The 72,089-nt window shown below is 35.5% G+C and overlaps 2 protein-coding genes across 28 annotated transcripts; one reads left to right on the top strand and one right to left on the bottom strand.

The window, feature by feature from the left end:
- Positions 1-10,823: 10,823 nt before the first annotated feature.
- On the top strand, positions 10,824-19,386 carry LOC132610789 (ETO1-like protein 1). The gene is made up of 5 exons (XM_060325187.1): positions 10,824-11,662; positions 11,986-13,689; positions 16,401-16,692; positions 17,251-17,560; positions 18,899-19,386. Exons 1-5 carry the CDS (start codon positions 11,538-11,540, stop codon positions 19,117-19,119), a joined length of 2,652 nt encoding a protein of 883 aa, XP_060181170.1. The 5' UTR covers positions 10,824-11,537; the 3' UTR covers positions 19,120-19,386.
- Positions 19,387-19,880: 494 nt separating this feature from the next.
- Positions 19,881-54,334, bottom strand: LOC132610787 (probable inactive protein kinase At3g63330). Of its 27 annotated transcripts, none has more exons than XM_060325171.1 (26): positions 54,186-54,333; positions 53,389-53,558; positions 53,198-53,322; positions 52,728-52,817; positions 52,394-52,644; positions 50,228-52,286; positions 49,445-49,684; positions 46,811-47,054; positions 46,185-46,290; positions 45,951-46,092; positions 45,461-45,725; positions 44,811-45,178; positions 40,378-40,436; positions 34,381-34,531; positions 33,983-34,157; positions 33,213-33,435; positions 30,649-31,152; positions 29,965-30,022; positions 27,791-27,878; positions 25,277-25,351; positions 23,451-23,534; positions 23,009-23,152; positions 21,702-21,783; positions 20,751-20,833; positions 20,562-20,616; positions 19,881-20,441 (listed from the first exon to the last, which is right to left on the bottom strand). In XM_060325171.1, exons 6-26 carry the CDS (start codon positions 50,310-50,312, stop codon positions 20,385-20,387), a joined length of 3,288 nt encoding a protein of 1,095 aa, XP_060181154.1. In that variant the 5' UTR covers positions 50,313-52,286; positions 52,394-52,644; positions 52,728-52,817; positions 53,198-53,322; positions 53,389-53,558; positions 54,186-54,333; the 3' UTR covers positions 19,881-20,384. The 27 variants fall into 27 exon arrangements, 23 of the variants coding, with proteins under 23 accessions (XP_060181154.1, XP_060181155.1, XP_060181156.1 ...); XM_060325172.1 differs by having other exon boundaries at positions 52,747-52,817; XM_060325173.1 differs by having other exon boundaries at positions 50,228-50,522; positions 52,173-52,286; positions 52,394-53,322.
- Positions 54,335-72,089: the final 17,755 nt, after the last annotated feature.

The following is a 72,089-nucleotide window of genomic DNA, read 5'->3' as shown; positions in this document are numbered from 1 at the left end:
CCATAAGAATTATTCACTTTTTTCCGATTTTTTTTCACTTTTTTCAAAAATCAGTGTTTGGCCATGAAAATTTCATATTTGAAATTTGAAAAACAATCAAAACCTTATTGAAAAAGTACATTTCAACAACAAATTATTATTTGCAAAAAGATGGCCAACTCCAACTTCAAAAATTAAAAAAAAAAAAGTGATTTTTTTTTTTCGATTTCTATGGCCAAACGCCTACTAAGAAAATCCTATTCGTGTAAATCTCTCACTTCTCAAATCTATGATGGATAGCATCCAAGACCCAGGTCCCCCCCCCCCCCCCCCCTATAATTAATTTGGTTAAGGTTTGGCTAGAGCCTGGAAAGTTGCCCGTCTAGGATGAAATCTTTTTAACACTGAATTATCATTTTTTTTTTCAAATTTCTAGTTCCACTTCCCATGAGGCATTACAAGATAGCTAAAATCTATTCACTTCTAAATTATTTCATGAAAAAAAAATAACCCTTGATTCACCCAAATAGTCATTTTTCATGAAAAACTAATCTTCATTTATTGAATTATTTTGTAGTCATCTATAAATTTATTTTTAGTTTTATATTCTTTTACAAGAGATTTGAAAAATATCATTTTCCTCTACTCAAAATTGCAAATGCCCATAGAAGACCATACCCTCCTACAAAATATAATTGTGGTAATTCCAGATAACTAATTTACTCTTCATTATAAATTTAATTAATAAAAAAAAAGTAAAAACAAAAGGAGATGGTTCTTTCCTTTTTTCTTTCTTTGAGTAAGTAAGGTGTTTTTCTACACAAAGGAAAATAGAGTTGTTAAAACAATGCTGATAGATATTTTATGGAGGAGGATTTGGTCACAAATCACAATCAAACCAAATGGTGCAACAATTACATACATTTAAGTATTGCAGGTGGCAACAAGTGCCTGTCGTTGGTTGTCTTTGCCATTACAATTATTGCATTTCCATGCTGTTAGTCAATGCCAGATCATCGATTGTCTTTAATACTTATCCCTCAATGCACTAACCTAGCTACCCATTAAATTTATAAGTTTGCTTGAGAATCTTTAAGTAATCTTTGGCATTTGGACAATACTTGGTAAAGGTTGGAAATTTAAGTTGAGAAAAAGGATATGATTTTCATTTGAAAAGTAAAAATCATTACTTGATTTAGAATACTCTTTAAATAAGTCTTAAAATATTTCAAATATTTAAATTCTTATATTACTTATGGTCAGATTGTGTTTACATGTAAGTAGAAGTGCATATAATATGTGACTTCACGGGAACTCGGTAATGTTTGTTCAGATTTTGTATATGCATTCAGACCTTCACTAAATGTATATAAATATTTAATTATGGACTCGGTTATAATTGCGTATTAACTTGATATTGTGGTACATAAATTCATAAATTTTCAATTATAAACCCACCTATGTGACAATAAGAATAGGATAAAAATCTGCTCGCACCAGGTGTCTACACCCCACCAAAGAATACAAGACATGTATCTTTCATACCTTATTTCTTAGTTAACTAAGGTTAAAATAATTAATTGGGTGTAAGCATTCGGATAAGCATTTACCAAAAGAATACCCTCAAGTCCAGTTTTACAAGTTCAGCTAATTGGCAAGATCATCTCGTGGATTCGCTATACCAAACCTGGTTTCTTTTGAGCCAAATCCAAATTAATTTCCAGACAAGAAAGAGATGGATTGGAATTTATATTTGTTGGTTTTGATTATATAATAATAACAATATTTTAACTCTCGTTTATTCGAAAAAATAATATTTAAAAAGTAGAATATTTTCATGGGGCTGGTGGCATAGAATAATACGAATGACACATACAAGATAAAGTGTTCTCCAAACACAATATTCTCCTGAAAACAAAAATAGAATCAGGAATAAAGAGAGGAAGATCAGATATTTCATATAAATATCAATAGGTTTTTACCTGTTTTTACTGTATTTGAAATGACCACTATGATATTAGTGTATCATGCTTAAATTCACACATGCCAAACTCACAATAAAGCTACATTTTTTGTGGACCATAAATCTTGCGCGTCCCACAATTAATTGACCAAATTTCTGCTATCATTATGTTCAGATCCTCATCTAGAATGATTCCTTGTTTTGTTTTGCCCTTAACTTTTTACTACCTCACTTCCATGTAACAAAATGCATCATCACAACACAAAACAGAAGACATCCCATCTCTCATATCCATATTAATGAATGATTTTTGCTGGTCCTAGATCAAATGATCGCATCTTTGTTGGAAATTATTCCAAAAATATGAAGAAATTTGGCTAGATTGGACGTTCCTAAAATTACAAAGAGAAGAATATAGGGGATGCCATCCATTAAATAATTACAAAGAGAAGAATATAGGGGATGCTATCCATTAAATGATGATAACTCTATGGATGTGAAAGAAAAAGAAAATTGGTATTGGAATTGAAGGCAAGACCACTAGAGAAGGAATCCAATCTATTCAAGATTGCCCAATTGGGGGACATTTGATAAAATTGAAACGATACATAAAAGATTGACGTGATCATGTGAAAAAATAATACGAACAAATCGCTAAATAATTTAAAAAATTAAAAATGAAACAACAGTTCGAGACTATACAAGAAATGTGAGCAACACATTATTATGCACCAGCATAGATGGTATGACTTACCCCAAAAAAAAAAAAAAAAAAAAATAGGGGGAGAATGAATGGGAATTAATTAAGATCCTTTATATCGGCATTCATAACACTTACATCTCTCCACTTTATTATAGGAGCAACTCATACGTGAAAATCCAAATAACCATTTGTTATCACCAAAATTGTGGCACCAAATTAGGCTGAATATCCAGGCGAGAGTAATTATGATTATAAGAACATCAACAAGAATATAGAGATAATTACATAACCAAGTAAAAAATAAAGGGACAATTTTAGAGATCTCCTTTAAGTTTCGCTTAATCATATTCACTTTTCTTGTGGTTTATAATATTACAATAACTTCTTTTATTTTAATTTTCCTGTAACCATTCTTGAAACATATTTATCATTAATAATTATAAAGTATTGAATTGGCGAATCTGCCATTACTTAATATTAAATTCTTCCAATTAATTCCATCAATATATCTTAATTAACAATTAAAAAAAAATAGAAAACGTATCTGCCGGGAGTTGAAATGGTTTTATCTAAGGTACAGAGGAAGGTAATCTTAATAGTTCACTTTGCTTTATACTGCAAATACAAGTGCATATGTTCTTTGGTCAATTAATGGAAAATAAGCTAACGTGTTTATGTAAGTTTAATACTCCTTCTATACTAGTAACTTATTTGTGCAGTGTCTATCTTAAAAAGAATTTGTAAATAGTATATTTTAATGGAATTAATTAATTGAAAGAGTTTAATATCAAGTAAGGCATTTGTTAATTCAGTTTTATTTATATATTAATTTCTTAAAACTTTGTATAATCTTGGTTGGATGAAATTTAAATAGAAAAATATGATAATTGAAAATTCATATAATCGACTTCAGCTTTTCTAAACTTGAAGAATAGTTGTGGTTAGCTTTATGTTAATTTAACTAACACTACTCCTATTTATTTATTTTTATAAAAAAAAAAGGGACCCTTACTTTTTGTTTTGGAGGTTGTTATGGAGGCCCTAAAAGTCAATTAACCCTAATGATATAATCACAAGAAACCTTATTTAACGGTTACATAGTTTTTCACATAAATCTTGAGTCATTTTCAAAATTTATGACTTCCTTGAAATAGTACGATGGCTTAAATTTATTTCTTGTTGTGTAATTATGGTTGTTGTTGTAGACCTTTTTTCTTGTTGTGGAGATTGTAAACGAACATATGCACTTCACACAGTCTACATCAACTTCAATCTCTATACTCATAAGGAGCTCCAATTCAAGGACTGCAGATTTTACTAATATCTAGTTTTCACAGTCTTATTTACGAGAAAAGGATTAGTAAAAGATATTAATTAAATAATTTCAAACTAAATACTTTAAGGGTTCATTTGGTAGGGTGTATAAGAATAGTATCTAACGTATTAGTAATGCAGTGATTAATTATGCTACGATATTAGTCATGCTGAGATTATTTCTTATTTACTGTTTGGTGTGATATATTAAAAATAACATGCATTGGATAAATTCTAAAAGAATTACTCCTGTTTATTTACAAGAATACCCTCCACATTCTCTAGTACATCCTACCAAACGACCCCTCGATAGAGTGCATAGCATGGAAGCTAAGAAAAAAACTATGAGCCCACTTGGATTGGCTTAAAAAAGGTAGTTTTTCAACACCAAGTTTGAAAAGTATTTTTTAAGTGCTTGAGCTAATTTTATAAATAAAGTAGTTACATGGTTGGATAGAAGGGTTTGATAAGCATTTTTCTGTTAAAATGACTGAAATGACCTTAAAGCTGTTAACACAAAAACTAAATTGATTATTGCAAAATTTAATTTACATCTCAATTCAATTTAAATTCTAAAATTGGTTATAGTTATTTTTTAACTAAACAAAAATTATTAATTGAATATGATTGATTTATTTGTGATTTCAGTGTAATATATGAAAAGTTAAATGACTTCAGTAAAATTGACCCCTTGGATTATTAATACCGAATGTGGAGGTTAACTACTTGCTCATTGTTTATTCAAGTTAAATGGAAAAAAAAAACGAAGAACGTTGTGGTATTAATCAATAGAGAAGACGAAAGGAGGGTGGCGTAAGAGTTTTGGGACTACTAGCAGATATTTTGGAAGTTATAAGAAAATATAAGGAATAAAAATGTAATATACTTGGTCAAAGAAGTAGCTTTTTAAGCTAAAAAGCAATAAGTTAGGGTTCACCAACCTTTTGCTTTTAACTTATTTTAAGTAGTTTTTAACTTATTTTAAGCATTTTTCTATTTTGCCAAACACTCCAAAAAGTTAAATGACTTCAGTAAAATTGACCTCTTGGATTATTAATACCGAACGTGGAGGTTAACTACTTGCTCATTGTTTACTCCAGTTAAATGGAAAAAAAAAACGAAGAACGCTATGGTATTAATCAATAGAGAAGACGAAAGGAGGGTGGGGTAAGAGTTTTGGGACTACTAGCAGATATTTTGAAAGTTATAAGAAAATATAAGGAATAAAAATGTAATATACTTGGTCAAAGAAGTAGCTTTTTAAGCTAAAAAGCAATAAGTTGGGGTTCACCAACCTTTTGCTTTTGACTTATTTTAAGTAGTTTTTAACTTATTTTAAACATTTTTCTATTTTGCCAAACACTTCAAAAAGTTAAAAAGAACTTATAAACAGGTTTGAAAAGCTTATAAGCAATCCAAACACTCTCTATAAAAACCTATACTACTAAAACGATAAGAAACAATTTATACACAGCTTCGTACTATATTTCTCGTGGGTTTATTTCATATTGATGTTGTTTGATGATACAGAAGGTTTAAAATGTTAACTGTGGCTCTTGTATTAGTGACCGTTCAGCTAAACTTTTAAAAATTAATACTTATTTTGAGAGGTATCTTTGTTATTTATCAAAATAATTTTTCAATAAATACTTTATAAAAGAAATAATTTGTGTTTCGCTAATTTATTTGAGAACGATGTTTTAGTTTTTGATAACAAATTGTGTTTGGCTTGTCTTTTCAACTACAGTAACTTTTAGTGTCAAATTTTAAATAGGTAGTATTAAAATTCATTTTATAATTAGTATTCTTTCAATAGATAAAGTATTTTGAATTTTTTTATGAGAGACATCAATTAAATTTATATTTACAAAAAACTTATACCATAAAATAAAAATAATTATTAAGGGTTTTAATCAATACAGACATTATTAAACCAAAAATGAAAAAGGAGAAAATGATCGTATTTATATTTGAGAGAGATATATGCTATATTAACGAGTAATAGTTTGGTAAATATAAATTTCTACTTTTGTTTATAAAAACTATTTTTCTGCTTTTTGCCTCTTGAAAGACGCAATTTTTTTTATTTGGGATAATTTCAGAGACCTCTCCTTAGGTTTGGCATAATAACACTCACCTCCCTTGTGATTTGCAATATTATGCTTACCTCCCTTATTTTTTTTTTTTTTTTTTTTTGTAACAATACTTTTAACTTATTTATTATTGATATAAAAAATTATATTCTGACCAATTTACCCTTTTATTAAATTAATTTTATAAACATCTTAGTAAGGAATTCTTATAAGAAGAGTTCTGTTGGTGGTGGGATCAGTTCTCATCTTAGCTTGAATGAGATCCTTGTAAATCCATTGCCATTTCGTTACATATCATTATTGAGATACAACTGTATCTGTAAATTTCATTGGCCATATTCTTTTCTTGTTCTTATGACAAGGAGGTCAAACTCGTGAATAGAATTTTTAGTATCTTTATGAACTAGATGAGAAGTTGAACAACTATTAGAGGAATTTTAGTTAGTGTTCCTTTTTGACCCAATTATCCATAAAGATTACTCTTGATATTAGGTTGGAGTCAATATATTTAGACATAATACCTTCATTGCCATTTGTCAACAACCGAAGATTTCAAATGAATTGCTCAAACAGATTGGCGAAAAACTAATGTGGACTCGTACCTTTTGGTTGAATTTTATTAGATGATATTATGTATCTTTGTGGAAAAAATTAAAATTGATAATGGATAGGGGTGATAAATTTACCACAGATTATGGTGAGAAGTTGTTAATCAATTTCTATCGATTTAGGCTTTTAGTTTAAACCTCCTTGTTTATACAAATAATTTAAAAATAAATCATATTAAAAGGTTAAATTGGTCATAATGTAAATTTTTACACTAATAATAAATAGGTTAAAGTATTGTTACAAACAATTCAAAGTAAGGGAGGTAAGCATAATATTGCAAATCAGAAGGGAGGTGAGTGTGATTAGGCCAAACCTGAGGGGAGGTCTCTAAAATTATTTTGTTTTGTAATAACAGAAAGATTACTTTTGTTATTAAAAACACATTTCGTTTGATGTTCAACTTCTTAAAATCTTGGCCGAACGCCGGAGCAGGCTATTAGTATGTTATGACGATAGAAATATACTAGGAACCCGTTTGATAAGGGTGATAAATTTCCTTAAATTATGCGACATTGAACAAAATGTCCTCCGTTAATAGTTTGATCCAAAATGTTCTTAAACTATACGAAATTGAACAACCGCCCATTTGACGGCAATTCCTGCTCTTGATGTCGGATCTCCTCATTTGAAAATAGGAATAAGCACGGGAAGGTGTGAAGCGATCTCCTACTGAACGAAACGACTTTCACTTTCCATAACCAAAATGAAAGAAAGTCAACCTATTCCTAAAATTGTTCTCGGTCTCGCTACCTCTTTAGTTGCCGCCCCCTACTTGCTCATTCGCAATAACTACCATAAGAATGTCGCCCCTGTCTCTAAAGGGCCTTATGCGTTCCACGACTTTCTTATGTTATGGGGTCTCAAAGACTGAATTTAGTTGTCAAAGGCTCTATAACAACTCGTACTTCAAACTAAGCCATATTCATGATTCAGGGACTTAGATAATCAAGACGGGGAGTGTTAGGATTAAAATTTGCTTCAGTTCAGCGATCTGCGTTTTGCACCAGGTTTTACGGACCGTAAATAGTTTTACGGGCCATAAAATAGACTGTAGATGAACCTCAAGAAACCTAGTTCACTGTTACCGATTTACGGTGGGTTTTACAGTCCGTAAAAATTTTATGGACCATACTTTGTACCGTAGAATATTTTACGGTACGTCTTTTGGACCGTAAATGAGGAGGAGGACTATCGAGCCACTGTAACCGATTTACGGTCACTTTTACGGACTGTAAAAGGCACCGTAGAATGGCCCGACGGCTGAACAGTATATATTCGCGTTTTTCAGCCCTTTTTCATATTTTTCATTCTTCTCAAGCCTTAGAACGCAGTTCTTCTCCTTTCCTCCTCCTACTACGTTAAGGTAAGCCTATTCCAAGTAATTTCAAGTATTTCTAACATACATACATGAATTCTAAGCCAAATTCATTGTTTCTAACCTAGGGTTTTCAAGAAAACCCATCTCAAGATTCAAGGTTCAAGCTTTTGAATTTCTTCTTCAAGACACAAACCTTGTTGCAAGTTTTGGAGCGATTAAGGTATGTAGGGTTTCTATCTACGTGTGGGAATACGATGGTTCTTCCCACGTCACGTTCTTCCATGATTATACGAAATTTCACTAAAACTAGGGTTTCCAGTCATGTTCATGATAACCCTAAATACATGTACCATGATATACCATGTTGTCTTATTAATTTGTTATTGTGTTCTTAATAGTCCATTTTGGTTATTGAAAATCTGTCCGTAATCCACGAAAACCCATACTTTGCATTCCATGGGTTCTTAAATGCAAGATATGAACTTTTATGTTTATTCATAAACTTCTACATGTTTCCATGTTTTCACACAAGTTATACTTTACATCTATTTTCATGTTATAATACAAACACGAATCATGTTTACAATCATGTTTATATAATTCATGGGCTATTAAACCAATTATATTCATGTTCATATTTTGGGAGTTGTACAGATTACCGAGAAGGCTCAGATAGCCTGAAAACGTATGCCAGCGTAGGATAAGGATCGCTCCGCCCAGTTTGGATGATACCTTCATGTTTACCCATTGTGGGTTATTGGATCCATTCATGTTCATGTCTTGTACCCCGACAAGGTACATGATGGCTTAGCTGGTCGGGCAGAGATAAGACGCCACGTACTTCCGGGGTAGTGACATGTCGGTTATACTAAGACCCTCCCACTTAAAATTCTTTACTCATGTTGCACAGATATATTCATGTCAAATGATACTCATGTTCATGTTAAAAGAAAAGAAAGGTCTCTTTAAAAATAATATTGGATTTTAAAATAAAAGAAACAAAAAAAGATTTCTTTAAAAATAATATTTTTATAAAATAATGTGTTTTAAAAGAAAAAAAAAACGATATGTTTATTAGGAAAATGGCATCCTTGACCCAATTAAGTAATAATAGGGGCATTTTTGTTCCATTAGTATAGTTTAAGGGCATTTTGAACCAAACTATGAACGAAGGGTATTGTTGTTCAATTTCACATAATTTAAGGGAATTTTCTTACGCTTTTCCGTAAAAGTTATTCACTTTGTTTCCGGATTATTTTTCTCTTTATTTGTAAATCAGTGTTTGACAGTAAAAATTTCAAAATCAACTTGGAGTTGAATTTCAAATTTGAAAAACAACTTATAACCTGTTTTCACCATTTTCCAACTCACTTTTCATTTTTGAAGTTATATTTAATTACATTCAAGAATGAACATTATTCCAAATATTCATTGCAAACAATATAACCAAATACAACCCAGTCTTCAACTCCAATTCCATAAATTTCAAATAAAGTAAAAAATATTTGGAATCGATGGCCAAACGCCTACTAGATACTCCTACAGTCCTACTTAGCAATTACTCCCTTCGTCTCATAATAAGTGTTACCTTAGCCAAAAACACGCATATTAAGAAACCAATGATGAAGTGTAAAGTTTACCAAATTATCCTTATGTAAAAGAAAATATTTTTTTCTCTTGATGATTAGAGCATGCACAAGTAGTTCATCTTTTGACATTGGGAATCCAACCAATATCATTTAGAGTACTACTACTTCTTTTGCCTCTTACTAATCCTATCTTCCATAGGTCAAAACTTTCATTTTCACGTGAAAATTAAAATTTGACATTGTGAATCCAACTTTTGTCCTTGAATAAAGAACCTTTTCATTTTTTGTCCAAAAGCAAAGATGGAAAAAACTAGTCAATATATGCATTGGTATTCTAAAATGACACTTATTATGGGACAAAAAATTGATTAAGGTGATAATTATTATGAGACGGAGAGAGTAACAAGTACCCGTATAGCAGTTTAGCACTATATATATATATATATATATATATATATATATATATATATATATATATATATATATATATTCTTTTTTTAAATGAAAGACTGCCAAGTAAATAAAACAGGCATAATAATTTTTGAAATTCAAGTTGATAGCGAGGTATTATCCTTGAGAACTTGGAATCTTTTTCAAGATTTCTTCGTGGGCTCCTCTGGATGGCGGAATATGACCTTATATATTTTCAAATAATCTCAGCAACAACATACCATGTGTAGTCCAAATAAGTAAAGTATAGGAAGAACTTATTCCTATATTGGGAGGTAGAGAGATTGATTTCAATAAACCCGCGGCTCAAGGCAATCAAATGAAAGCAGTTCCAAAAAAAAAAAAAAAAACTAACTGAAAAGAAACAATACTAATCGAAGTACAAGAAATCACAGGTAGTAATAGAAATCGAAGGACATGAAACTATAAAAGTAATACTTCGGACTATTGGTACGAAAAAATAAGCAAGACAACTTTCTATTACCTAACAAACCTTCGATCCTAATTCACATTCTTCATAACCTTCTATTAAGGTCATGTTCTCAGTAAGTTGAAATTATGCCATATAATAAAATTAAATAAATTTGAAACTCAAACTTAAAGTATACACTCATTTTCTTTCTTATTAATAACTTATATATTTTTCTATTTGGATATATCTAAATAGTACAGTAAATACATTCAAATGAAAGTTGAAAATCGACCTTTAATAAATTAGCACAAGTACAACATTAAAGCCCAAAATGACAATTTAAGTCAGCTTTTTTCTCTTTTATACAGAGTAGTACTCTATCATAGTTGTCCATGTTTGCATTCCCAATAATCACAGTAGCTGTTACCCAACAGACTATGAAAAAAGAGAAATGAAAATAAAAAAACAAAAAGTAAAGTGGAAAAAGAAAAACACTTTCCCTTTTTACCAAACAGCAAAAAGAAAGTGAAAGACTGAATTTTTTCCTTTGAAAATCTCATGCCTTATCACCTGTTTTCCCAATTTTGTCAACTTCATTTTGTAAATTGAAGCTAAACAGTTAGTGGGGTTTTCTTGGATATACATATATATATATATATATATATATATTTTTTTTTTTTTTTAATTTAAGACTTATCATTTTTGCTGATCTGTTATAAGTGGGGTTTCTTTATTTTTGCTCTTTCTTGGGTATTTGTAATCTTGAGAGATTTGGTTAATTTAATGTAGTTTTGTTTGTGTCCTGTTGTTGATCTTACGTTATCTTTTGAAGTTCCTTTTTTGGTCTTGTGTACTGCTAAATCTGACCTTTTTAGAGAGAAAAAAAAGGTTATGTTATCATTCTCGATCTTAAAGAACAAATCTTTATGATTCTTGTTGTGAAAAGATCAAGCTTTTTGTTGGTGTAGATGTGCCTTTTCTTAGGTTAATCTGTAAAATAGTAAATCCCAGATAGGGGATTTTGTGTTAAATTAGTGTTGGATTTGTTGGGGAGAACCCCTTGTGGCTACTGTGGAGATCTGGGACTTGTTTAATCTGTTATGTCCCATGAGAACTTTCTTCCCTTCAGAGTCTTGTAAAGAAACACATCTCAAATCTATTAATCCTCAATCATGGCTCCAAGTTGAAAGAGGCAAACTTGCTAAATTTTCATCTGAATCTGCTTCTTCCATGTAAGTAGTAAGCTGGGATTTTTGCATTTTTTTATTTATTTTCTGCTAAGTACATACAATTAGGCAAGCCTTGGAGCAACAGTAAAGTTGTAAGTTGTCTCTGTGTGACCTATAGGTCAAAGGTTCGAGCTGTGTAAGCAGCCACTAGTGCTTGCATTGGGTTAGCCTGTCTACATCACCCCCTTGGGGTGCGGCCCTTCTGCGGATCCTGCTAATGCAGGATGCTTTGTGCACCCGGCTGCCTTTTTTTTTTTTTTTTTAAAGTACATACAATTATTCTATTCATGTTGTTGATACTTGGAAACATATTGTTGTGCTTGTAGAGACTCTTTGACCAAGGTCCAAGAACCGCCGATTCTTCCATTCTTTAAACCTGTTGATTATGTTGAAGTTTTAGCAAAAATCCATGAAGAACTCGAATCATGTTCCCCACAAGAGAGGTCAAATCTCTATTTGCTGCAGTTTCAGGTCTTTAAGGGCCTTGGGGAAGTTAAATTAATGAGGAGAAGTCTTCGCTCAGCTTGGTCGAAAGCAAACACAGTTTATGAAAAACTTGTATTTGGAGCGTGGTTGAAATACGAGAAACAGGATGAAGAGCTCATTTCTCACTTGCTTTCTACTTGTGGCAAATGTGCAAAGGAGTTTGGAGCAATAGACATAGCATCTGAAATGCCTGCCTATAAGAAATTAAGCCCTCAAGGAGTCGTCGAGGATCCTTGTCCAAGAACGGTTTCTTTTAGGATTGGCGATGACAAAATAGCATGTGACAGGCAGAAAATTGCCAGTCTTTCAGCTCCATTTCATACCATGCTAAACGGTTGTTTCACAGAATCGTTTTGTGAGGAAATAGATTTGTCCGAAAACAATATTTCTCCCTTAGCAATGAGGGTCATCAACGAATTCAGCTCAACCGGTTTATTGAATGAAGTTTCCCCCGATCTGCTGTTGGAAATGTTGGTATTTGCCAATAAGTTTTGTTGTGAAAGCCTCAGGGATGCTTGTGACCGAAAGCTTGCGTCTTTAATTTCATGTCGACAAGATGCTGTAGAACTCCTTGAATGTGCCCTTGAAGAGAACGCTCCTGTCCTTGCTGCTTCATGTTTGCAAGTATTTTTACGTGAACTCCCAGATTCTCTGAAAGACGGTCAGGTAGTTGAACTGTTAAGCAACAGTACGAGGCAACAAAGGTCAATTATGATAGGTCCTGCCTCATTTTCACTCTATTGTTTGTTAAGTGAAGTTTCAATGAACCTTGATCCTAGATCAGACGAATCTGTTCGTTTTTTGACAACACTGGTAGACTCAGCTGAAACCAGCCAACAGAAAATGGTCGCGTATCATCGGTTAGGATGCGTTAAATTTCTTAGGAAAGAGCTTGACGAAGCTGAAAAGCTCTTTGAGGCTGCTTTTAATTTGGGTCACACTTATTCGGTTATTGGTTTGGCTAGATTAGGTCAAATAGAGGGTCATAAACGGTGGGCATATGAGAAACTCAGTAGCGTTATTTCTTCCTCAACTCCCCTTGGATGGATGTACCAAGAGAGGTCGCTATATTGTGAGGGAGAAAAGAGATGGGACGAGCTTGAGAAAGCAACCGAGCTTGATCCGACACTGACATACCCGTACATGTATCGAGCTGCATCGTTGATGAGGAAGCAAAATGCTGAAGCTGCTCTTTCAGAAATAAACAGAATCCTGGGATTCAAACTGGCATTGGAGTGCTTGGAGCTCCGCTTTTGTTTTTACCTTGCCCTAGAGGACTACCGATTAGCAATATGTGATATACAGGCAATCCTCACACTTCGACCAGATTATCGTGTGTTTGAAGGAAGAGTCGCGGCATTGCAACTCCGTACTCTTCTGCGCGAGCATGTGGAGAATTGGACTGAAGCCGATTGTTGGCTGCAGTTGTATGATAGATGGTCTTCGGTTGACGATATTGGATCTCTTTCAGTAATATACCAAATGCTCGAGTCTGATGCAGCAAGAGGTGTTCTTTACTTCAGACAGTCCCTGCTTCTCCTCCGGTAATCCCACTTTTTGTTTATTTGGCTTGTAAAGTGTGAAGCTCGTTCTTTACTTCTTGTTGTGAAACTCATATTTTCGACCTGTGAGATGGTATTCTGAGATACTAGGGACCCGTTTGGCCATAGAAATTTTTCACCTTTTTCTGGAAATTGGAAATCAGTGTTTGGCAATGAAAATTCCAAATCCAACTTGAAGTTGTATTTCAAATTGGAAAACTTCAAGTTGGAAAACAGCTTATAACCTGTTTTCCAACTCACTTTTCACTTTTGAAGTTGTATTTAAGTACATTCAAGCATGTACATATTCAAAATATTCTTTGCAAAAAGTATAACCAAACTCAATTCCATCTTCAACTCCTACTCCATAAAGTTAAAATAAAGTGAAAATATTTCGAATCTATGGTCAAATGACTGCCAGGTAAAGCCTACAATTTCTCAGATCCATACATACTCTGCTTAAAAAAAAAAAATACTGGAAGCACAGAATCTGTATAGGCGATACTAGCTAGGTAGGATACTGGAAGCACAGAATCTGTATAGGCGATACTAGCTAGGTAGGATTATGGTTTATTTCTTTTCATGCTTACATTAGGTCCAGTGTTTGCCAGACTCTTCTTGATTTGCTAGAGATTTGTATATCGGTGTTAGGATAAGTATGAGATCTAGATAGCCTAGTTTTGGAGAACATTTAATTGTCTTGAAACACACATTTTGAGAATGTAATGGGCCTAAAAAGAGTAGACTACGGGTAAATGATTCATATTTCTGAACCCAACTAGTTTGTGGTTGAAGCATAGTTGATTGATTGAGGCTGCAAACTCTACAAGGTCTAGTTCTTTACCATGTTTATTTCTAATTAGGATATCTGCATTTGATTGCCATTTTAATTTCATTCTGGTCTCATGACCTGTTTAGTAGTATTTCTTTGACAATTCTTTTCACTTCTCAATATGCTTATCCTCAACTTCTATTACTGTTGCTTCGTGCTGCAATTGATGATGGTTCCTTTTGACATGCTTTTCATTTTCGTCTGCATCATGCTTTGGGACGACATATAAATTAGGGGTACAATTTTCTTATTTTTGATAAATAATTTAGGAGTATACATGTTACCAGTCTCGAAAAAATAAATAATTTAGGAGTATTGTTACGACAGAAAAATATTTTCCTGTATTGTATTGGACTTCCGGCTTTTTTTGGTGCTCTATCTCATTCATCGCCAAAAAGTGCAGCTTGTCTCTCCTTTTGTTTGTGTGTTTGTCTTGTTTCTTCCTATTTGGAAGCCCCTGACACTGGTGGGTATAAGAAACGTTGTATACTGATGTTGTAATTTTTTTCTTGATGACTGATAAACCCATTTGGGTCAACCCCTAGGGCGAATTGCAGCCCTCGAAACTCGGGGATAATGGGCCCGCTCTCTATGCTTCACCGCTTAAATACCAGACTTAGTTCGCATGACCCAGGTGTCAACTAATTTCTTCTTTAGTTATGAGTTCTTCAAATATTTTCATACACTTAACTATAAAAAACTATAAATCAGAGTGGTTTTATTTAGTTGCCAAACATTTGATTAAATGAAAAAGAACTCGTGTTCGAATTCACACCAAAAATAGATGTGTTGACCTTTGTACTCCAAACCCCATCCATCATTCTGGGATGGAGACAGTAATTTTTTTTGGTTTCCTTTCAAGGTTCTTTTATTAGGTTTTTGGAATTTATTTTTCTTTTGGCCAGAAGGTGGAGGAGAGAGGGCAGAGATCATCACTCTTCAGCACCACAAAACCTTTTTTGAATGAGACCCTGTTGTGCAGCTATGTCCGAAATGAAGTTAGGGGTCGTTTGGTTCAAAGGCAAGTTATGCTGGGATTAGTAATGCTGGGATTATTTCCTCTCGACTGCTTGGTTTGTTATATTAAAAATAACATGCATTGCATAATCTCTAAATATTACTAAATAGGGTCAGTATAAGTATAAGAATAGTACTGGTATTGTGAATGCCATTGTTTATTATGTATAAAAATAGTACTGAATAGGGCGGCGTATAAGTAATGCTGCTATTAGTTGTACTAGACTTAAATTTGCAACTAGACATTGTACTAAAATTTTATACCATCATTATTCTACCTAATACACCTTGCCAAACGACCCCTTAAAGTCTTGTTTGATTAGGTTCAGGTTGGAGCATATGTGAAATTATAGAGTACTTTTTTCGATAAAGCAAAATTATGGAGTATTTTAAGGAGAAATATCCAAACTGGAGTAGAAGGTGATATTTGATAAGTTCGAAAGTTTTTGTTTTTTTTAAAAAATAGAAGTGGGCTTATGTAATTTCGGAGTAAATGGGATTTGGTGAGAGATGAGGGTGAAAGAGCGTTCAATTCCATGGGAGAAACTCTTGTCCCTCTCCCTCAACTATATTGGAAAAAGTAATTTAGTCCTGCAGATAATTCCTGTGTCCACTGGCTACTTTCGAAGTAACAGAGTAATATATTCACTTTATCCTGAATGTCTCCGGGGGTAAATATACAATGCTCATGCCTGACAATTATGTCTAGCAACTACTGTAGATACTCTTGATAATATCAGAAATTCTAGATTGGCTCTACTTTATTCTCTTCGTAGAGGATGATCTATATGCCAATGATCAAATGCTCTGTAAACAGAATTTTTTTGAACTGAATGTCATTTTGTACTCTTAAATGCTTTATCAGATTGAACTGTCCAGATGCAGCCATGAGGAGTTTACAGTTGGCTCGCCACCATGCATCTAGCGAACACGAACGTTTGGTCTACGAGGGATGGATCTTATATGATACTGGTCACTGTGAAGAAGGTCTACAGAAAGCAGAAGAGTCTATCAGCATCAAGAGATCTTTTGAAGCCTTCTTCCTGAAAGCGTACGCTTTAGCTGACTCTACCCTTGATGCATCTTGTTCACAAACTGTCATATCACTTCTTGAGGACGCCTTGCGATGCCCTTCCGATAGGCTTCGCAAAGGTCAGGTATGTCACTTTGTATCCGGAATCTCCACAGCATTTCTAGGTAACCATGCTAAATTTGTAGATAGAATGTAGCAACTAAACTGTATTCACACGATGCTAACAAGGAATAGTGGTCCTTTTTTGAGGATTTTTTTTTTTTATAGAGAAATGGGTCAGAAACGCACCTCAAGTATCACTCTTATTTGAGTTTCATACCTAAACTATCAGGTAGGAAAGTGAACAGTGAACAACTGATAGTTGAGGTGTGTTTTGTAAACTACTTGGTGATAGTTTAGGTAGAAAACTCCCACATATGATAGTTCAAGTAGGAAACTCAAAAAAATGTGATAGTTGAGGTGTGTTTTTGGCCCTTTACTCTTTTTAATAAGGTAAAGTTTATTCAAAGGTACCTAGATGGTACATAATTTAAATAGCATCTAAGAAAGAGGACAAAACTGTCTCCCCTTCTACCAGTGCTCTTATGTTTTTCTAATTTTTTGTTAAGTTGCTACTACTACCTTTTTTAGAAGTTGCTATTACTAAAAGTGTGCATATCTCTGACATGTTTTCCTTGGGTAGGCCCTGAACAATCTTGGGAGTGTCTATGTTGACTGCGGTAAATTGGATGCTGCAGCTGATTGCTACATTAATGCCCTTAAAATCCGGCATACCCGGGCACACCAAGGTCTTGCTCGTGTCCATTACTTGAGAAATGATAAGGTGGCTGCTTATGATGAGATGACCAAACTGATTGAGAAGGCCAAGAATAACGCATCTGCTTACGAGAAGAGATCAGAGTACTGTGACCGTGACCGCACAAAGGCTGACCTGGAGATGGTCACTCGTCTAGATCCTCTTAGAGTTTACCCTTACAGATATCGAGCTGCAGGTATAAGTTCTCTCTTTTTCTCCACCCTTTATTCAGTTCAGTTTTTAGTTTTATTCGTCTTGATCTGAAGAAGAAAAATGCAAGAATGTTCGACGTTCTTTTACACTTATTATACAGTTAGATTTACCGGAAACAGCCTCTCTACTCCCCAAGGTAGGGGTAAGGTTCGCGTACCCTCTACCCTCCCCAGACCCCACTTTGTGGGATTTCACTGGTATGATGTTGTTGTAGAGATACTTAGATCTATATTCAACTACTATTAATAATAAACATTATCGAATTACTCATTGCAGCTCAAATTCTTTATTTGATTTTGATTTTGGGCGAAGGTGCAAATATACCCCTCAACTTTGCGATTTAGAGCAGATATATCCCTCGTTTCAAAAGTGGTGTATATATACCCCTGCCGTTACAAAATGGTGCAAATATACCCCTGCCGTTACAAAATGGTGCAAATATACCCTTTTCGCAGACAGATTTTTAAAAAAAAAAATCATTTAGGTTATTTTTTAATTAAAAACTAGCCACGTGACTTTAAAAAAAAAGTCTACCCATTTTTTTTTTTAGTAGACATACTTTTCTAAAGCCACATAGTAATTTTTTTTTCTGGTGGGTCGGGTCTGGTTCGTTTAAAAAAAATGGGTAGACCTATTTTTTTAAAGTCACGAAGATATTTTTTTAAACTTACCAAACCCGACACACCAGAAAAAAAAATTACCATGTGGCTTTAGAAAATTATGTCTACTAAAGAAAATATTAGGTAGACTTTTTTTTTTTAATTAAAAAATAAATTAAATGATTTTAAAAAAAAATCCCGTCAGTGAAAAAGGTATATTTGCACCATTTTGTAACTGCAGGGCTATATTTGCACCATTTTGTAATGGCAGGGATATATATACACCACTTTTGTAACGAAGGGCATATCTGCTCTAAATCGCAAAGTTAGGGGTATATTTGCACCTTTGCCCTTATAATAATAACATAGGATTATATAAATAGTATATCAAGATGGGGCTTTATGAGAGAAAAATTAACCTTCCCTCTCTCTGTTCCGTTAGTAGGCATTTGTATTTCCGGCAATTGCATAGCTTTGACAAAAACATGTTATAGTAGTCTTTCATTAGGATTTAATTATATGCACGGATATTGTGGAGATCTTTTGCACTACCTGTGTAGTCTTACCTATTAAAGTAGGTTAGATACGGTTTGAGGTTACCAATTAATACTCGACTCCCTGTTCTAATTACATTTAAGTGACCTGATGGTGCAAATATTTTTTTAAACTGTCCGTGCATAGTACTTAAACTCTTTTGATTAACGGTTGTTAATTGGTCGTAGTTCTGATGGACAACCACAAGGAGAAGGAAGCCATTGAAGAACTGTCTAGGGCCATTTCATTCAAAGCTGATCTTCATCTTCTACACCTGCGCGCTGCATTTCATGAGCATATAGGTGATGCTATGGGCGCCTTGAGAGATTGTCGAGCTGCTCTCTCTGTTGACCCGAACCATCAAGAAATGTTGGAACTTCATAGTCGTGTGAACAGTCAAGAACCTTAAAGAAATGAGCAACAAGACATGCAAGACCCCAATATGAGGGGAAACTTGTATCTGTTGTGTGAGGCACAGAGTAAAAAATTTCGAGAAAGGGTTAACAAATTGAGAGAGATTTGTCTCCTTTTTCATTTTCACCTCCCCCGAAATTTTCCTCCATTGTATGTGCCATATGAGCCTCTCCTTGTTTATCCTAGTTCCAAAATTTTGTAATATGCTCCAAATTTCATTGTTAATATAATTTATATTTAATGAAAATCTTCGTTCTCTCTCTCTTTAGGATTATTTGATTCTTGTAATTAATTATTGTGAATGTACCATTGTTCCAAATAGAATTTCTCAAAACTTTTGCACTTCTCAAAAAATTATTTCTCCAATTTATTTTTGATAATTTCTTCTACATTTTGTGAAGTTCAATAGTATTTTGATTCTAATATTATTGTGTGCTCATTCGCTAAATATTCTTCCTTTTTCCAAACTGAGTACTGTAAAATTTTCACCCGGGGTCCCTTTTTGGACCTGATGTTTAGTTTAGTAAATGACCATTTATCAGTTTTGCACCATGTGAACATCTCACTTCATAAGTAACCTTCCCTATTTGGTCATTTGATTTGGTGGACAAGTGCGCCCCCTATTGAAATGCTGCTTCTGGGTCTTTTTGGTTATCGTACATATCAATTGCAGTAAAGCAAGATCGTTTGATCGTTAATGAAGATGAAATTGGAGAGGGAGTTGGAGGATAAATCTTCCCAAAATACTGCTATAAGCTTCCAAAAGATGAAGGTTGCCATTGCTTTATATAGTGTTTATGACATTTTGTGTTAACTCTAACCGGTTAAACTACAATGATTTTATATAAACGTTAAGACCATCTGTGTATATAACTTAAATCCGATAAGATATGGCATGCTAATCCTCCCAAAGAATGGACAGTAGAATATTGGTCACATGAAATTTCATGCTGCAATGTAAAGAAATAATGAAAGATCCACAATCTCCCAGCTCTTCATTCTTTGCTGCCCATTTCTCTATTCTTCCTGCTTATACACCAGGCAATAAGTTACAACGACATAACCATAAGCTGCACTTGTGAAGCCCAGGGTCCTATTAGGCCATTTCAAGATAGAGTTTTGTAGAACGGGCGTAGACAACCATCTCCATATGGATGGCCACAAGTCATCCGAATCATAGACCTGGGGTAAAGCTGTGCAGGTTGTGTTGTCTTTTAGCTGTTCGTATGGGAGCAGGTATTCCTCCCTGGTATATTTTTATCACCTTTGCGAGAAGTATGGGTGTTTTAGAGCCTCATCAACACTTGGTCGATCTTCCTGAAATGAAGATGCAATTAGCAACTAATTTCAGCTCACTGAATTAACGTCGTGAAACACAAATCGACAACACATGCATCAAATTTAGGTTTTAGCATTGTCTGTTTGAAGTCAGCTTACAGGATTCCACTGTAATAATTCACGTACTAGTCGCAGTAACCATATGTTTGGGAACCTGCAGCAATCAAAACATATTTTTAGCGTGCTAGCAATTTGAAACTCTGTTCTCTCATAGATTGTCCTTTTGAAAAAGGAAAGAGGGACTCGGGATTCCGGTAGGGAGTGCGCAGGACAGATACGAATACGAACCCTATCTTCAGAGGATCCCTGTTTTTTATTTGACGGGAAAAGAACTCTTCAGAGCATTTCCATGGAGCTGGTGAAGCTGAGGCCTGAATGAAGAAATAAGAATTTAGATGAAAACAAATGAATCCCATAGCCCTAAACACTGAAGCTAATCATTTCCTATCTCTAAAGATTATCTCAGAAATAAAAGCAGCTAGTAATATTTAGTGGCATACCTCAAAAATAATGAAATTGGAAAGATGTGAAGTGTGAATAATTCAGTCTAGTAGTTAGAATAAGAATCTAATATCACAAAAAAACAAATAAAATTGGAAAAAGCATTTTGACAGGACATATCTGAAAATACCAACTGCCACCAGCTAGGATTTCCTAACTGCAAATGTGGAACAGAAGTGACAATCAGAACAATTCACTCTGATCATCAGACAAATGTTGACTGGCAAAAGCATTAGGTTTAGAAGCGCGGAAAAACATTTTGCAAATTTAATGCGAAACTGAATCACATGGTTCCACCACCTAATACTTCCTGTTACATGTGAGATGTTTTTCCTTTTACTCGCTTATAAAACTTCCAAACTAGTCGGCTTCAGAAATGTGGGAAAAACAATTTTCACAGGTTAGATGTGAAACTGTAGTATGTTTCCACCACCTACTATCTCCCGTCACGTGAGAAATTTTCTGTCCTTGCCTAATATGAAAAAGTACTACGCCGTATTTCAATAACAGACATCCACTTATATTGGTGAAACACACAAAAGAACAAGAATAGAAGAATACAGAATTAGTTGAAACCAATGACATTGAATAAATCAAATCCGTATTGGTGTAAGTTGAACATCATAGCAAGAGCTTGAGTTGAGGTAATGACATATTGATTGCTCAATAGATATGTCCAACAAACCCAGGCAGCAGACAGAATGTCGAGCAATAGGATTTAGAAAGAAGACACCTCACCTGGTCATATTTTGATCTAGTTTCATGAAGTTTTGAGGTAACTCCAGGGCTCAGAATACACATTTCCATGAAAGATCTGAGTCTGTCAAAAGAAACATTTCAGCTATATTTAGCAGAACGTCAACCTGACTGGAATAACTAAGTAGAAACCATCATTCCCAAAAAGAAGGCAAACTACTCCCCATAACACACCGGAGGCACACCAATACACAAGACGGTGACAATTAACTTCAAATAGACAGAATACATCAAACCAACACGTATCTTTTTTATGCTCCCATCATTAGACCAACCACATAAAAAGTGTAGAGCTCTTTTTATATTAAACTATACTAACAAAATCCTTTCTTCTCAAAAGCGATGACTAACAAGTAGCACAAATTGATTTTGAGCAAATATCTGCTGAAGTATCTTAGACAGATACTAATACAAGTAGAAAAAATTAATAATTCAACATTCATTTGTAAACCCCAAATCTTATGGGGTTTATGCATAAACTATGCCTAGAAGTACTCGATCGAACACTAACCCTAATATGATGCTTCCATTAGTAAACGTACCTCGCAATCGGCACCATGTCAATTTGCTTAAATTGTTTGAGGCATTTAACTTCATTTTTATTTTCTAATGAATATTTAGTCTAAAATTAAATTTGTAATCTGAATTAGTTGCTACTAATTACCAAAAGGATACTACTTATTTCAATTAAAATTCACAGCTGTGTTTTGAGCCATCTGTGATACCCTATCAAATTACGGGCTGCAAGTCAACCACTAAGAAGAGTAAATTAAGATCAGTGATAGAATGTTAACCATTAGCGTAAGAATGTTAGTATTAGAAGAATTATAACACGTGTTGTGCTTAAACCTACGAAGAGGTGTGTTTTGCAGCAAATCATCAAGTCTTCAATACATCTCTTTTGTTCTCTCACAGTCCCACTCGCTCCTTTTCTCCATATTTCCAATCGCTTTAAACACACTTTGTTGCAGAAATCTATACCATGGCTAAGACATATTTGCATCAACTTTTAATCCTCACAGTTCTGATTTCAATTGTGCAGAACACAGACACCTTGCCTTCATTGCTATCCTAAAGGCAAATCTACAATGCCTCTTTGTGCACGATTAACTGAAGACATTGTAACTCTCCTCATTTAATGCTACCAACATCTTAAATATCGATCACTTTTCATTGGACAAAAGAAGGGACATAAAATGCAACATATATGGTTAACACTGGAAAATTCTAGGAAGTTGAAAAGGTATTACACCAAGCTGGCAATAATCATTGATCTAAATTGGACTTACTTGTAGGCAAGCTCCTTCAAGCTTTCATTCCAACCCTCCAGGTGCTGATCCAAAAGAGCACGTGTCCTAGAACTCACCTGAAACACGTCTGGCGTACCCAAAACCAGTTCTAAGATCACTACACCAACACTCCACATATCATACCTGTTAAACATAGACACGCTGAGAAGCTCCACGAGACAAGTGCATTTGACATATACAATAAAACACTAATAACAAAGCTGATGTTCTTGAGTTTAATGAATGAAGTTACATTCAGTAAATACCAATCAAAATGACGAACAAAAATCTGGTGGCATTCAGAATGTCATTCAATTCCAAATTACAAATTCTATGCTTAAAGAACACACATGACAAGTGCAGAACTGTGAAGTGTAGACTGACATAACACAGGGGCATATAACCAAAACCAAAATTCACAATTAACAAGAAACTGACATACTTCATGGTGGTGGGAGTCAGCCCTTCGTACCAACTTGCATTCAAAAGAGCTTCAGGTGCAGTATACTCATACGTTTGTTCAGCTCTGTGAAAAAGAAACGAAACAGAAATGAGGAAAAAAAATTAAAAAAAAATGTAAGAATAAAACAAGGTGGTACAATTCCTCAATATACCACAGAGAAAAAATGGCTCGGAGCAGCAAAAGAGATTTTATCACCTCTAAGTATACATTCCTCAGCACATAAAGTAGAGGACAAAAATCCCATCTATTGGGTTATCAAAGAACTTCCTTAAGGAATTCATGTTCAGCCCTATACTTCCAGAGATTGTAGGAAGGCCTGAGCTTAGCCCGTATTTTTGTTTTTGGATAGGTTGAGCTTAGCCCATATTAAAGTAGGGAAATTGTAATGCTCTGCTGGTTATCCCAGTGTGTGGATCAAATGGACAACTAGAAACCTAAGGGGAAAAATTCATTGGCAAATCAAGAGCATACTTAAAGAAATCTGGGAGATTTCTTCTACTTATAACTGTCAATTTGTACATACCTTCAGAGAAGGTAATTCTATTGCAGATCATCTGGCTAATTTGGGAGTTCAAACAATTATGATATCTTCAATGAAGCTGTTTCCATGACCAGTATAGTTAGAGCTTTCTTGAAGTTTGATCAAGATGAGATGCACAATTTCAGATTCAAATACAGGAGGAAACATTACCATATTAGTGATGGAATTTCCTGAACTTAGTTTTGGTGTTTCTGTTGTGACATATTTGTAGGTAATAGCCTCTTGCAAACCTTTTCAGAGTCACATAGTTAGGGATGAGGCCCTCAATCTTTTGCCCATCAATCCCTCCCCTGTTGTTATTAGGTTGGACTTTGTCAACCTACATATTGTAATAGAGGTCAAGGTATATGTCCTCCTCCATGTAATTATGATTTTTGGAATATACGGGTTGGAGTCAAGCCTAACTCCTCCATCACGATGATGGAAGCTTATTTTTTTTTTAAAAAGTAACCTAACACTAGCAGGAGTAACAGAACTAGATTAATTGATTCACTCAAGCAACCAACACTTACCGTCATGGCGAAGTTTTCTTTGGGTGACGTGCCTGTGATGTGTCACTTGTTGCTTTTGACATACCAACACCTTTAGATCAACCCATTTAAAGATACTACGGGTATGTCCTGCATATGCTCTAAGGTATAAACAGATAACAAGGGAGTGTGGTGGAGCCACGGATTATTAATAATGTGTGTATGGTTGTTAGTTAAATATACAAGCTAAAGTAACATTCACCATGGAGATAGAGAGAGAGATAAAGCTGTCACGTGCTTCTCATCTCCAATCAACATAATAGACAAGGTTATAACAATGACCACACCATGATTAATTAGTGGTAGCAAATAAGGAACTCAGCAGTGTCCTCAATTCAATAGTCAATATTGCATATCGATGGCATGCAAACATGATTGGAAATGACATCTGAATTCTATATCAGGCGAATATGTACAACCCTTTTTCTCTTTATCCAAAAAATTTATTATACATGTTGGGGGGGAGGGGGGGGGGGGGGGGGGGAGACTGGGGAACCCCCCCACCCCCAAAACAAGGTGGAAGGTCAGGTAGCCAATAAGTACAATCTTTTGATCCTATTTAGAAGGCATGTTGTACCATCACATTCAGAAAGAGGGAACCAACACCAAAAGGAAAAACCACCGCTCGCTAACTAGGATTTACAAGTAAATGTACATTACAAGTTCAAAGTACCTTGATATCATTCAGTTAAATGCAAAAAGAGATAAAAGGAAAGATTCAGCATATATAATACCTTGAAGGCCCAATAGACCCATACAAGTGCTTCAATGTGAACTCATCCACCGCACTACCGAAGTCAATAATACGCCTGAAAATGGATAAGGCTACTAAGAATAAGCTTATAAAGAAAAGAAAGATTCCATAACCATTATTCATCTAACTGAACAGACTTTCACTAATAATGTACGAGTCAGTCTAATATGGAACAAATATTTGATGAGTTAATGTGTAAACTTTACTTGGAGTCAGGATAGTCGTGCTTTCCCTTTACTCGAAATGACTTAAATATACAACTTTAACATTTAATCAAGCAAAAAGTAGGGAAACATCTTTCTTTTTTTTTTTTTTTTGTTTTGATCAAGAAAGAGCAGCACACATATGAGAAAGTAGAGAAACATCTTTTCCAATCCAAAAAGACAAGCTAAAGAGAATCCTCCCCCAGTGCCCTCATTTTCTTCTCTTCTGAGCCCACTCTTTCCTCTCCCTTCCCCAATTCCCTCATCTCCACCCCGTTCCCGCCCACTCTTTCCTCTCCCTTCCCCAATTCCCTCATCTCCACCCCGTTCCTTCTTTCTTCTTTATCTTGCCAGACCTCTCATTCTGAGGAAACAAGGTACTTGATACACAAACTGATTAGCTTTCACTGAAACAAAGAGATTCTTGAAACAAGGAAAACTCCATATTGGTGGAACTAGGAAATTCCTGAAAGCAGGAACACCGTAGCGTTACAACGAAACAAGATACTTGTTTTAGAGGAAACAGGAATCTCCTCTATAAGTGGTTATAGGGATGGAATTAATAACAGGGATGGAAGGGAGCTTCTGGAACCCTAAGCATATGAGCACTCTTTTGGAGTGGCCATGTGGAAACAGATAACAGGTTTATGGGGAATGTTTTAAGGATAATATTAAATTAAAGGTGGGCAATGGAAGGAAAATTAGACGATGGACTGATAGATGGTCTATAGAAAGACTGTTAAAGGATCAGTTTTCTGTCATTTATAGCCAGATGATGATAACGTTGCTTGATGGCTGACTGCTTTATGGAAGACAGGTGAAAATCTCAGCTTAGGAGAGACTTTAATGATTGGGAACTGGATGAAGCTAGTGCTTTTTTGCAGAAAATGCAGACAATAATTATTGAAGAAAGCAAGGAAGACACTTAGGTTTGGCTTGCAAATAATATGGGAAGACCTCGGTTCTGCCTATTAATGGTTCCAATTCAGTATCTTGATTCAGAGACATTCTGGCCCTGGAAACTGTCGTGGAAAACGAAGGCCCAACAGCAGTTGCATGTTTTGGGTGGTTTGCAGCTTCTGAAGCTTGCTCGACCCTGGATAATTTTCAGAAAAGGGGATTCAGTTTATGTAATAGATGCTTCGTGTGTGAACTCTCTGCCGAATCTGTCAATCATCTGCTGATATATTGCAACCAAACCTGGAGGATCTGGTCTACATTTCTAAATATATTTGGTGTGCTATGGGTGATGCCACAAAGCTTTAAGGAATTACCGAACTGTTGGCAAGGACAAAGTGTAAAGAGTTAATCCCCGTGTATCACCTGGACAGTATGGCAGGAGAGGGAGAAAAGATGTTTTGAAGGAAAAGAGGAGATGAATGACTTTGTCAATTTAAATGCTTCCAGAACCCGTTCTGTTGGCTTAGAGGAGAAATTGTATTTAGCATTTCTGATTTCTAGGACCTGTTAGACGCGTAGGTCCTCATCACGTACTGAGTTTTTGTAATCTGTACAGTACCTTCTTGGTACTGATTTCTTTAATAAAATCACTTTATAAACAGAAGTAACAAGGTACTTTTTATTTTTATTTTTTATAAGGCAATATAGAAGTAACAAGGTACTTGTTATTTACAATAATCAACTTTCACTAAGACTCGAAATTTTTGAAAGGAGGTGTTATAAGTAAAGTGTTCCTGTGCTAGAATGTCAAGGGTCGAATTTGATAACAGTTAAATTCTCAAGTTAAATATTGTCGACATCATATGTGTATTGTGTTGACACCTATAAATAGGTCCGTCTTGTATTCAGTAGATCATCAAGTCATCAACAATAAGTAGATAAGATCATCAAGTCATCAACAATATCTTCTCTTTATTTTTCACACTGGAGGAAATACTTATATCACTAAATTAAGATATTCATAGGAAGAAATAAGACCCATGTTGTCTTCACACAGATTAGTTTCGTGAAATTCCTGGAACTAGGAAACAAGAGTACGTTTTCCGCATATGGATTACTTTCCCAGATAATTGATGAAGTATCAAGAGATGGAAGTCCAAAGATAAAACAGCTATGATGCAACGAGATTTATACCAAAACATGAGGACACGTATTTGAGATCACCCGAGAATCCACACTAAACATCCAACAGCATTAGGCAGTTGACTATAATGTAGAAGACAACTCAACACAAAAGATGTGGAAATAATAAAAGCAGTATTTAGCAGTTGACTATAAAGCAGAAGACAACTCAACGCAAAAGATGTGGAGTAATAGATAAGTTGACGTACATCTTAGTTATATAACTCTTATCTTCATTCGGATACCCTTTCAAGCACCTCCCAGAATCTTGATCCTCAAAGCAAACGACCATATTCTCTTGTGTATAGAATAGGAAAGAATACTAGCATAAGGATACCATTCTATATATAAAAGAGTCTCAATATTATTATACAAAATATAAGGTGGAAAGTCAGCCCTTTAAAACAATGAAAAATTTGACAACAGTACTTCACATACATATAGTGGATCCTTTAAATAATCCTTAGAAAGCTCATGAACACAGTTTCATCAAATACGATGAAAGAAAGGAAGAAATCAGCAACCATATATTAAGAAAAATTCACAGATGTTTAATTTAGCAGCAGAGAGAGAGTAGAAAGTTAAGACATCACACAGCAGCTGACAAATAAAAAATTATAATCAACAACTCAAGGGAAACCCATATCAGACATTTTTGAAACTTATTTTCAACTGAATTAGACTGGGTTGGTATATTGAAACATACCTTTTCTTTTCTTCCTGACCTCATACTAAGTATTGTAGCTAAGACTGATATCCTAGAATCTCCAAGTTATTACTCCTATGTCTCAACCACTCAGCCATCATCTTTAAGGAATATAGGCTCAAATGAAACTTAAGAACTACAGAAAATCAAGATACACAAAGAAAAGAGTATCGTCCTTCAATTCATTTTGGTTGGCATAATCAAGAACATATATATTTCTTTTATTTGGTACTACCTTTATCTTCACGGTCTTATTTTTTTTTTTGAGTTATAGAGAGCAATAGTCCAAAAGTCTCTTGTTTTGAAGCAACATTCTCCTCTTCCGACAGTAATATATCTTCTCATATCCATGACATTGTTCTCATCAGTTATATTTAACAAACTTTAGATAGAAAGGCCAGCAGAAAAATAACACCTTTAGTACGTCAGAGTCTATATCGGTTAAATGTATGAGCTGTAGTCTCCTTATATGGCCTTGTATCCTCATCACTTCAGCTACTTTGTGGGGTTTAGTCACACGTAGTGTCTATTTTCTCAATATGGTACTAAAGCAGGTAAAAGTCCTTGGGTTAAGTCTCATTACCACCCTTCACTAAATAAATTTCACGTGCTTGACCCATGAAAAAAATCATTCTTGCACATAAAGCGGTGTGTTGAGGGCATAATTAAGTAAATAAAGGTGTGTCATATTTAATAGCTTAATCCATCAAATGAGATGGCCACACAATTCAATATGATATTGATATTCAGCTACCCAATATTAGGTCACCCATATTATGTAACTCCATGCTCCATATTTACAGACCTTAGCGTGCATGGCCGCGTTAGAATCCCACACGTTTAATTATACGGATAATAGTTTCTCCTTATATAGAGCAAGTTTTGCTTAGATTAGTTTGCTCACATTCTCTGTTATTATGGCTTCACGGCCTTTTGGTTTTAATACAAATGTTACCTTTTCAAACAAAAAAAATATAGTCCTGGACAATCCTCACCACTTGAACTATCTCTTGGAGTTGAGTTAGGCTCAGGGTTCATTTTCTTAGCAGATATCACACTTAAACGGATAAAAAATGTTGTGAAATGTAATATGCCGTGTCATTGCCCAAAATCTTCGTTTTAAAAACACTTTGAAGGTGAGAAGGTTCTTCTCCCTGAAACCATTCAGTTTATCTCTGTTTTATTCTTATTTTGTTGCTCAACGTGAAATCTTTCTAAACCGTGAGAATTAAGAATTCCATTGTGGCCTTAGCTACAATGTAACATCAGAAATGTAGTCTTTGCCACCATTAAAAGATAAAATTTCAGCTATTAAAGTAGAGTTCATTTTCCTATCCTTATTTTTTTTTTTTTTAACCCCGAGGACTTTTCGATTCTTAACTGACAAAACAGAGCTAACTTTTGGCCGAAGCCTCATGAAACATTATCCACAGGTATTCACCATCAACTGATGTGCAACAGAGCAGAAGTAAAGACCCGTTTCCACAATAAGCTGTGAGCACTACACATAGGACCCTTCAACATGGAGCATCTCAGTGGATTCAAGACAGTCCAAAAAAAAAAAAAAAAAAAAAAAGCTTAGATAACACATAACTACCACACAGACAAAGCAACAACATCTTTTCCTTTTTATAAACTAGCACAAAAATTTATGTACAAACAATGAAAAACTCTTACCAGGTTTTATATCTCTATGGGTGATATTGCGATCATGACAAGACTTAAGTGCCATCAACTGCATAGAACAGAAATATAGAAACGAACAGCCTCATGAGAAAAATGAAAGATCATAGATCAGGATGGAATAAGATACTTGGAGGAGCCTTTCATATAAGAAAATGGTGCAAGCAAAGTGAATACGTAAAACATGATATTCCGGTTATTAGTGGTTATTTTCAATAGAATGTCAAGTTTTCACACAAGGAAAAACCCCAACATTCATTACTAGGTGACCTAATTCTAGATGATTAAACCTGCAGCAATAATAATAGAAGAACCAAGAACCTTCTGGGGCTTTAGGTTGAGAATGTGGCAACCAACAGAGAAACATTTTTCGCAAGCATGTTTGGCACTATTTGCAGTCACCTCAACATGGGAAACCATGCTCCTCAACATTATCCAGGTGAAGTAGAAAAAACATTAACAATCTAATTTAGAATAAGAGAACCATAACTGCATATATACTATAGTCTAGAAATACGTCAAATGAAAGACATGGTTTGCAACTAAGCCAAAGTGAGGGTGGAAAAGCTACAAGAAAGTGTGTATCACAATCCAATGATCAAGGAACTACACCTCAACAATTATTTATTGCAAAGAAAAACAATGTTAAAAGAGGGATAGAACACATCATGGAAATACCAATTGCCAAATCAGATTACGCGTTTCCTCTCGCCCTGCTTCTGTTGTTTTCAACCATTTCCACCATTTTGATGGATGTAATATCTGAATATGCTTTATATTTTCATTTCCTCCCTCCGAATTATTTATCACTTCTTCAGCTGTATAGAGAAGCTTTGATAAGGATCTCCCTTCATGACGAAACACAAGCCATATCTCATTGGATCGAGACTCGAAAGACTCCACATATCTGGCAATGTGATTAAGACCATCCTCAAAGGCAGCTCTCAGCATGTCCTCCTTTTTACCATGCACTTTGTTGAACCTCAAGGTTCTCCGCCTTCCTAGATCCGCTGATTCATTTATTTCCACAGGATCATGCAGATCAGGTCTTATATTTAGCAAGAGGGAATTTGAATCTTCAGCTTGTAGTGAACCACCAAGAACAGTATGAGCATTCAAAAAGAGTTCACCAAAATATTTCTCCCGTAGCCCACTTAAATAGACAGAGGTGCCTTTCTCTACCTGTTTGCAGTAGCTAGTTTAATAAACAGAAAGACTTCGACAACCAAAAAGCAAAACTGAATACCAGTCTCATACTAATCCAACTAGATGACTTAGGGAATACAATTAAAAATCCAGGTCTACCAGTAAACGAAACAAAATCACAATAACCAAGAAAATCAAGGTATTCAGCTAGCCAGAAAAGGCAAGAAGAAAACAACTAAAAACCAAGGTGCACGAAAGGCAGAAGACAAGGAACCTAAAGGTCTGATACAAGAGATCACCACATACTATACACTCTAGCAAGATTCTATTGAAGAATTAGAGAAATTCTGAAACAGATGCATAAAATAGCAATAGCTTTTCAGAAGAATCCAAACCAACGCCAAGAAACTACTGAGACCATTTAACTGAAACAAAATTGAGATTCTTATAAAAAATCTTTGATTCACACAAGAAAATCAGACATGTCGAAGAGAACTGTTTCTGCCCTGTTAACTTCTTCTTGCCTAAGACAAAAGTTACGTGCATAAAGTACTCCATGTCCACAGGAGGTACTATGAGCACCGTGCAGCCCTCTGAGTTAACTGACAACATTGCATCATAGAAAAAGTGAGGTTCAGCATGTACTCTAAGCATTACATAGCAGATCTAACCCTACCAAGCGACTAGTGTTACTCAAATCCAACAAAACTAAACATTTTAGTTCTAACTGCTAAACCAACCGCCACGATGTGAACCCAATTATCTTAGAAACTAGGCCTATTTGTCTTCTGAAAACAAACATGTTTCCCATTGGAGACATTCCTGGTTTACTAAACCATTCCAAAAACGGAAGGTCCTTTTTTTCCTTAAATTGTTTTTTTTTTCTAAAAATGTTTTTTGTTAATGTATCAAGAGAACACGTTTCTAGACTCATACATCCCTCTGTTCATTGTACATTCGAAATTTAATTATAGTATATTTACAAACCTTTTTAGCATAAGAATGACTATCTTTTATATTGTACGAAGCCTAAGGATCCAATATAAGGAGCTTCTCCTCTGCATTGTTACTTAGTAGGCTTGGCCATAGATTCCAAATATTTTTCCCTTTATTTGGAATTATGGAGTTGGAGTTGGAGTTGAAGATGGAGTTGTGTTTGGTTATACTTGCAAAGAATATTTGGATTAACGTTCATGTTTGAATCTACTTAAATAAAACTACACAAGTGAAAAGCGAGTTGGAATACAGGTTATAAGCTGTTTTTCAAATTTGAAATACAACTTGAAGTTGAATTTGGAATTTTCGTGGCCAAACACTGATTTTCAAATAAAGTGAAAAATTATTCAGGAGAAAGTGAATATTTTTATGGCCAAACGGGTCCTTAATCAAGTCAATAAAAGCTTTTCTCTTCTATGATCTTGGTAAGGACTCAAATAGCTTCCATTACCCACAGGCAAACTTATGTCGCTTACCCAACCAACTTTTTTTGTTTTTCTTTTTTCTTCCATCCAAAGTACGATGCAACTCCTTCGATGACTAGAGCCGCTTTAGTCTCCAACGGTCAGTGTTGTTACTCTTTTTTGTGAACCCACACAACTTTCGTTCTTCTATTTCTTGGTTCGAACTATTATGTTGAATAATTACTTGATTTCATCCATTCATTCAATTCACAGTCAAATACTTTCCCTGAAAAAGCAAGAAAATAATTTTTGTGGCTACTGAGTTATGGAACGTCATTTACTAGTTTGAAACTGAGCAGTCGAGGTTCTTTCAAATTGTTTCTCATTACTAAGAAAAGGAGAAAAGATATCAGACAAAATACGGGCTTGTTTTATAGCAGGAGTAGTTAATCGTTATTGGGGCACATCTCCTAACTGTTAAGAGTCCCACATTGGTGGGTTAAAGGGTACATGGTCTCCTTATATGGACTTGGGCAATCCTCCCCTGAAATAACAACTGGTACCATGATACGGTTAAAGGGTACATGGTCTCTATCAACCATCATGAGGTAAAGGATAAAAGAGTAACCAGCATTATAATGCAAAACCAAATCTAACAAATATTCTGAAGATTCAATTCCAGGATATCAAAATTACCATGATACGCTTCAAAATGAACATGCTGCCTTCAGAAGGGCCATCATCACAGACATCAGCAGATGATGGATTCTTCCTTCTTTCATTATTGGCCCCCTCATCCATAGTATTAGCTGAAAAGTTGCTACTTCTTGGAGACTTGATGACATGAGAACAATTCCAATAAAAAGCTAGCCAAACTTCACCATAAGATCCACGATCATATTTCTTCTTTAGAATGTACCTTGTAGTATAAAATTAATTCGACATAAAAAGAAAGATACGGATTAAGCACTTCTCATAAGGGGAAAAAAAAGATACAGACAATTTATAACCAGCATACACAAGCTTCGGAAGAAATAATAGGATGAAGACATACACTGATCAAGCAAAAAGATTAAAGCAGATGAAAAAGAAGCCGTTTTGCAAGAGTTGGAAACAGAAGAAGTATAATAATACAGGAGAACTCATAACAACTATTTTAGCAAGTGAAGCTAAAAACTTTTCCAATCAATCTAAATAAAATTCTCTGTCAAATCACGCATAATAACATTTGATGGTGCTATGTGAGCAAGTGATCAAGCACAACAATAGCAGAATCCATTCAGATAACGTATGCTAGTCAGTAGTCATTCCAGGGTCCACTTTGTGTCACAAGGAGAAAACAGCTTAGTATATTCTTGTAGGCAGTGCAATTCATGCAAAGACTAATATATACTGAAGATCAGTTTACAAGGATTATTACAAAGTGAATGCAATATCTACAAACCAAAAAATTCGTCGAAAAGTACCTTGAATCTGCTCTGGCATGATCACTTGTACTGCTATCATTGAATGGAATAGATTCAAGCAAACCAAGGAACCTAGCAAAGCCTTCAGGATTAATGCACTGATCTTCATTATCACTAAAGTTCATCCCAAAGTGCACGCACATGTGCTGATCATTATATAGATCCAGAGCTCCACCTACATCAAACAAGGCAAGTGGAAATTTAGTTCTTGTGGTGCATTGCAGCTTGGCTGATAATGGGCTTCAAACGTGGTCTAGCCATTTCGGAAAAGTCAACAGCAAAGTTGCAGCCGAGGGGCTAAAGGATGCATAAATATCGAAAGAATAAGCAGACATTCTAGTGCATATTACAAAGAATGAACAATCACATCATCAAAGCACACAAGTTCCGCTGCTTACCAGAACTCTGCCCAATGCTATCAGGTAAAGCATGGAGAAGCTCATGCTCATATTCATCAATGTCCTTCTGAACCCAGAAGGTATACTCATCGTTAACATCAAGGTTCTCAGACAGATAGAAACATCCAAAACCGCTGTGCTTTCCTTCAACCTGAGACAAGTGGAAGAATTCTTGTAGCCATTAGCATTCCAGTAGGTGAGCCCAGAATTGCTTGCAGATGACACTGCATAACAATTCCATAAATTTTATCCAATTCTCAACAAATATTGATGCCCACAGTTAATGCAGATATCACATCGAAATAGAGTGCTGATACAGTCAAATAGACTGAATATGCAGATAGCAGGATTGTAGGTAAAGAAACTAAAGACTAATTACTTATCCCAAGTAATGAGCTCAAGAATGGTCGATGTTCAAATGAACGGATGAAAATATCATTCTTCATTTTGAATATTTTTCGAAAGAGCATTGTAATCCAGGACAGAAAAAAAATCCACAACAGAAACTTCGGGTAAATGACGATGATAAAGGAAGTATTTATGAGAGTTGTGGTCTTTCTGGATAAGACAGAGCAACAAGATCTTTGGAAATCTAGTTTTTTCTATGAGCGGAATTGATCTAGAACAGAATAGTCTCTAATTTGTCGTGAGCTTCACATTCTTTCTATTTAACTATAATATCCATGTATCATTAAAGAACGCTAGGTGATCTTTTCTCATTTGCCTAAGGCTTGGTGGGAAGAGTTATCGGTACCTGTGATGGGGCAGGTAAGAGGGTATCCGGTGGAATAGACGAGGTGTGCACAAGTTGGCCGGACACCAACTGTCATATTAATAATCTCAATGCTGACACTACTTAATCCTCAGAATGTTTGTTTTGTATCTTTGGAGAGACATGCAAAGCACTCTCCACCAGAGAACCTTGGATATGTAGGAGAAGTCAACAAGGATAGACTTTGTGAGTTCACTAGGTGTCACCCTCCTGAACAATACAAAAATAGATCGCTGTTCTACGTGGTTTTGATAGGAAGAATTTCACAGCGTGCCCTATTTGGCACTGCCATTTAACTTGTACCCAATATTTTAAAAAATTATGTAATCTGTACCCTTTGTTGTTACACTCCAGATAATAACTTCCACTTCTTCATCTTCTTCTCTTATCTGGTGGCATATTCATAGCTTATTTAAAAGTATTTAGTCTCTTTTTTTTTTTTTTTTTGTAATCTTGCCACTTGAGTGAGTAATACGGGATCATGGTGTCTTCATTAGTTGATGAAGAAAAATAAGATGCTTGACTATGAAAAAAATGGATTTGTTAGATTTATTGTTGTTTTGATAAATTGATGATTCGGGTTGGTTCTTTATAATATTTGGAACTTATGTTTCAAATTTGAGCTCATTTGAGTAGACTTAGGTATTGAACTGTGTGTTGGATTGTTGAAATTTTAGCTGAACAACAGACATGACATGACTGAAATGCATGCAGAAATTGGTTGAACTTCAGTCATGTGTGACTGAAGTACAGGCAAAACTGACTGCACTTCAGACATATGTGGCTGCAAGAGTTCCGGACGAACCTTCCAACAAGCATAAATAGAAGTTGAGCACAAGGCCATCCCTGCGGGAGGTTGCTACCCATAAGGCCATCTTGTGCAAGCAAAAATGACTGAACTTCAGCCACAGATGACTGAAATACATGCAAAAATTGGCTGAACTTAAGTCATGTGTTACTGAAGTGCAAGCAAAAATGGCTGCACTTCAGCCATATGTGTCTGAAGTGCAGGCAAAAATGCCAAAATTTCAGTCATATGTGGCTGAAGTTCAGTCATGTATGCGACCTACCAACTTCAGATAAAATTTGTAACTTCAGACACAAATTTGAAGTTACAAATTTTATAAACTTCAGTCCCGTATGTCTGAAGTTGTGTCCGAAGTGGGTAAATTTGTTGTAAGAAAAATGAACTCGGGCTACAGCTTAAACAGCGGTCACAAAATCGGGTATTTGTGCATTTCAACCGTGTTGATAGCACACAAAAGCTATCCAGGTGTCCCAAATTCACTAAGAGAGCAGATCATTCCTTCCTGAACCGTTCAATTCAGCATTCTTCAGCCCCAATTAGAATGTAATACATTCAAGATTCGTATGGGCCGACCCACTACTCTAAGATTGGAGACTAGTTGATTGGGGAGAAGTGCACATATAGTCAATCTGAGGACCGTTCTTTAAGGCATAACCGGAGTTCACAAATTTTTGCAAGTTTAGCCACTTCAAATTCACGGGTCTGAAGTTGGGCTTGCCAAAGCCTAACTTCAAATATGCATGTCTGAAGTTGGCACAAATTCAAACTAAAGACATTTATTCATGTACTTCATACTCAAATAAGATGAAATATCTACTCTTATTCTACTTTTTAAAATCCCTTTAACGGATAGGTACCTGTTTTGGTTGTGATAGTAAGCTAAAGTCTTGGTTAGAGATTCTAGAACTGAATAAAGGTGTAATGACAATCTGATTTAGTGGCTTCATTTTTCACTTGATTTAGTGGTTTTTTCCTTTTAAATGAATTTCATTCATCAAAATTAGCGAATGATTATCAAGCATACAGTTCAATTGGTTACTGTTGTACAAAAACTAAGAAGAAGGTGGAGGAGGAGAAGAGGAGGTGGAGCAGTAGGTTCTTGTATGATGTTTGCCAACACTGGCAACAAGTTAAATAATTTCAAAAACTGGATATAGCTTAAATAGCAGGATGAAAACTGGATATAGCTTAAATAGCAGGATGAAAACTGGCTATCATGTGAAATTCCTACAGTTGATTGACTGATTTTTATTTCATGTCAGGCCCAATTGCAAAACTATGATGTGATCAGTGGGGTAAAAAATGATTGTGTATACAAATACGTGAATGATCGGTTTATCACTTTATATACATTGTTCAACTCGTAATTGAAGGTAATTTAAAACAAGGGGTTGTCTTACACTTGGTAAAAGAAAAACATCCCATGAGTTTTTCCAATAATTACCATATGTAAATGAGGACTTTTAAGCATTAGGAAATTGTTAATATGGCAAGAGTCCACTCCTTATAAATATGAAAAAGGTTTGGAATCCTTATAAACGTGTAATTAGGAAAAGGAATTACTTTCTTTTCCTTTTTAGGAATAATTCTACTATTTAGGCCTCAACATGCTTGAGGGAATAACCAATCAATTCATTCCCAATATCTCCTTTCTTATTCTTTACATGGTATCAGAGTCAAAACCATCTCTATTCTTATTTTCCACAATGCTGCCCCCATGTTATATTGTCCACGCACCCGACGTCCAATCCTGGGCGATCAGAAAGTGTTAAGTGTCCCGTGATTGGATGAGAGAATGAGTTATTATCTCCTTATATGGTCTTGAACAATCCTCACCGCATGAGCTAGATGTTAGACCTAAGGTCCATTTTATTATGGTACTAGCACCAGGGGTTTCAATCCCTACTCCTACAACATAGTTTCCTCTCTCTTGTCTGAAAGTTCTTTTACTTTTTCTTTTCTAGTCTTAAAAAGAGTTTTACCTTTCCGAAAACTTCTTTTTCTTATTCCCACTTGAAACAATTTTTCTTCTTCTTTTTTCCAAAATAAAAATAAAAAAATGGTGGTTAGACCGATGGAGCTGGAACCCTACCTTCATACCCTGACTAGACTGGATAATAAGGAATATCTCGTACCAAATTGCAAAGCAACAGTTATCATCCCTATCCTCGTCTACAGCTTGCTCTCCAACCAGGTAGGGTTCAAAATTGTAAAGCAACAGTTATAACCCTTTTGTGTTGAAATTTGTAATCAAGTTGGTGTTTCTATTAGGAAATTAACCAGTGATGATGCACGAGAATACTTTTCTGCACCTATCTCTTCCTTTGTCTTCACAAAGTATTCTGCATATGTTATCAGGTACATATACTCAACAAAATGGAGTTGTTGAATGTCAAAATCGGCATTTGACCGAGACAGCTAATACATTGCTAATTCGTACTCATATTCCGCTTTGTTTTTGGATTGATGTTATTCTCACCACTTGTTACCTAATCAATCACATGTCTTCCTCTGTTTTGCAGCCCAAGAGTCCCTATTATATACTTTATTCGAAAAAACCTCTATTTCTTCTTTCACCACGCATGTTTTGAGAGTACCAGTTTCGTCGACGATCTCATCCCCCAAAATGACAAGCTTTAAGTGAAGTCCATCTAATGTATCTTCTTGAGGTGCTCTCGTCTCCAAAAGTGTTACAAATAATACGATCCTATTACATAAAAGTACTTTGTCTCAGCCGACGTAACCTTTTTTTAGACATCCCCTTGCTTCTCGCCAAATTCACAATATCAAAACACCATCATCACGGTTCTTCCCACTCCAACTCTTTCTGACTCCAAATCCTCTCACTCCAGCTCCTCATTCTACTCTTCTACTCTAGATGACCTCGATCAGACCCTCCACTAGCTTATCCAATTGATAGCTCTGTCTAGAAATGTCAAACGGCAGAAATGTCAAATGGGCGAGTTGAGTCAAATTTGGATGGGTCAAAACATATTATGTTAATAAACGGGTCATAACCCGGGTTCGAGCCGTGGAAACAGCCTCTTGCAGAAATGCAAGGTAAGATTGCGTACAATAGACCCTTGTGGTCCAGCCCTTCCCCGGACCCCGCGCATAGCGGGAGCTTAGTGCACCGGGCTGCCCTTTTTTTAAACGGGTCATAACCCAACCACCCAAAATCAGTTTGGATCAAAATGAATTGGGTTAAAATGGGGTGAATTGTGGTTCATAATCAAACTAGCCCAATAATTACTCAAATTGAAGCAACACTATGCAACGTCTATTTAGGTGATGTTAATTGGAGGTGGGATGGGAAAGGGGGAGGGGAGAAGGTTGGGTGAGGAATGATGATAGTGCTACTAGTCTTAGTCAATCCTGGACTTTTCTAATGTTCATTCTGATAGCTATCAGATCCCATTCAATATTTGTAATGTTTCATTCTGCTTTTGCCTTCATAAAGCAAGCAGATGAAACAGAAGAATGCTCAATCGTTGATCAACTGACCTATTGAGTGACCCAAATTGATCTGTATAAAAGATGGGTCAGTTAAGCATATAACCCAAATTGACCCGAGAAGAAAAAACCATTGACCCAGCCCCTTAAAGTCTGGGGGATTAGGTGGGTTACACACTTGTATGAGGATAGCAACACACAAATATTATTGAATAGTTTGACGTGGACTGGGTAAGATCTCCTTTAGACAGCCAATCCACTTCTGGGTATTGTATTCTAATTGGAGGAAATTTAATACATTGGAAAGGCAAAAAGCAAGATGAAGTAGCACATTCAAGTGCAGAGGCAAAATACCAAATAATGATTTTGGCTACATATGAGCTTATATGGTTAAAGTGACATCTTAAAGAGTTAAGGTGTGGAGAAGATGCCAATGTAATATCCACAACAATTAGATTGCAATACACATTGCTTCGAACCAATTTCTATTGAGCCGAGGGTCTTTCGGAAACAGCCGTCCTACCTTGGTAGGAGTCAGGTCTGCGTACACCCTACCCTCCCCAGACCCCACGGTGTGGGATTTCACTGGGTTGTTGTTGTTGTTGTTGGTTTTGTTTAATTCACTACAGTAAACTTGAAATGAAAGGATGCTCATATGTTCAGAGAAGATCCCTCCGATCCATGCCCTTTCCCTACTCTTTTCACCAATAATCCCATTGTTGAAGATACTGCACTCTGACTCTCATCTCAGGCACACCATTAAGTTGGACTATTGATAGCTGAACTAGCAGACTGTCGCGAGATCCCCACCCAGCTACCCAACAAGCAAATTGTAATACTATAGTAAAGGAGAAGTGAATGCATCAAATTACAGACAAGTTTTTATTAGCTCCCAGCCCCAAAATCAGAGGACCCATTAGCAAATAGGAAACATCAACCCAGCTGTTATCAGTCCTACTCTTACCAATAATCTGCCAAAATTGGAAGCAAGTGGTGGATGACCATCCTCCTCCCCGCTAAGCACTGCAATAATCTTAAATAAAATGAGCTAAGTCCAAGAGAACCACACTATGAAATAGGGATCTGAAGAATCATAATCTTGAGTAAAAGGCTGCCTTGAGATAAATGCATAAAAACATAGAGATTTACAATGCTATTTGTCTTGTAAGAACTGTGCACCAAGGAAATATACAATCAAGTCAAGAATGCGAAAAGTGGATAATTCACCAAATACAAAATGAAATTAACTCTATTCAGTTAACTAAAATTTGCAGCTCAACCTACAATATTGAGAGGAACATACCAAAAAATTAATGTTTTGATAGGTAATTTCATCTTACTCTAGAAACTAAAGTTAATACTCGAAGCTAAATATGGTGGAGTTTCTGCATTAAATAAAGGGGAGATTTACTAGTATAATCCTTCAGAAACTGACATAACGAATATGCAGGAAGAAGAAGCTCAACAACAACAACAACAACAACAACAACCCAGTGAAATCCCACATCTTGGGGTCTGGGGAGGGTAGAATGTACGCAGACCTTACTCCTACCAAGGTAGGATGGCTGTTTCCGAGAGACCCTCGGCTCAAGGAAGAAGAAGCTCAAAATTCAGGAAATGATCAACTGCACTATTAAATTTTTGAAAATATAACCCAATGCATGAGTCCACCTTTTAAAACACAGTGCCACATTAAAACTCTCTATTACATGTTATCCATTGTTTCACACACCCTTAGGTCCATTTGTTTCCACTTATGGACTTCTTGAAATTGAATCATCCAAATCTCAGTTCATTAAGTGCATTCTTTTTTGTAATATTCATTTAGACCTTGTAGATAGAGTTAAAATCAGCAGTACGTTCAATTAATGATTCTTGTGATTTGTGAATGCAATTTTTTACTCCTACTCTATATATTAACCTCCATTGTACAATCACCGCAAACGACCATTGCACAACCACCATCGACAACCACGGGCAACTACCAGCAACCACCACCTCTCCCACGGCATGCAACGTAAGTTTCTCAGACTCTCCAAAAATGCTGCCGCACCCGTGTCGGATCCTCCAAAATACACTACTTTTGGAGGATCCGACACGCACCCCTCGATATTTATTGAAGAGTCCGAGTAACATAGCCTGCAACACACAAACAACACCAGCCACCACCATTACCACCTCTGCCACAAAGCACAATCACCAACCACCGACCACCACCATCACCACCAACTACATCCACCACAAAACCACCTGTACGAACCACCTCCACTGCCAACCACCACCAACGGCCATCAGTCCATAGTTGTCACCTTTGGCCACCACCGCGACTGCCACCAGCTACCGCGACACAACTACTAATGCCATCCTCCTCCACCAACCACAATTATAATCATTGACAACCACCACCAACTACTACCACTGTCACTAGCTTTTGGAGTGCGCTTCATCACATAAGCAGTTTTTAAAATATGATGTAAATTACGATTATTTTCTTACAATTTTTTGGATATGAGATTTAATTCTTAATATTTATTACTCCCTCCTCCCAAGTGAAGTGTCTTAGTTTGAGTAGGCACGGACTTTAAGATATAAAGAGAGACATTGAATCTTGTGGTCCTAAATTAAAGATGTTATGTACTAAAATGCTCTTTGAATCTTGTGATTATAAACCTGTCATGTAGGATGTTTGAATTGAAAACTTACTAAATATAGAAAGAGGCACTCTATTTGGGACAGACCGAAAAGAAAAGTAAGACACTTAAATTGGGACAGAGGGAGTAGCTTTTAAATAAAAGTAAATTATAAGATTCAGATATTGAAAAAAAAAAAAACAGTTTTAATTATTCTGTGTTCAAGTTTAGAAGCAATATCTTAACAATCAAATATGTATATATGATTCAAATGCCTTGGGAGAGTAGGGGGGACGCGAGCAGTATGTGGGATAGGACGGCGAGCTGCATTAGGGAAACAGCTAGAGATGTCCTGGGAGTCTCGAGAGGTCGCCGTGGTAGGTGACGTGGGGACTGGTGGTGGAATGGAGAAGTCCAGGGAAAGGTGGAAGCAAAGAAAGTGGCGTACGCGAGGTTGGTAGACAGCAAAGATGAGGAGGAGAAGCGGACGAATAGGGAATCGTATAAGATTGCGAGAAAGGAAGCAAAGTTGGCAGTTTCGGCGGCAAAAACGGCAGCTTTCGAACGTCTATATGCAGAACTAGAGGACAAAGGCGGGGATAAGAAGTTGTTCAGGCTAGCCAAGGTGAGGGAGAGAAAGGCACGGGACTTGGATCGAGTAAAGTGCGTCAAGGACGAGGATGGCAAAGTATTGGTAGAGGAAGCTCTCATTAGACGGAGATGGCAGTCATACTTCCATAAACTCTTGAACGAGGAAGGTGAGAGAGACATTGTGTTGGGAGATTTGGAGTACTCTGAGGGGCGCCGCGACTTTGGGTATTGTAGGAGTATAAAGGTGGAGGAGGTTAAGGGTGCTGTTCGCAGGATGCGCAGGGGAAGAGCTACCGGTCCTGACGAGATCCCTGGGGAGTTTTGGAAGAGTGCGGGCAGGGCAGGTTTGGAGTGGTTGACTGGATTGTTTAATGTTATTTTTAAGACGGCGAAGATGCCTGAGGAATGGAGGTGGAGTATGATGGTCCCTTTGTATAAGAACAAAGGTGATATTTAAAGTTGCAACAACTACAGAGGGAACAAGCTGATAAGCCACACTATGAAGGTGTGGGAAAGGGTGGTGGAGATGAGGGTGAGAAGAGGCGTGCCCATTTCAGAGAACCAGTTCGGATTCATGTCGGGGCGCTCGACTACAGAAGCCATCCATCTTGTGAGGAGACTGGTGGAGCAGTATAGGGAGAGGAAGAAGGACCTGCACATGGTTTTATCGACCTAGAAAAAGGCTTACGACAAAGTGCCAAGAGAGGTTTTATGGAGATGCTTGGAGGCCAAAGGTGTGCCTGTAGCGTACACTAGGGCGATCAAGGACATGTATGAGGGAGCCAAGACCAGGGTAAGGACAGTGGGAGGAGACTCGGAGTACTTCCCAGTGGAGATGGGATTGCACCAAGGATCAACTCTTAGCCCATTTTTATTTGCTCTAGTGATGGATTGTCTGACGCGGCGAATTCAAGGTGAGGTGCCGTGGTGTATGTTATTTGCGGATGACATAGTCTTGATCGACGAGACACGCAGCGGAGTGAACGCTAAGCTGGAGGTTTGGAGACAAACTCTGGAGTCTAAAGGGTTCAAGTTGAGTAGGACCAAGACAAAACATGGAATGCAAGTTCAGTGACGTGACACATGAGTCTGGCGTGGAAGTGAGGCTTGGTACCCAGGTCATCCCAAAGAAAAGAAGTTTCAAATATCTCGAGTCTATTATACAAGAAAATGGGGATATTGATGATGATGTCTCACATCGTATTGGCGCAGGGTGGATGAAATGGAGGCTTGCTTCAGGAGTGCTGTGTGATAAGAAGGTGCCACTAAAACTTAAAGGCAGGTTCTACAAAGTGGTTGTGAGACCGACCTTGTGGTACGGGGCAGTGTGTTGGGCAGTCAAGAGCTCTCATGTCCAAAAGATGAAAGTTGCGGAAATGAGAATGCTGCGATGAATGTGTGGGCACACCAGGCGAGATAGGATTAGGAATGAAGATATCCGGGATAAGGTTGGAGTAGCATCAGTGAAGGACAAGATGAGGGAAGCGAGGCTGAGATGGTTTGGGCATGTGAGGAGGAGAGGCACAGATGCTCCAGTGCGGAGGTGTGAGAGGTTAGCTATCAATGGTTTCAGAAGAGGTCGGGGTAGGCCGAAAAAGTATTGGGGAGAGGTGCTGAGACAGGACATGGCGCAGGTTCAGCTTACCGAGGACATGACCCTAGATAGGAGGTTTTGGAGGACTCAGATTAGGGTAGAAGGCTAGTAGGTAGTCGTTGTTTCGATCTATAGTTTATTGCCCTTTGTTTCTTGCTACTATATGTGGTTTCTTGTACTTCGATTATCTTATTTATCTGTGGTAGCTACTGTTCCCTTTTTTTCAGACTGCTTTATTTTGACTTATTCACTTTCTTTAGTTTCATTTGCATTCTGCTTTGAACTGCTTGTGCTTATCTAACCTTTCTCGTTGTGATTTCTCTTGAGCCGAGGGTCTTTCGGAAACAGCCTCCCTGTCTTCCGAGATAGGGGTATGGTCTGCGTACACTTTACCCTCCCCAGACCTCACATTGTAGGATTTCACTGGGTATGTTGTTGATGTTTGTTGATTCAAATGCCTTAATCTTAACAAACAAACAAAAAAAGGGGCATTAGACTCCCTTGTCAATTCCCAAATTTCTTGTTTCCCTCTCATAGTCATTTGTGGTCTCACAAGTAAAGATGAAGAGAACTCAATTTTACCTGAGTGTTGAGAAATATAATTACTATCTCCTGAAGATGAGCAATCGAATTTTCTAATTCCTGCATGTGTTTTCTTCACTACTGTCTGCGTTGAACCATTCCATCTAACTGGAAGGATAACAGCTGCCATGTTATCCATACTACCCTTTTCAAAAGCAGCATTCACTATGCAATCAGCTAAGGAGTATGAACATGAATAAACGAGTTCTGATCGTACAGAGAAATCAGCATGTAAGGTCCACAATATGTCGCAAATATCCTGTGAGCTAAGCTTTTCTAAAACGCCATCAGATGCAGCCACCAAATAGCAGTCGTTGCCGGTCAAAGGTTGCCAATCAGTGACTTCAGGAGCAGATATAACGCCATAACTGATAACACATCAAGAAATTGATAAGTCATATCTCAAGTTAAAATAAGTCTTTTGAAATTTCCTAGTTTACTAGCACTATACAGGGAAAACAAAGCAGATGATTCGTGCATGTCTTCTAGTTCAGCAGCTAAAAACACAGATACTCAAAGCATGCATCCAAGTTCACCAATGAAGATGCACAAAAATTTATGCATGCGTCCAAGTCCACCAATTAAATCTGCAGATAAAGCAATGGTGGGAATATATTTACAAAGATCTTTCTGCAAAATGTGAACCTTACCTTTTAAAATAAACATCACCTATTGCTCTAGAAACAGCCAATTGACCATTAACCCTAGCTACGCCACCCCATTTAGAAACATGTCCTCCTGCGGTCTCCACTCGAGACCTCTCATCATCCCTATCTGGGTGGTGGTCTCTAGTCAGTTCATTAGCAATCAAGAAAGGCCACTGGTCAGGAGCTGCTAACTTGAAGCTTCGGAAGTTCTTCACAGGTTCGAAAATTCCAAAGCCTCTATTTTGCCTATATAACCTCAACAAATTAGCTGCAACCAAAAGAGGATTAAAATAACTATCTCCGCTAACAGTCCCACACACAAGAGAGCCCACACAATGGCCATTATCAAGGGTTAGAGGCATCCCATTGCTCACTAAGCAACTCATACATTATCTAAAATATGAGTTTTGTTATGAAGACATTATATAATATATGAATATAGAGCACAAAGATTATCACTTGAAATAGAGCAGAATAGGAGGACTTTTCTAACCTTTAGCCTCTTCTTGAGATTTAAATTCTTCAGAGCATAAAAATGCCTTTGAATCTCCAATATTGGCAACTAAAATTTGATTTTCTGCCATAAGTATAACTGTGGCAGTAGAACCAGAATCAAAATTGTGTCTGAACGCATCCTTCAAAAGCGGACAAGTTAATATTAAGACAAACCATAACAAAGATTTAAGTTTGATCGGCCTAACAGAAAAGATAAAACTTAAGAGGTTACCCTTGAAAATGCAGAATCAATATCATCGATTGCCCTTAGCAATGCTTCCCTCAATATCTCCAGGTGAAAAGATTGTTCAATGATTGATGAAACAGTCAGCTTGAGCCTACACAGAAAAAATTACAGCTTTTCTTGGATAATTACATCATGAAATTAGTTTGGCAATATGAGATGCTATCGGATAAGTAAATACAGATAAATGAGACCCTATAATAGTAAATAAGCAAGGGTCATCTACTCCACTGACATGTTCCTCTATACAGGATTAAACTAGCAATGATGCAGCACCCTTCAAAGATTCCATAAAAGGAATCAGGAACTTTTGCTCGTCTTTGTTTAAGCCTTGGATATAATCAACAAAGGAAGTTCCCAATCTCGCCCTACGTTTCTTTTTAGTGGTTTTTCATTAGAATAGTGGAAAAGAGGGTAGTCCTTATCATTCTCAAAAGTATGCTTGTTGGTTTTCATGTATTACCGTGAAAAGGGACTGAACGACATGTCCCCATACAAACAACATTTTCCATATTTCAATTTCTCATAATTGATAAGAGTTAATTTATTAAAAAAATACACTTGCTTTTAAGAGGACAATGGAAAATAGCAGAGTGCAGGTCTGTAGGAGACACCTCCCAAAGTTCAACTCATCCAGCTTCCCGTTCAGGTCTCGAAGAGTACTCTGTCCTCTTTCATTTGGCAAGAGCCCAATCATTTTCCTTGAAAGAACTGAAAATGTTGCATCAAGAAGAAAAAATGTATGCAATGTGAAATACTGTAGTAATAGCTTTGATGCCATTTCACTTGCTTCAGCACCGTTATGACCATCAAAAACTGCAACAACGCCAACAGTAACCTCAGTAATTCCATTACCACCTGCATTATATAAGAAAATTTTACAGATAATAGTGAAACATAAGGAGAAGTAAGAACATATGTTTACCCAGCATTGCGAGTAAGATGGAGTCTTACATAGGTTAGAGTCTACTAGAACTATTTGGAACTGGTACTGCAGGGTAGAGTCCAGACGTTACAACCAATTTACTGACTCTTTAAACTGTCATTGCCTGGGTTAAGCTCCAAAACACATACATATCTAGTATGCTTAAACTAGAAAATTAAATAGCTCCTAACATCTACGGTACTATTCAATTCATCAGATAGAAAGTCCACCTTTCTTTTTTAGTCCGTACCAAAGTAGTTATCATTTTTGTTCTATAAGGTTTCGAAACTTTTCAACAGATCAACTCCACAAAATTTGCATGGCATCCACTTTAGTCTTCTAAAGAATCTTTTCTACTCCGTTCTTCAAAACTAAAGGAACACCATATGGCTCCACATGCTCCCATATGAAATATGCCCTCCACTTTCATAAAATGTCTTAGTACCAAGTAATGAAACTATACATTGTTAGGGAACATATGATTCAACATGTTAGTGCATTAATATTCGTAAAGTAGAGTAGAGAAAAGGCTGTTCTAGAAAACGTAAGAATAGGTCTGATGTATCTTTAAATGAGTATTATGTGTGAAAAGATCTTTTCATATGAAAATGGACATTGTGATGGCACAAACGATGGACATTCAATTTGAGGTGGAAGGAACACTAAATAAATTACATTTTCGTCTACTGTTCTTTAGATAACAGGGCAAAGTCAAATTCAGACAATCAAATCAAAAGAAAAAGAAATAGCTAGGAAAAGAATTCACCGGTAATTCGAATTTGCACTCAGATACATGCTCAATTTGAAAAACGCCGTTTTGTTGACTCCTAATATTTAATCTAGTAAAGACCTAATAACAAAGAAATGGTAGTTCTTCTCCACCAAGCTGCAACCAACCCACATTTCCATTTGAAGTTTAATAAAACACAAAAGAGACTTTCGTTTTCTTGATAATTAGCACATAAACTTTTCCGGGCATCTTTTTCTATACTTCACCAACTTTTTTGTCATTTAAAACTTTGCTTTAAACACTCAACAGGAACAATTGATACAAATAAGTAATTAAAATTTTCAAGTATGGGTTTTATGCCGGTAAACTAAAAATTGGATTCACTAAACGATAAAAGTCATAGTGGTAGTTGCTAAATTGTCATAGATAACAATAATAATAATTCATATAATAGGTTTACAGTGCCCACCACGATCCAACCCATATTTATAGAACATGATAAGAGTAATGCGCATATTTCATATGATATAGGTACCAAAGTAAAAAACAGAAACAAAAAAGAGTCAATGGTCAAAAACACATCTAAACTATCACTTTTTCGCGAGTTTCATACTTCAATTACCCATTGTTACCTTTACCCACCTAAACTATCACTCCCTTTGTACTAAAACACACCCCAATGCTGAGTTAGCCAAATATTTAAAATCAAATTGACAACCGGCGTGTGAAGGCCAACTTAGCATCGAGTTGCGTTTTAATACAAAAGGAGTGATAGTTTAGGTAGGTAAATGGAATAATGGATAGTTGAGGTATGAAACTCATGAAAAGGCCATAGTTTAGGTGTATTTTTCACCATTAACCAGAGGCAGATGTAGCACTATAACTATGGGTTCAATTGAACCCCTAACTTTCGGTGCGTGACATAAATTTATGTGAAAAAATTTAGTAAAATTACAATAAATAGTAGACATGAACCCATAACTTCAAAAGTATAATGGCTCAATGTTAAAAATCTTAGAAGGTTGAACTCATAAAGTTTAAATCCAAGATCCGTATCTGCCATTAACTCAACAAAAAGATTACCAAAGTAAAAGTAGAAACAGAAAATTTACCACACGTAAAAGTAGACTTCCACAATTTTTCTGTCATTTATAACTTTGCTTTAAATACTCAACTGGAACAATTGATACAAACCAAGACAGAATATATAAGTAATATTTTCAAGTATGGGTGTTTATGCCATTAACTACAAGTTGGATTCATTAAACAATAAAAGTCTTGGAGCTTGCTAAAACTATCAAAACATAGCAATAATAATTCATGTAATAGGTTCATAATTCCGTTCACTTTTACTCGTCCGCTATACTAAAAGTAAAATTTCACATTTACTTGTCCACTTTAACATATCAAGGAAAGACAAAAAAAAAAAAAAAAAAAAAATTGTCGTTTTACCCTAAACATTAATTATCCAATTCTAAATCATTCTCTAAGTCCAATGAGACTATAAACCAATTAATATAGGTATTATGGTAACATATGGGGGCGTGGAAAGTCAAAAGTGGATAAAGGTACCAAAGTAAAAGTATTAATTACCCGGGAAAGGGATACGAATATCGAGGGCACATAGAATTCGATCTTCTTGAGATTTACGGCGACCTCGATGCAACGCAGTTTGACACCTACCATTCGACCATTGATCGGAACCATAATCTGGAAGCTTCCATCGAGGGCATTTTGGGGATTGAAATACGGCAGGTGCACCGCCTTCTTTGTATACCGTTAAACATGTTGATGATTCTCCGTAACTAGAGGTGCTAACGCAAAGAATAAACCCTAACACAAATGTGAGAAATTTGGTCAGCTTTATAGACGGGTTGAAATTGCGGGAGAGGTGTTTCATTGTATTGGAAATTGCGACAAAGGATAGTATTTGCGCGGTGAATTTGAACAGATGATGCTTTTCTTTATACGGGTGTCGGTATTTCCGTTTTTATTCACATATCAATACGTTGCCTCTCCGTACCAATGCAAACCAAAAAGTAATCCCTCCATCTAATGAGAAGTATGGAGAAAATTATCAATTGGACTTTTTTTAGTTTCATATGTATGTAGTTCATGATTTTTTTTATCATTTTAGTCCGAAACATTAAAAGTAATCGTGCAAACGAAAAAGTCCATTATGTTTAACTAGCATGAGCTGTATAAAAACATAAAAAATGGGAGACATAACCAAATTTTATATGATGAGAAGAAAGGATAACTTTTGCTCTCCCCTCTCAACTAGATTGTTATAGCCCGTGCACGCATGGGCCCAATGTTTACCAATAAGTATTGGTGCAAGTGGTATTTGAATATAGTTTTAGGAGTTATGATTACCTTTGTGCTGAAATATATTTTTATGTGAATATAGTTTTGAACTTCTCAACGGGTAATATAAAGTCGGGTGGAGAAAGCACTGCATAATTGAAATTGTTTACATGGAATTTACATATTGACAAAAGCTGGTATTGATAAAAGGTGACGCGGTAACGCAATCATCCACCATGTTGTTTGCATCACCCTCGCAACCATCCACCATGTTGTTGGCAGTCGTCAGTGGCAGCTGTAATTGTGGCCTGATTCAAAAACTACCTGGAGAAGAATCATGAGAACACCAAAACATTCCTCATTTCTGCATTAAGAATTATGTGCAGATTTTAAGTTTGACGTAGTAGCTAAACACACATTCTTGCAAGTGCAAAGAATACTGATACTTCCAAAAGTAATAAAGGACGCTATGCTTAAGCAAACATCATCTTTATTCTACACAGAACATAAAGTTTTATATAATTCAGTAAGATCACTTCAGGGATCTGAACATCCAGTAATGCTTGAGTTGAAAGTTGACTCTTTATAACCCTTCTTTTTCCTGTCCATTTGGCCTTTAAATAAGCCAAGCTGAAAAACACTAAATAACCGAAGATGATAAACAGTAACCAAACACATAGATAAAGATGCACACACGAACTTCCGAAACATCTTCTAAAGATGATGTCATAGACATATACCAAGCCGAACCTTAAAATGGAAAAAAATAAACAAAAGATTACAAGGCAAAGCGACAATTCAAAATCCAGGAGAACATCCTATCTAATAAAGTGCTAAAAGCCTAGAAAAGACTTGCGTACCATTTTTATCGCTTCTGTGAATGTGACACTAAATTCTTTTAATTTGCTAGAATGGCAGTTTAGTTTGCTTCTCCAAGCTTGAGATGGTGGTTAAATTGAAAAACAGCATAAACTAAAAGAGAGAGAAAATGAGATATGCTTGCAAGACCAAAATGAAGACATCGGGAAAAAACATTATTTCACTACATTAAAACTTCAAACTTCCTTCACAGCATTTTCCTTGGCATGGTGAAATATGATTTTTGGCTTTTAAGTTCAGCATATATTCACAAGTACATTCAACTGGTCCCCCAATTTTCCATGGAATAAAACAGCAAAACTTTGTTCATCACAAATAAAGTTACAGTAAACTCAAGAAACAAATAACAAAAATCAAAACTTACGAACTTGCCAATTTCATACTCCTCAGGTGGCCATGAGTCCTCTCTATCATGTAACAAAGTTCAATTAACTATTTCTACTCAAATCTATAAACCCCACACTACTCCTTAAGCACTAAAAGTCCAAACTTTATCCAATCAAATGACCCTCAAAACTATTTACCAAATTCCCATATACACAAAAGCATTAATATCTATGGTCTCCTCAGCAGAACACCAAAAAGTGACTTAAGCAAAAAAAAAAAAACTCTTTTTGAAATATAATATTGGAGCGAAATGTAAATTTTCACTCAGCTATAAGTTTAATACTATTTAGTATGGTTATATGGTGATATAAGTTTAATTTTACGGGTACATATCACACAGGTAGAAACAACTCCAATAAACATAAACATACGATTTCTATACACTAATAAAAAAATGAACAAATAAGGAGATGGGCATATCCAAGATGATCAAACAAATCTTGATGTCCTACCAGCGAAAAGAGCACCATACACGTTGGAAACTCGACATTTTAACGCGAAGAAGCTAACCGAGAAAAATTAAAACCAACAGAAGAGCGACACTTACCGAAGTCGACCAGGCTGAACACGCACAAGAATAACAGCACAGACTGAAAACTGAAATAAAGCAAGCAGAAAATCCAATATAGTGCTAAAAAAATCATTCACACATACTCGAGCAAAAAAAGAGAAAGCAATCGATCATCCATACATGCAGCCAGAAAATACAAAACACCAACAAATGAAATTTGATGGAATTTATACAAACCAAAAATCAGCAATTTTTGGAAGCCTTGATTTCTTTTTTGGAATCATGTGATTCATCTTCATCGTCCTTCCCATTTCTTGCAAAATTCATGACCCAAATGAGGAAACGACTCCTCTGGCAAAAAAAAAAAAAAAAAAAAAAGGAAAACCCAATTGCAGTCAATACTTTTTAATATTTTTGAAGTGCATCGTGAAATCCTAGCAAAGAGGTTCAACATTTACCTTCACGGGCAAGGTCATGACCAAATAGATCTCTTTTTACTCCATTTCTTTTTATTTAAAGGTACTTTTATTAATTATGAAATTCCTAGCGAAAAAGCATGCCATTTTTTAATTCCAGCATCTAACAAAGTTGTGGATATAGGAAGCTCTTCCGAACCAAAGAAGTGGAGTAAAAAGAGATCTATTTTCTTCTTCAACTCAACCAGCCTAATCAGATTAAGAAAATCTGTGAAAGTCAGTCGAAGAGCATCCTACAAAAAGGATAAAGAAGATTAGCCCAAAATTGAAAGAGTAGCTAACTTGAAAATTTATGACACCAAACTGAGAAACAGACATGGAACTGGAAAGAGTACTGGAAAAGAAGATGAAGAGCCCTTGTTAATCCATCTATAAGGTGGCTGTAGCTTGAAGAGGTGCCACGTAGCTGATAAATTGTGTTGGCAGCAGAAGCAGAAACCACGTAAGTCCAATGGTGGTACACTTACCCTTGAAAAGCTAAGGATAAAATGACACAAATAGCCTCAAACTGAAATTTAATCAGCAAAAACAGACATGTCGATCTACCATCAAACTTGTGCTTCTATAATACAAGGAATCTTAAAGGTCACAAATAACATAATGCACGAACAATGTTACTGGCATGCCATTATCTTCTCTTCTAAATGTGGTAGCTAGTTACATAAGCAATGTTCTTCTCAAGATATATTTTGTAGTAACGCTTTAAAATAAAAAATAAGAACAATTTTATTATCACCAGCAATATGCAGCTGATACAACTTAAGATGTTCAAAAAATAATACCAACCTGTTGAAAATTCTTGAATGCATCTTTGAACTTCCCATTGCCAAATATGTAGCCTCTCGCCTATAATAACCCTGCAACCCCGATCACAACCCATCAGAGATTAAGCACACAGCACCCGTATCAACCTACATCAAAAACAATAAAAAAGTAAGCACAATTCTTTTCCAATATTTTGACAATTTGAAACAAACCTTTGAATATCTGGGGACAATTTCAATAGCTTTAGCTCCGTCCTCTATTACGCTGCAATATTCCTTCAATTTGATGTGAGCAAACATACGATTAGCCTAGTACACCACATTCTCACTGTTCAACTTAATCACTTGTGTGTACAGAGCAATAGCTTGTGAATACTTATGCCCTGAAACACATTGAAATCGGAAATAGACTTACTATTTAGGAATATGCATAAATGCCGCACAGTAAAATAAACTGCAAAAAGTTCTCAACTTTTCCACTCTGAGTAACAATTAACAAAGTGCAAAAAGCCCTAATCAAGCAACTATCTACTTCAGAGAAAAAATATTTTTTGTTGGGTTAAAAGTTGACATTAGGTGCTGGCCTATAGCTGATGATAGCTTTTAATTTACTAATGAGTTGCAGACATGCCATCCCATGTGTGAAATACAACCTTGCACAAAAATTAGTTCAAGCACTAAATTATTATACCTCCACTAATAGGTCCAAAGATGGAAATGGACGAAAGACAGGAGATGAGAACCAAAAAGTTACTTTTTTCATCGTTTGAAACAACAACAACAAAAAAAAGCAATCATATTGGGTATTAACATAATTTGAACTAACATTTGTGAAATTCGAAAGAATTCTAAAGCAACTACTATTACAACAATAATCTGTCTCACCTAAAAGTTTTATCTTTCCTTTAATAGCCATGAAATTCAACCAAGAAAATGAGAAATCTGAAGAGAACTTGAAAATGTAAAAAAAGATCAGAAGAAGAAATAGAAGATTTGGACAAAAACTTAACAGGAACATATACTTGAACTTGCAAAACCAGTTGAAGGGGTGAAAAAAACTCCGAGTATTTTCTGGAAGCGGGCAAACTGAGAGATGGGTTTGTTTGGAAGTCGGCAACTGTTATGGTAAAGTGAGTCTTCTAGATTTAAGTAGTAAAGTGAAATGACCGAAATGCCCTTGAGCTAAATGACGGATTTGCCCTTGGATGGACGACGATGACGGACGACCAAAAGGGACCCCAACTAGTGCTTCTAATATAGTTGTAATAATCAAAATGAAACTCACGTGAGCTGTATAAAAATAAAATTGTGTTGTAAGAAAAATGTATACTTCGAGGGAAATGGTAGTTTTTGCTTCCCTCATGTAAGTTACGTAGTTAGTTAAACTTAACATATTTTTTTATTTGCACTTTACTTTTAAGGTTTAGGACTAAAAAGATCATTTTTTTTCATACACTAAGGGCTATTTTAATTATGTGGTATATATGAAGGACTAAAATGATCACTTTTTTCATACATTAAGAACTATTTCGGTTATATGGTATATATAAAGGACTAAAATGATCACATTTTTCATACATTAAAGATTATCTCTGCTACGTGGTACATATAAAGGACTAAAATAGTCCAACCTCTATATTAATAACCATTTTGATCATTTTCTCGAAAAGTATGTACTAGAATTTGCACTAGTTTCACTTTATTTAAAATCTAGCCAATGTATCTAAACTTTAGCCCGGAGAGGACTAACTTCATACCAGCGCTTGAAGTTTTCTTCTTCCTTCGGATTGTTATAGCAACTTCAAATCACTTAAAATTGGAAAAAGTGGTGAACCAGGGATATCGCAAGAACGGTATGTATCAATGCAAACATATGAATACATATTTTTACAAATTGATTGTTTCTCTACAATGTTTAATGCAACCAAACATGCCTATGTAATTCATTAGAATAATGATTTAAAAGTAAATTTAAACAAACAAAACTCTCATTTTCTCTGCATTAAACTGCCACAGCAGGTTAAAGCTTGAACTTCAGAGTTCATTCAGGTTCAGAGTTCGAGCTGTCATTAAACTTCAAATTGAAATAACTAATCTTTGAAACCTTTATATTTTAATCGGAAAAGGGTCAAATATACCCCTGAACTATTAGAAAAGGGTTAAATATACCCCTCGTTATACTTTGGGTCCATATATACCTTTACCGTTATACTTTGAGTTCAAATATACCCCTCTGTTATACTTTGAGTCCAAATATACCCCTCCTCCATTAAAATTGTCCATGGAGGACATAAAAAATGACATGGCATTGACAACTCGGTGAGGTGGACACCACATGACATGCCACCTCACCACCCCAACCCATTTACGCCTCTCTTCCCTTTCTTCCACTACTATCATCTCCTCCCCTCCCCAACCTTTCCACCATTAGCACCACCATCTCCACCTTCATCAAAACTCTTCTGATTCTGAGAAGAACTGTCGAACTCAACATCCAAATATTGTACTTTAAATTCTATATCAAAATCAGTATTACGTAACCTATTTTCTTTTCAAACCGAAATAAAATGGGAGATTCATCTTCTGTTGATACTAACATATCGTTGTTTGACATTTAGCCTATTTTAACTTAGGATCTTTGAAGCTGATTTGAAATATTTTGAAAAATACATTCAATTTTATTAATAAATACAAATTGGCTATTTGGTGAACAGTAATGTAACTTCCCTCTTTCATCTGCAATGCTGGTAGTATATTTGCTGGAAGAATATTTAGGTCATTTATCAGTAGGGCATCATATGATGAAGGTGGAAATGGTGGCGTGGTGGTGCTAATGGTGGAAAGGTTGTGGAGGGGAGGAGATGATAGTGGTGGAAGAAGGGGAAGAGAGGGGTAAATGGGCTGGGGTGGTGAGGTGGCATGCCATGTGTTGTCCACCTTACCGAGTTGTCAATGCTATGTCATATTTTATGCGCTTCATGGACAATTTTAATGAAGGAGGGGTATATTTGGATCCAAAGTACAACAGAAGGGTATATTTGAACCCAAAGTATAACGGTAAGGGTATATATGGACCCAAAGTATAATGAGGGGTATATTTAACCCTTTTCTAATAGTTCAGGGGTATATTTGACCCTTTTCTGAAATTCGTTTTCAAAGATGGCTAAAATTTAAATATCTTGTAACTTTTGATTATGTTTTAAATAGAGGTTCTTCAAAGGGCTATATTAAGTATCTCTAGAAAGATTTAGTGAAAAATATCGAAGTTTGGAATATTGCTGTTAATTCTTTTTATTGTTATGTGAATTGTTTACAAATTTAAAAAGTATTAAACATTGCAAATCACAAATTTATAGTTAAACATAATCTATTTAGCTTCTTCGATGATACTTCTTCTCTTCCAATTTGATCGGCTCTATAATCATTTGGAAAATCAAACTTTTTTATATGTAATTCATAGTTTAAAAATAAATAATATACTTTTTATATAGCTTTTGGATCACTGGGTATGTTGTTATTGTTGTAACTTTTAGATATGTAAATTTAATTCTGAAAATGTCGAGAAATCGATTTTACACAAAAATTTAGATTTGTTCCTCTGTAATGTGAATATTGCCCTTCTTCTGTCACAAATATTGGCTACTTGGTGGTTTTTCTTTTTCTCTATTTTAAAATATAGAACCCACGAAATATAGTAAAATTACACCTATCTTCGCGTTGGCCTTTACCACATCGATAATGCTCAACTATTCCATGAAAAAAAAGCTAAGGCCTCATTTTTTTTTATTAAGATTAAAACAACTGAATGTACATTTAAATATACAAATGTGCATTAAGATTTAGATGTATGAATCTGAATACACATCTGAATATTAAAATGTTGTATTATGATCTGAATAGGAAATAATTAAGATCCTTTGTTTTTAAAAAAAATCTAAATGTGTAAAAAAATAATTAAAATTTAATAAAAGACTAAATTAATCTAATACTATATCAACAAAATATTTTTAAGAAATTATATGACGATTTGTGACGGTGATAGCTAGCGGTGACGGTTGTGGTTAGTACATAGTAGCTAGTTAACAATGGTGGTAGATGGTGGCTGATAGTAGTGGTTAATAGTGGTGGTTGATAGTGATAGTTAGTGATGGTGGCTGATAGTTATTGTGAATGATAGTGACAATTGATAATGATGGCGATGATTATGATGATAGTTGTTGTGGTGATTGTGGTCGGTGGTGATAATTGTAAATGATGGTTAATCGTGGTAATGGTTGGTTGCAAGGATTGACAATGTCGGTGATTGCGACTGAGGATGGTGGTAATTGATAATGGATGACAGTGACGAGTAGTGGAAGATGGTGGTAACAATGAATAGATGAATTAATGAACTACCATAGTACCATCTTGCTATAGAAATCTTTGGATTGACATCTTAATATCGTTGAATTCGGTCAGAAATTTTAATCATTCAGATCTATAGGTCAGACCTATTAAGTGGTTATAACAGGAAAAAAAAACATTTAATGATTAAGATCTGAATGATTAAGATTTAGACCTAAAAACAAAAAGACTTAATGATTGAGATCTGAATGATTAAGATTTAGACCTAAAAAAACAAAAAGACTTAATGATTAAGATTCAGACCTTCATTAAGTGCAAACAAATGAGACTTGATTGCAACAAATACAACCTTGTTTGAGTTCAAGTTGATCCCAATAGAGAGCAAACGAGCAGTTTCTAGTTGATTTCACTTGTGAATTACTTAAGTTGAACTATTAGAGGAATGCAAATTTTTTATCCGCACATGGTATTTATATCAAGCCAATTGATACTTGACATGTGTTTTTATGTGGGTTTTTAGGACTTAAACATAATCAATTAACATATATACATTCATACCTCATTAAATCACTTAATTATAATAAATTTATATAGTTTAGTGTAAAAACCTGATACAATAATAAAATTACAATGGAACTTGCAGGTGATAAAGGCATATGGTAATGAATCCTCCAATTATCAGTTTTAATTTTAAATTAACTCCTAGTGATGCATTTGATAAAATTTTATAAACGTTGGAATAAAGATTGATCGCCAGAATCTCCCGATACTAATAATGTTGTTTTTGAATTATTTTCTACCCGAGATAACTCAATACCATATAAATTGTCCAAACTAGGTTAAAACCATTGAAATATTCCAATAACAATCCAAAAGCTTTTTCAAAATTTTGAGCTGGAAATGTCTAATAGGAACACTTTGTCATGTGTTCAGGAATTCAATTGAAACATGTCGTAGCTCGAGTATCTAAATAAAAGATACTGGCAAGTTTAAGGGGCGGTTGATGAATTCGGCCAATTTAAAATGTTTGTGAATCGCTCGAATATCAAATGGATCATGTCATATATAACGTGAAACATGCTATATATAAGGTTGATAGATTGACAACCCTTTAATCTTGCCAGTAAACTCATCTAGACACTCGAACTATGACATGTTCTAATTGAGCACCTCGAACACATGATAAACCGTTTCTATTAGACACTTTTGGCTCATACTTTGGAGAAGTTACTGTGGTTCACAAACACATATTAAGTAGATAAGTTAATTACATAAAATATTTCTCCACCTTTACTTATACACATCAGCCTCAATTGGAACATACATGAAGCTTTACAACTTAATGAGTTTAATGCATAAAATTAAATAAGGTGACATATTTTAAGTGGCTAACTTATCTATGTAATTATCATTCGAGAACACATGCAAAAGCTTTTTCACAATTTTGAGTCGGAAGTGTCTATTAGGAGTACTTTATCATATACTTAGACATTTAGTCTGAACATTTCGTAATTAGACTATCTAAATAAATTTACTTGCAAGTTTAAAAGGTTGTCGATGTATCTGATACTGTAACTTGTTTAAGGTTAATTTGAGCCACTTTGAAATATTGACAAAATAATGGGTAGACCGCAGATTACTAATTGGGCTTGGCTTGATCATTTAAGAGTATGACCTAGTGATTAATAGGGTGAGTTAAAAATCCCGAGATTTCAAGTTCAATTCATGCTGAGGTAATACCACTGAGTGATTTTTTCATCTCTTCAAGCCTTGGCGGATAGACTTTCATGATACTATGCAAAATTGTATTGAGTATAGTCAGACCTTTCTATAAAATCATCCGCATATAATAGCACTCTCTATAACAATTAAGTTTTTCCGAAACCGATTTTTTATGTTATATTTTATTTCTCTATAACAATATTTTACCTGTAACAACAATGGCGAACTTAATAACAGTACGCTTTTTATAAAATTACCTCCGTATAGCAACTATTTTTTTTTTTGTAATAATTAACCATCTTTATAAAAATAGATATTCATGATTACCAATAATGAGTGTACAGATTTTGATCAAATAAAAATTTGATATTTAATATACTATATTTATAACAGAATATTACATATGAATACATAGTTGCAATCTAAAAATATCATTGTCTTCTATTTTTAATTGTATATAATTTTCAAAAAGGAAACAAGCATTATATCACCACTAAGAGATCAGAATCTAGGAAACAAGCTACAATTATATTTTTTTTTCATCAATCTTGAAAGCATTTAATTTGCTAGTAGATTTAAAATGTGTGCCTTAGAGCTTAAACTTTATACATTAAGTGATGAATTTATTGACATTTGTATTAACTTTCTTTAATGTTTAGTTAGTGAAGTATGCATATCTTTGAGATTTAAAAGTTAATAATTTTTTTTTTTGGAAATAAAATATAAATTATTACCATGTCAACTGTTGACACCTACTTTTTGACCTCCCATAATTTATCTTAATTACTCAGAGTCCTTAGAAAATAAATAAAATAATCTATGCAACTTAAAGGGTTTAAATAATTTTTATAAATTGTTCAGAATAATATTTTGCTCCTTTAAATTGGTGAAAGGTTTTTCATGACATCACAAAATTGTTTAGAAATTAATTAGTATTTTTATGACATTTATGAGATACTTATTTGATTTAATAAAATAAAAATAAGGCATTTGGTTTAAGAAAATAATAATCATTCATTTAGCTGTTAAAATTGCCAAAAATTAAAATTAGCAAATACTTTATTCCCTTTAATTCATGGAGTTTGAGTAATTTAAATAATTAACCATTTCACCTTTTAATCTTTAATTTTGCATAATTGTGTAATTTGTCAAAATTTATTTATAATTATCTATAAATGTTTTAATTAGTCAATTAAGTGGTCCTTATTGCAAATTGATTAAATTATTTTTTGTTATGGACACAATTAATTTGACCAATTCATGGTTCAAGGAAATTGGGGTCATTTTTTTTTTTAAAATTAGCCTCTTAATGGCCTTGGTTGAAATAGCCAAATTCATTGGCTTAAATTAATTAAGGTCATTAATGTAATTTAATTTTAAACCTACTAATTAGGCCAAATATGGCCATAATTGAAATAAGCAGCTAGACTAAAACCAATTAAGGCTAAATTTGGCCATATTTGAAATAATTAGTTGGATCAGAATCAATTAAGGCCATATTCGCAATTTTAAGCCCATAACAAAATTCGCCAATTTTTTTATTACTTTAATAGGTTAATTATGTCCAAATTTTAATTAATTTTTATTTATATATATATATAAATTAATTTTTATATATAGACACACACACACTCACACGAGGTATACATATATATGTATACTAAGTACACAAAAGAAAAAGGGCCAGCCTTTTAATTCCCTAGGGTCTAGACCGAGTCCAGCCCAAGCCAGGCTGAGACTCGACTTAATACAGATAAGGGGGTACACCCCCTTCTTTCATTTCATTTTCCCAAACGCCCCTTTACCCCCTCCCCTTTCTCTCTCTTCCTCTTCCGTGTAACCCTAGCGCCGCCTCGTGTTTCCCTCTTCTCTTTCTGCCAAAAATGGCAATACAGTGTGTAGCAGATAAGCACAGCTTTTTCATGTCTATTGTAGTGAAAACATTTAATGTTTCACTTGATTTCACGAAATTTAATCCAAACACGGTAATAAATCATCCTTTTGCTTTAATTTTTTTCATTGTTCCGTGATTTATGTGTTTTGTTGTTGTACCTTGCTTGAATATCATTGGTTGACCAAAGATGGGTCAGATTGAGTCAAGCAGGACTCAAAGCTGACCATCCATTGTTGATTCGAGATAATATTAGCCGTGTAAAGGACAATTTTGGAGAAAATATGTTTATCCCACATCGTTTGTTTAAAGCTTTAAACAATTTTTGGGGTTCTATAAATAGAACCCCAACCCCCTTTACAAAAACAGTTTTTTGGAGGAGGAAAAAAGAGAGTTTTAAAAAGTTCGAGTTTTTGAAAGTTAGAAGTTTGAAAAAAAGAGTTTTCAGAGGTCATAAAAATTGGAGAAATTAAAAGAAGTCTAGAAACTTCGAATTTCAAGCCTCTTAAGTTAAATTTTTTTAAGACTTCGACTAGTTTGAGGTTTTTTGAGTTTTAAAAATTTATTTTCCTTCTATTTTCGAGTATGTGTGGCTGAGTGTGGTCTTGGAAGCACAAATTGCTTTCAAATTCGATTTTGACCAAGGCTACACTGTTAAAAGGTAATGTCCTATCCTTTTTACTTATTTTGTTATGGGTTAGTGATTAGTTTATGTGATAGTAGCCTGTTGATGTTAGTTGGTTGTTGGACTGCCTGTTGGTTCAACTAAATGATAATGTGTTGCTTGGGTGATGTTAAGGTTCATTAATTTGTTTGAATGTGGAGATTATTTCCCTTATTTTCAAAGTACATGTTTAAATGGTTGTTGATATAGACTGAGTGTATGAGTTTCAAATAACGTATCGATGTTGTTTCTATAGATATGGTTGAAACAAACTTTTGCGTACTCTATTGGATGTTGAGGTTTCCTGTTTTGGCTGCTCAATATTTAAATATGAAAGAATGTGATTATATGAGTCATGATAGTAATTTAGTGAACCTTTAAATCAGATGTTGATCTTATTTGAATGCAAGGGAATGCTAAAGCACTGTGATGATCTATTTTAAAGCATTTAAGGCAGTTGCTTTTTCTTGAATAAGACTATGACAAATTTAATTTTCTTAATTTGATTTCGTAGGTCTGTATACTTTTCTAATGTCAATTAGATAACATGAAGTTATGATGGGGATAAAAATAGAAAAGATCATGATTAGGCTGAAATAAACCTTAAGGAATCTAGGCATATTTATAGGAGTCTTTGATGTGTTTAAGGCATTAGAGTTAGGATAAGTGGGTATGCTTACACTTGTGTGGGCCTGAATCTACCCAAGTCTGTTGAATATGTTTGAATTAGTCAAATGATTTTGATTAGTTGTATGTTATACATTAAAGGTAATTTGAAGCAACAACATTCTACAATATGATATAGAAGTCAAAAATGAAGTTTTGGGTTAAGGTTCATTCATGTGGTAACAGGTCCTTAAATGGTTCATTAAGAACTAATGCAGGTTCATGAAGTTGTAAAAATCATCTAAAAATAAATTAGAATACTTAGATGCCACTAGGACGATTGTGTGTCCCGTTTGCTTCATTCTAACAGAGTTCGGTCTTGACATTCATGTCATCAAACCTTTTCTTTTCCATATCTAATTCAGGCTTGAATTTTCAAAAGAAGTCTAGGGGATTTAAAAAGATAATTGAGTCCTGTTGTGCTCTTGGCTATTGAAAATGATTAATCAATTGGTGAAAAGGAGTTGTTTTGAGTCTGAAGGTTGAGGTTCAGTTTGAACTTAAGCTTTTAAGAGATTAAATGTTCAAACTTTCTCAAAGTGTTAATGTCTAAAAGGAATTCAAAATGGTTTTGCATAGTTGGGACTCTAGGCCGAGTTGGTTAAAAGCTGTTAACTTATGTGGTCAATTAGGTGTTTGGATGAAATTCAGTTTAAGGACAGTGTCAAACTACTCTTGTCCACAAGTTCTTAGTGATTTTCATTAGGTATAGGGATAAGGTAAGGGAACTGGGGTTGCCTTGGGAGAGTAAAAGGTAAGCTTAGGCATGAACTGGAGGTAGTGACCAGTGGGGCCTTTGATCTTTTTTTCCTGAAAGTTAGACTCAGGAGAGGGATGGGGAGGTGATGACCTCACCCTATCCTGTTTCCTTTTAGGACCCTGAGGCTTCCTTGTCTTCCTAAACCTTGTTCTCGTGGCTATGAGATTCATTGAGATCTTGGGATTGGTCAAGGTTAGTCTATCATGTCTAGAAGGGGATTCTTGAGACTTTATGCTATTTAAGACTAAGTTAAAACAAAAGGTAAGAGTATGTCACATTTTGTCATAATTAAGGGGGTTAAAAACTGCTATTAACTAAGTACTAAAGAGGTAAGTTACCCACTAAGGTCTGAATCCATGTCTTTTTTTTTTTAGAAGTTTAACCTGCTTGCTTTTCTTGTTTGCTTCATGATGAATACGTTTAAAAACTTGTGTGATATATTTATGTGTGGAATTATTTATGTGACGTACTAACCTTAGTTTGAACTTAGGGAAAAGTCATTTAGTTAACCTAAGATTGGTGAGAATCATTTGTTCTTAAACTGAACTGTGGCACTTAGACTTTAGTGGGGCATTGTAGTGTAACTTGGATTTAAAAGGTAAAGTTGTACTCTGTCTAGCAAGATTTAATTCTATGCTGTTGGTGTATTTTAAAATCCTGTCATGTTAGGAGCTATGAATGACACAATTGAATATTGAGTCTGTGTTTTAAAAGGATGAATAGTGTTAAGGTGGAATTAGTTTACTGTTGTTATTTGGGGATATGGTGAGTATTCTTAAAAGAAGGTTGAACCACTTGGCCTAGGATGGTCTTTTCAAGAAACCTCAAAGAGAGGATATGGAAGAGCCGAGCCTAGCTTGACTCATAGTAGCTACCCTCCAAATGAGGGGTCATGACCAACCTATGGACCATGGGGCGCATTCCTGTCTTGAGAGTATATTGGCCTTTCTTAAATCTCATCATTTTACCAAAGGGTAGGAGATAAAAAGGTTTGGAAAATTAGTTGGTTTAAAGGTCTAGAGGTAACTTAAGAAGTTAAGAAAAAGGGAACTGGTTGTTTCAAGAGGGTGATCTTTGCCTTCCTTTAAAGGGAAATGAATGGTTTAAGACTATTGATAATAAGTGTCCTGTTAGGAGTTAAAATACTGAGTGGTTGTGTTAAACTTGATGACATTCCCTTCTTCTGTGAGACTTGGTGACATGTATAGCTGATCCTTTCTCCTGTCTATCTCAAGTGGTAACTTACATGAAGTCTTGTTGTGAATGTGCTCTTACTATTATTGTACTAAAACAAAGGTTCATCTCTGTGTTTTTTTTTTTTGGAAATATAAAGTTGTACAGTCTCAGTTCACTTGATGTTATTTGGTCCAGACTTCCTGGTGCTTTAATTTTGTTTTGGTGATCATAAGTCATAGAACTTTTCCTCTTTGTCTTCATCCGTCTATTGTGTTTCTATTATTACATTTAGGCAGCTCACACTTACTACTATGTGGTCTGTTAATACGAGAAATTAGTGAATCATCTAGTTGAGAAGTATAGGAATTAAATTAGACTTGAATCAGTTTTGGTTTATATATTTGGACATTGCTTTATGGGACAAGGATTAATTAAGTGAATAAAATAATCTTGAGACCTAAAGTTGAACAGATAAGAGTGTGGATATACATAGAATATATACAGGTTAATAAAAGGAAGGGGAATATATACATGGTATACACTTGGTATACACATCCCATGGGTATATCATAGGTATACTGCGTATATATCAGTGGATGGGCCAGTTATAGTTAGCATGAATATATGAGTAAAAGAAAATGGTTTGTTTGTATCACCTATTTAACTATGTATCTTGAAGCTGTTGTGTTATTTTATACATCATTGTATTATCACATCTGCCTCAGTCTCTTCGCCATGATTTTGAATTTACTTTTAATGTTACTTCCATGTGAACTACTTCCTATGTAATGATACTTATGCACAACTTTGGGACTCTGGTTGTATACTTATGGCAACACTGGGTTTTGAGAGTTTGAGATATTTTGGGGGATAGGTCTAGTCACTTCCCAATATCCAGCCATGCTTGGGGTTCGTGAAACCCCTTGGAACTTGTGCGGTGTTGGGAATAAGAGTGATGACAACCTTTTCCCTTTTCAGTGAAGCCAATAGTGTGTGATCAAGTCCTTTAGTTGTGCACTTGTAATCAAATGAGATGTATATGCATATATGTGTATAATTATGTTAATGATAGGTTCATCAAACATGGACTAATTCGATTCCTTTTTTATTTTTTCCCTTCCCCTACTGCACGGCCATTTGGGCCAAAGTCCAACCAGCCTGTTGGGCCAAAGGCCCAATAGGAAATCTTCCTTCAAAAATCTGTTAAGTCCAAAAGAGGAAAGGGAAGCTAATATTGTTGAAGGCCCAGTCATGGGTGAGAATAGCATGAAGGCCCAACCATGGGTAAAAATGGTCCATTAGGGGTTTGGTACACCCCTAACATATTCCTCTTTTCCCTTAAATTTTATTCCACCTCCTTTATTTGGTTAAAGTGTTTGTATTTGTATAATTGTAAAAACAAAACTCACATTATTATTGGAATCGTTTATGTCTAGACTAGGCATCTTAGGTGAACGATGCATATGCCGTTTAGTTTGACCTTAGGCGCCAATGTGATTTTCAAAACCCGAATTAGTATAAACGCTTTCTAAAAAAATAAAAACGGCTAAAAACAATAAAGGAATAAAAGAGAATTAGTTTCATCTTTACTGAAAAAACATATGTTGTTATCATTTTTTCTAAGACCAGGCTTAAGCATTTTAGCTAGAAAAACGTTTTTTTCCTAGTTATAAGTTCAATTTTTCCAAAAAAGGTTCTTTTTCAGTCAGGAAAAAAATAGGCTTCAAAAATGTGTGTAAATGATATGCTTTTAAAAGATGAATTCTTTCTTTTTGGACTAAAAATCAGACAGAAAATGATTTCTAAAACATATGCATATGTAGCGTATTTGTGTATCAAAACATACATGTTTTCTGAAAATAATTCGGGCAAAGATGGAGTTTTTGAGGGCTAAGGCCCAACCCAAAGATTGTATTTTTAGGCCCAACTTAACCAATTCTTTTTAGAAAAGAGATCAGCGAAAATATGTTTTGGGCTGAGCCCAGTAGCTAAAGAAAAAAATAAGATTTTTGGGCTAGAAACCAACAGACCATAACCATTTTTTTTAGATAATATAAGTTTGGGCCAAAGCCCATGTCTAAAACGTTATTGCTACGATATAAATAGTTTTGGCAAATTTCAAAGACCAAAAGTCAAATGGTTATATAATCATACCCTCGTAAATTAAATCCGTGTAACTATTTATAAACATAAAGTTTTAGATAAGGATGTTCATAAAAAAGTACTGAACGGACGAACCCGGACCATGTATGAGTCTAGCATGAACAAATTTATTCATTCCACACTTTTAAAGGACCTTCTATCTTTACAAAAAAATCATTATTATCCTTATATATGAAAGAAACTAATTTTATCCGGATTTTATAAATACGAGCCTAAATACCCTATATGTAAAGGGAATATATTCAATTCTTTTCAAAAAATGTTATCCAAAATGACAGACTTTTTTTTTGGGAAATAAACACCAAATAAACAGTTCATGCAAATGCTCACACAGTGGAATTCGAAGGTCAACCGTATAGTATGATCCTTAATACTAGGGTGCCTAACACCTTCCCTAGGAGATCAGCAGAACCCTTACCTAGAACTTTGGATTAAGAAGGATTTTTCACGGTGTATAAACCCTTCAAAAACTGATTTTCCTAATTTTCTAAAAATTAGGTGGCAACTCTTTTAAAATAAAGTCCAAAAGAGCACCAACAAGTTCAAAGTTGCTTTTCTGAGCGCTAACCCTGCCCGCAAAAATGTGAACCATAACACCAACAAAAATAAAACTAGTACATCTAAGAGAGCATCCATAGCTATGACCACCTTCTAGGAAGGGTGTCAACTACTAATGGACAGAGGCAGACCCATAATTTTAAGACGGCGGGGGCACCATTATCTTAACATACACGGCAACAAAATTTTTAATGATGATTGAGGGATAATACTGTGTCGGAACGGTCATTAATAGTGTACCAATGGCGAAAATACAAGTATATAGGCTAAAAAAAATTGTGTTGGAGCCGAGATTTGATCTCGGGTGGTGACCAGTGAGCACTCAGGGGCACTCCTACCAACTGAACTACTTTTGTAATTATATTTGAGGGGTCCTTTTAAAATAACATAGTTTTTCAATTTTTTTCGAAGTTAGGGGGGCACATGTCTCCCCACCTAACACCTTGGGTCTGCCCCTGCTAATGGACCCCTGGGTATCATCTAGTTACAAACATCATGTATGAAAGAACTACTTTTCCTACCTCTCTTTAAGTATCTAAATATATCTACTCTCTCCCTAATTACAATTTTGATCTGTTGCATTATAAAATTACTATCCGCACTCTTCCCTTGAAAATTTTTGTTGTTTCTAGCTATCCATGTATAATATACCACTACTCCATATGCAACTATGATCTCTTTCTTAAATCTGCTCCAGTGCTTCATTTGATAGTTTGTAAGTGCTCAACAACATCTCTGTGATGTATTGTCATCCTCAGCCAACCATGTATTGCATCCCACAAAATCCTAGCCCAAGGGCAAGTAGAGAATAAGTGTGTGCCATCCTGCAAAACTCTTTTACTGCACATGACACATGAATCATCCTCCCTGCCTAATACAATCTCATTCACTCTCACTTTGGTGAGCAGTCTCCCTAGAGTATCAAGCCATAAAATAAATCTATGTTTGGGCATAACCACTCTGTTCCAAATTATGTCTGCATTATCCAACTTTGGACCAACCCCCAACAACTGTATGTACTCCATAGAAACAGAATACTTTCCATTACCAACTAGTCAGTACTGATAATTTATATACTAACTTGCCATTCTCAACTTCAATTTATGTAGTCTTTTCCAGTACCAACTACAGTCAAAGGGTAGAGTATACTCCTCGAAATTCTCAGTGTCATTCATATATACTTCATTAACCGATTTGACCCATAAAAGGTCCTTCTTCTGCAACATAAACCAGATTAGCTTACACATTCCATAACTTGCATCCTTTTATATTCAGACCCTCTTGTTGTTTTGGTCTACACAATTTTTCTAAGCAACCAGAGAAATTTTCTTCTTATCTTCAGTGCTAACCCATAAAAATTCTTTGCATCTCTTGTCTACCTCCTTCAAGACACTTCGGGGTAATATGAATACTGAGCCCCAAAAATTATGAAGGAAAAATAGTACAGAGTTAATTACCTGCAATTTCCCAGCATATGATAGATGTCTGGTGGAAACAGTTTTTATTTTCTCAGTAGTTCCGTGGCTTAGTTGATGACAGTCTAACTTGCTCCATTTCTTTGGAGATAGTGGCAGTCCCAAGTATCTGATGGGAAATGAACCAGCAATATATCCTGTCACTTTTAATAGCCCTTCCTTTATTCCTGTATCCACCGCTGCTACATACATATTGAATTTGTCAATATTAGCAACCAATCCTGTCACCTTGGAAAAATGGTTTAAAGCCTCCATAATCCTCCTAAATGAAGCCTCATGCCCTTTGCAGAATAACATCAAATCATCTGCAAAAATGAGATGAGTTAACTCTTATGTTTTGCACATGGAATGAAACCTAAAATCAGGTAATCTGGCCATCTTTGTCAGTATTCTAGATAGCCATTCCATTACCAATACAAACATCAATGAGGGAAATAGGGCCACCTTGTCTAATACCCCTTTTCCCTTCAAAATACCATGACATTCTCCATTCACTTTGATGGAAAACTTAGTTGTTATAACACAAATGATAATCAATTCACAAAACTTCGGGGGGAAATAATAACCTTTTAGCATCTCTGATAGAAACTCCCACTTTACCATATCATAAGCTTTCCTAAGATCTATTTTTATCATACATCTTGCAGAAGTTTTCTTGTTGTAGTGCCTCATCAAATCATGGCAAATTAGCATATTATGTACTAGGGATCTACCCTGCATAAATGCAGCTTGTGTTTGGTTCACAAAATATGGTAACACTTGTTTTAGTCTACCACACAACAATTTAGAGATATATTTATATACTACATTGCAGCAAAAGATAGGTCTGAATTGACTTGCATTCTCAGGCTTGTTGACTTTGGGGATTAATGTAATGGTAGTGGCTTTGAGTTACTGTAGCATCTTCCCATTTTTCATAAACGCAAGCACTGCATCTGTGACCTCTTCCCCAATTACAACCCAAGAATCTCTGAAAAAACCACTCCCAAACCCATTAGGCCTGCAGTTCTAGTCTACACCCTCACTTCTCCCAATAACTTCTTGTAATAGTTAACAAATATACTAGCAATTTGATCAGGTTCAGTTTGCACCTACTGGGTTTCGTCCATCAATTGTGTAATTGATTGAAGCAGTTTCCTTCTTTTAATCACTAAATGGGAATACCTTGTGTTATCATCCCCCAGTTTAATCCATGTTGCTTTACTTTTCTGGACCAATAACATCTTAGCCAGGTAGCTTATTTTCTTGAACTCTCTATTTGTTTCCTTCTCATCCTCTTGTAACAGTCTATTTAATGGCGTTTGCTGCATCAAAGTTTGTAATGTTTTCAACTTTTCCCTACAATTATCCACTTCATGCCGTAAGTTGCTAAAGTATTGACTGTGCAACCCTCTCAATTTATTCTTTAGTAACTTTAACTTCTTTACAACTCTAAACATGTGACACCCTTGAATTAGTATCTGCCACCCTTCTTTCACAATCTCCAGGAACTGTGGATGTGCACTCCATATATTGCAATATTTGAAAGTTCTCCTCTTCTTTGGTGGTGCATTAACCAGAGTAATATGCATTGGATAGTGATCACTGATATCTTTATCCAAAAAATGAGCCTACAAGCTGGCATCTCATCTAGCCATTCTCTATTCACAAAGTATCAATCTATCTTTGAGAAAATTCTACTTGTATCACCCTTATCATTCCATGTATAGTTTCTCCCTATTATTTGTAGCTCCTCTATGTTACAGGCATTCACACACCCCTAAAAGTCCAGCACCTCAGCCAGAGTAATTGGATTTCCTCCAATTTTATCTTCACTATGCAAAACTGAGTTGAAATCTCCTAGGACTAGCCAAGGAACAGAAATTTCAACCTCAACTTGAGTTAAGTATCCCCACAACTCCTTCTTTTCCTCCCTTATATTCAGAGCATACACAAATGTTACACAAAACTGTATTTTTAATGACATTGAATTGACCATACAAGTAACATCTTGTGCCATTTCACTTGTAACACTTACTTCATATATATCTTCCCTCCATACTACCCACATCCTCCCATTATAATGGGATGCATGATTGGTATAATATTTCCAACCTCCAAGCATACTATCTGCTATACTACGAATTTTATTATTCTTTATTCTATTCTCCACCAGACCGATTAACTCACTTCTAGCTTATTGCAGAAGAGTTCTACCTCCTTATTCTTTGAGAGGTCATTCAGGCCTCTTAAATTCCAATACAAAGTATTAACTGTACCCTTTAGGGACAGCCTTGCTTCCACCCCCATTCACTGTTCCATCAGCAGACTGAACTGATGCACTTGTACTGTCTCCCAACACTTGATATGAATTTGCTACTGACACCTCACTCTCCATAGATGCATTTAGCACCCTCTTCACTGGCTGGTACACCTTTACTTAGCAGGTGCTGTTCTGACCCCTTATTCCTTCCCTTTAGGTGTATCAGATATATTCACCACTTGTTCCTGTTCAGTTACTCCAGGTGCAGTGGTTACTTCCTTTTTCTCATATTCTTTCCTTGCTTGTACTGGTTTCAACTTTCTACAACTATCTTTTTCATATCCATACTTGTGGCAGTGTTCACAGATAGAAGGCTTCTAGTCATATGTCACCTTTTGAGTAATCACATCCTTCTCATTTCTATCGGGCAACTCTGCTCCCACCTTGACTTCAACTAAGAGTCTTGTAAAATTTAATTCCATTTTCCTTTTTGTTTGCTTGTCCACTAATCATAGGCTGTCCAATCAGACTTCCTATCTTACTCAGACCTCTGGCACTCCAGTACTTGAAGTCCAGTCCATGCAATTTAATCCAACTAGGAACAATTGACAGTTTCTCTTTGGTAAATTTCATGTCTGGTGTCCATGCTTTAACAATAAGAGGGTTATTGTCAAAATGATATATACCACCCTGAACTACTGCATTTTTTCCTTCTTCACTATCAAATCTAATCAATACAATGTCATTCTTCATCATTGCCACCTTGTTTATCCCCAATTTCCTCCCAGATCCTCTGTATATAGCCATTCAGAACTGCAAAAGGGGGATGTGCACCTAACACATAGCACACTATCGCATTTTTCTAGTAATCAATGTCAGAATTTATGTCATCAAATTCAATTTCCCCAATTAATTGATCTCCTATGCTATCCGGGTTAACATACTCTAGTTTAAACCCCGCATTCGATATCTTCGATACATCAAACTTCTCCCAGATAGACGACATTTGTACAGGTTTAGATGTAATACCGGTTGTAGTTTTCGTACCTGATTGTGATTCCTCGTGTTCTACTTCCTCCACCCCTGGCTGCTTCGAACTGGTGGCTGGTGACATTATCGCTTTCTTCCATTCATTCACTCATTCTTTCACCGAGGTTGCAACAGTTTTCCTTGGATTTTGGCTATTCCAGGTGGGTTTGGTCACCGGAGCATCAATTGGACTTGGATTGACCATCATTTGGCCACCCGTTATT

Source organism: Lycium barbarum, chromosome 9, assembly GCF_019175385.1.
Source record: "Lycium barbarum isolate Lr01 chromosome 9, ASM1917538v2, whole genome shotgun sequence".
NCBI classification, from domain to species: domain Eukaryota; kingdom Viridiplantae; phylum Streptophyta; class Magnoliopsida; order Solanales; family Solanaceae; genus Lycium; species Lycium barbarum.
Note: the sequence above shows the minus strand (reverse complement) of the source record. Positions and strands in the feature narration are given on the sequence as shown.

Bases quoted from the DNA above. Each gene is read 5' to 3' on its own strand.
- LOC132610789 (XM_060325187.1), top strand. From the start codon at position 11,538: ATGAGAACTTTCTTCCCTTCAGAGTCTTGTAAAGAAACACATCTCAAA. The intron at 11,663-11,985 runs GTAAGTAGTAAG...TTGTGCTTGTAG, and splicing joins TCTGAATCTGCTTCTTCCAT to AGACTCTTTGACCAAGGTCC. The intron at 16,693-17,250 runs GTATGTCACTTT...TTCCTTGGGTAG, and splicing joins ATAGGCTTCGCAAAGGTCAG to GCCCTGAACAATCTTGGGAG.
- LOC132610787 (XM_060325173.1), bottom strand. From the start codon at position 50,312: ATGCAGTGCTTTCTCCACCCGACTTTATATTACCCGTTGAGAAGTTCA. The intron at 34,532-40,377 runs GTAAGAGTAGGA...CACTTGTCTCAG, and splicing joins CCAATTTTGGCAGATTATTG to GTTGAAGGAAAGCACAGCGG. The intron at 20,442-20,561 runs GTAAGCTGACTT...TCTTCATTTCAG, and splicing joins AATTATTACAGTGGAATCCT to GAAGATCGACCAAGTGTTGA.